The 72,089-nt window shown below is 46.5% G+C and overlaps 1 long non-coding RNA gene across 1 annotated transcript; it reads right to left on the bottom strand.

The window, feature by feature from the left end:
- Positions 1–19,419: 19,419 nt before the first annotated feature.
- LOC129144583 (uncharacterized) lies at positions 19,420–22,398 on the bottom strand. The gene is made up of 2 exons (XR_008549021.2): positions 21,796–22,398; positions 19,420–20,661 (listed from the first exon to the last, which is right to left on the bottom strand). It is a non-coding gene; the product is annotated as an uncharacterized LOC129144583 (long non-coding RNA).
- Between the last annotated feature and the right edge of the window lie 49,691 nt (positions 22,399–72,089).

The following is a 72,089-nucleotide window of genomic DNA, read 5'->3' as shown; positions in this document are numbered from 1 at the left end:
TCGTACTGTAGAGAAACCCTACAAATGTGAAGAATGTGGAAAAGCCTTTAACCAGTGCTCACACTTTTATTGGACATAAGAGAATTCATACTGGAGAGCAACCTTAAAAATGTGAAGAATGTGACAAAGCCTTCAACCTGGGCTCACATCTCACTGGACACAAGAGAACTCATACTGGAAAGAAACCCTGCACATATGAAGAATGTGGCAAAACTTTGAACTGGTTCTCATACTTTTCTCAACATAAGAGAATTCATGCTGGAGAGAAACCCTACAATTGTGAAAAATGTGGAAAAGCTTTTATGCATGGGTCAGTCCTTACTAAACATAAGATAATTCATACTGGAAAGAAATGCTGCAAATATGAGGCTGGACGTGGTGGCTCACACCTGGAATCCCAGCACTTTAGGAGGTTGAGGCGGGTGGATCATGAGGTCAGGAGATCGAGACCATCCTGGCTAACACAGTGAGACCCCGTCTCTACTAAAAATACAAAAAATTAGCAAGGCGTGGTCACAGGTGCCTGTAGTCCCAGCTACTCGGGAGGCTGAGGAAGGAGAATGGCATGAACCTGGGAGGCGGAGCTTGCAGTAAGCCAAGATCGCGACACTGCACTCCAGCCTGGGTGACAGAGCGAGACTCCGTCTCAAAAAAAAAATGCTACAAATGTGAAGAATGTGTGGCAAAACCTTTAACCAGAGCTCATATCTTATTGGACACAACGTAATTAATACTGGAGAATAACCCTACAAATGAGAAAAATGTGGCAAAGCCTTTAACTGGTTCTCCAACCTTACTAAACATAAGAGAATTCACACTGGAGAGAAACCCTAGAAATGTGAAGAATGTGGTAAGTCTTTGATCAGTGCTCAATCCTTACTGAATATAAGATAATCCACCTGATAGAGAGCCCCTACAATTGTAAGGATGTAGCAAAGGTTTTAATTTGTGCTCAACTTTTACTTCAGTGAATTCATTCTGGAGAGAAACCCTACCAAGGTAAAAAATGTGGCAAAATCATTAATGAATGCTGACATCACAATCTACATCAGTGATTTCATGCTAAATAAAAGTGATATTAATGTAATGACTGTTGAAGGATCTTTCACAAAATGTAACCCTTAACGTGCACAAGATTACGTTAGTGAAGAAAAGCATTACAAATATGAAGAAAGGCACAATACCTTACACCACAGATTTTATTGTACAGTGAAAAATTTATACTGAAGGGAAACTCCTGGAGTTCCTCAAACTTGATATTGAGGAAAAACCTTATGGATGTAATCAATGTGGAAAAACTTTTGTTCCATACACATACCTTAGAAAACACTGGAGAGTTTCTACTAGAATACTTTATACAGATATAAGAAATGTGAAAAATACATTAGAAACCAAGCCTAAGTAAACGTCACAGATTGACAGTAGAAAACACCAAGGCAGTAACAGTTTGAGACATTACTCTAATCAGTGTTGATTACAGAGAATAATTTAAAATAGGTTGCTTACTTGTACATAAGTTTAAATGGAGAAGGAGATTGATTTTTCTCTTTTTTGGACAGTTATAATTACATTCAAATTATACTTTTTGGAATTGAAATTATTATAGTTATTTTGAAAAGCAAATATTTATGTAAATTAAATTCAAAAATTTCTTGATATTATATCTTCATTCCTAGTGCTTATGTGAAAGCACATGGTTAATGATTTCTGCATCAGAGCTCTGAGACATCTTTCTCTATTAGGTGGGCACCATTAATACACTTTTCCATGTAACACTAAAAACACTTGAATGTAAGATGCATGAAGAAAATCTAAGTGGAGAGGCCCTTTATAACAGTGTTGTAAGTGATTCATGAGGTAGGTGTTTAGGGTAATATTATTCTGCATTGTAGGAGAAGAGAAGAATTTTGAACCACAGAAGTAAATTGTTCTACCAGTTACACATTAAAATAATGAAATGCAGTGGAGTTTAAAATGCTTTTTGAGATAATGTTTGAACTTAATTTATTTTAATGGAATAAAATTGTTTTTAATGTGTTAAGACTGTTTTCCATTTAATGAAATGCATCTTACCACCAACATTAATGTATCCCACCTTACCCCATGTTGTAGGTAACTGATAGTCACAATCTACTATATACTATAGATGTATACTATATAGAAAGATATATACTATATCTTTTGTAATCCTTTTTCCCAGTGGAATATTGTTACCAGAGGTAAAATTTTTATTTTTTTCTTCTTTTTGCAACTACAGGATCATTATGATGGTTATAATAAAGATTACATAGGACTATAATAAAATATAGTCACATATTTCTGAATTCTGAATGACTATTTTAAAATTTTTATTCTACATTTTTCTGAATGTGCTCACTCTAGTCTGCAAAACATAGATTTTTAGTTTTGATTTACCTGGCTTTACATATACAAATATATTACTTTATAGATAAACTTCAGGTGTAGGAGATTTGTGGTGAATGTAACTATGTGTGTGAGTGTGTACCTATTTTGAGAAGAAAAGACAAACATTAGATCAGTACAGATAATTTTAAAAAGTGTTGATAATTTATTAAGCAGATCAAAACCTCTAAGATTCTGAAAGCAAATCTATTTTCTCTGCTTTGTGTCGAACTCATTTATTTAAAATCTTATGGCCCCTTGGCTCAGAATCTCCATGGAAATCCTCCGATTTTTTTTCTTGCATGTTTCTTTTGCTGGACCTAGTATAAAATTTTCTCATTCCAAGGTTCATGAAGTATTCTTTATATGATGTTCTCTGGGATTATAAGAATGACTTTTACGTAAGTTAATCGTGCTCAGAAAATAACTTTAAATGTTAGTGTTTCTACAGTGAGTGTTTTAAGTTACATTCCATTGTTTTTCTTTTAATTGAAGAACTCCATTTAAGCCACTTTTTGTTTGATGTTTCTTATTTTTGTAATGGAAATAGTCAAGTTTATTGAGCCAATTTGTTTATGTAAACAATAGAAGGCTTCATACATTATGAGGTTGTTTTGGTACATAAATGAACACACACAGGACAGTGCTAGCTGTGTAACAGAAGCTTCATAATTAGCAGTAAACATGCAGAGGTCCAGGGACTGTCATCTTTGTTCACTGAATGATGTCAAGCATCTAGAAAACTGACTTTACACATTGTGCTGAAAATAGATTTATTGAATAAACAAACCTCAAAAAGAACCTCCTCAGATATCTGAGTTGGGTAGGGACTCCTCTTTCAGCTCCCTGGGAAGTTTGTTCATTCTGTGTCAAGGACAAAATCCAGCTAGAAGGAATCTCAAATGTGGTTTACCAATGCAACAATGTTTTTGCTTTCTAGGTGCTGTTCCAAATGTAGAGGGACACAGGCCAATGAGGCAGAGAACTTCTTGGGCAAAAAGACAGAAAAAAAATATAAGCAACGAGAGCATCCTAAGCAGCCTTTGTACAGAGCCAGGCACTTGGCAACTGCTTGCTCTGTCTTATGGAATTTAGTCCCTACAATAACTCTATGAGGTTCATCTTCCCATTTTTCAAAGGCATAGACAGGCTTAGAGAGCTGCGGTGATATCCTTAGTACCCACCTAGTAGCTTGCAGAGTCACAATTGTGTCTTGGAGGAGACAGACTACCTACTAAATAGCTGGCCCAGGAACTGTGGAGTAATGGTGAAGTCCTGGTAAGAGCCCAGGAAGGTGGTAAAGAAGATGGTTCAACTTGGAGTACCAAGTTGAGTAGTACCAGAGGCTCATTCGGCTTCTCCTTTGTATCTGACTGGGAGTATCTGCATAATTCCCACCTCAAGGTTTAGGGTAGACTTATTTTCATATGGAGGGGAACAAGAAGAGACATATATGGTCAATGACAGTACTGTGAATCACTGGCAGATTAGGGGCTGGAGCTTATTCCAGGAAGCATCTATTCTTTTTTTTTTTTTTTTGAGACGGAGTCTCACTGTGTCACCCAGGCTGGAGTGCAGTGGCACGATCTTGGCTCACTGCAAGCTCCGCCTCCTGGGTTCACGCCATTCTCCTGCCTCAGCCTCCCGAGTAGCTGGGACTACAGGTGCCTGCCACCAAGCCTGGCTAATTTTTTGTATTTTTAGTAGAGATGAGGTTTCACCATGTTAGCCAGGATGGTCTCAATCTCCTGACCTCATGATCTGCTCGCCTCGGCCTCCCAAAGTGCTGGGATTACATGTGTGAGCCACCGTGCCTGGCCCCAGGAAGCTCCTATTCTTCAGAGACTTATGCATGTGGAGGACACAGGTGTCCCTGGTGAAGAAGGTTCTAGGCTTCTAAAGTTTTATATGGGCCAGGCATGGTGGCTCACACCTGTAATCCCAGCACCTTGGGGGGCTGAGGTGGGTGGATCACCTGAAGTCAAGAGATCAAGATCAGCCCGGCCAACAAGGTGAAACCCCATCTCTACTAATAATACAGAAAATTAGCCAGGCGTGTTGGCAGGTGCCTGTAATCCCAGCTACTTAGGAGGCTGAAGCAGGAGAATCACTTCAACCCAGGAGGCAGAGGTTGCAGTGAGCCAAGATCATGCCATTGAACTCCAGCTTAGGTGACAAGAGCGAAACTCCATCTGAAAAACAAACAAGTAATGACAACAAAGTTTTATGTGGACGTGGAGAATAATTAAGCCATTAACACCTTCAAGGCACCTTCATGATACTTTGCCATCTGTGAAGCAACAGCACTCATCTTTATTAATATCCTGTATGAACAGAATTATCCCAGTGAGTCCTTAAAAAATGTCCTTCTTGTAGAGTTGGGAAAACACAGGCTTTGCAATGTCAAATGTCTGTTCAACAGCACATGGGTCAGAACTGAGAACCATAAACAGCGAGGGCTGCAAATAATTTCCTTCAAGCTACTGGAGGCTCTGTCTGCACCTCACATGGATGGAATGGTCTCAAGAAGCCTCATGTTCTATTTTAGAGACAGTGCACTGGGCAGGACAGCCTAGGAATACCTTTTTGTCTTTAAGCGACACAATTTTTTAACATTAAAAGTAATCTTGCCAAACAGCTACAATTCCAGACATGACAAGCGGGCAAATGCTGGGAGAGTCCAGGATGGGAGAAAGCCCATTTAAAGGGCCAAGAATCTGACCAGATGACTCAGGGAAAACACATCTGTAGTAAGCAATTGAAAGATGACTCAAAAATGTCAGTCAGAAAACTGGAAATCAACACAAATCAACATGATATTATTCACCACATGGATACCAGATTGCCAAAAAATTAAAAGAAAGTTAACATCCAGGAGAATCTGGATTCAGGGAAGCATCTATATTCAGAAATTGCTTGTGGCAGTGTACCTTCCAAAGCCCTTTTGTAAAGTGATCTGGCTATAGATATTAGAATTTTACATATGCATATCCTTTCACCGAGCAGTCAGTCTCCCGGGAGTTTGTCATCTACAAGAGAATAATATATCCAATGGACTGAGTGGTGTCCCCTCCCCAAAGCTCATGTTCTAACACTGAGTGCCTCAGAATTGACTGTATTTGGACATATGGCCTCCAAAGAGGTTATAAGTTTTGAGTCCATTGGAGTGGATCCAAATCCAATATGACTGGAGTCCTTATTAGAAGGGGCAGTAAGGACACAGAGATAGAAATCTACAAGCCATCTACAAGCCAAGGAGAGAGTTCTTAGAGAAACCATCCTAGCTAACAACTTGTTGTTGGATTTCTAGCCTCCAGAATTGTGGGAAACTAAGTTTCTGCTGTCAATGTCCCTCAGGCTGCAGTGCTGTGTATGGAAGCTCTAGCAGATGGTTACAGGCTGTTAGGGCACACATAGGATGTTTCCTGAGGAATGGCTGAAATGGAAACAGAAGATGATCATGTCCAGGCTCCACCTGAATTGCAAGGCTGAACTGCTGAGGGAAATTGCCTCCTTTATGGAATATTATGGAGACATGTGAGGTTGCAGCTCCAGCCCTGATTGGGGCTATAGGAATGAGTTATGTGGGATAACCAATACATAGAGCAACTTAACCATCCTCCCTCCCCTTTGAGCCCCCCTTTTTGTGTAAAAACATCCCTAGTAGGGGTGTGAGCTTTTAAATCTTAAAGGTCTGGCAGGGCAGTGCAGTTGCCTGCTACAGGAAATACCTGGGGTGGGTGTTTAAAACAATATACATAGGCTGGGCATTGTGGCTCATGCCTGTAATCCCAGCACTTTGGGAGGCTGAGGCTGGTGGATCACCTGAGGTCAGGAGTTCAAGACCAGCCTGGCTAACATGGTGAAACCCCGTCTCTACTAAAAATACAAAAATTAGCCGGATGTGTTGGCACTTGCCTAGAATCTCAGCTACCTGGGAGGCTGAGGCAGTAAAATCACTGAAACCCGGAGGCAGAGGTTGCAGTGAGATGAGATCGGGCCACTGCACTCCAGCCTGGGTGACAGAGTGAGACTCTGTCTCATATATATATATATATATATATATATATATATATATATATATATATATATATTAGCAACATGGAAAGATACTCATGGCCTAGTGCAAACAATACAAAACTATTTTCTCTCCTCTTTCTACAACTATGTGAGCAAGAACTTAGCACCAAACCAAGTTTCTGTTGGTGACGAATGGAGGTCCAAGTGACTGCAGGTCACTTACGTGTGAAAGCCCTGGGACAGGGGCAATGGAGTCTCCATATTTGAGTCGAGATCCTGGGCCTGCCCTGAATGTTTTGGATTCCTGTCTGAGGTGACCCCTCTGTTTCTACTATCACCCCAGACCAGGGCTGGCTGTAGTTGGTAGGGTGGTGCTCCTGCCCTTTGTCCAAGGAGATGGAGTGGTTGAACTTATCACTCATTTCTACTGATTTGCATGAAGTTCTGCAAGAAGAGTGCCCAGCGGCTGGGCCAAGAGGTGTCAGTGACCTGCCTGGCTATCTCTGCAGGGGGAAAGCCCAGTTAGAAATCTGTTCCCTATATCAGGCACACAAGACCTTCTGCACAGACTTTCAGCCAGAGAGAAAATGAGATTACAATGTGAAGTCTTGGGATTAACATCTGAGTAGACAAACTTGTTCTTCTTCTTATCCTGCCAGGCATGACCTGGGATATGATCTTGGCATACCTATCAGGCTCCCAACACCTGACAACCTGCTTCTGTCCAGGGAGGGAACCCTCATCTCTTGCTCCCCAGACAAAATGGTGGTGGGCAGGGATGTGGGGTGGCCAAGATGTGATCACAGGTGAGGTCTGGACGGGATGGGTATGCCCTGTGTTGCCTCTGGGTGCCCCTTGCCAAGTGACCTGAGGATTTGTGGATGACAGCTGAGCCAACGTCTGCATCATTGGAAGATGCCCTCACTTCAAACCTTCCACAGATGAGATCCTCAGGAACTCAGGATATAGCAATAGAACATCTTTATCTTGAGCATCTCCCATGAAATTAGCTTGATACAGGGCTGTGTCTAGAATAAGGGTTTCTGATTACCAGAGTTTTAAGTTCTGGTGGGTCTGTCACCAACAAAGTGAGGTTACTTGAAGGTTCCATGACCTGGGCCCCTTCCTTCAGTGCGACCTCCCTGCAGGCCCTGCTGGAGTCCTGACTGCCCACCTCCTTCCCTGTGTCAACCTCTAGAACAGTCTTAATCGCACATGACATAATCCTTTATATAAAAATGTGTAAGAGTTTCACTAAAATACTACTAGAATTAATAAGTTGATCAGTGTCACAAGATACAAGATACACATACAAAAATTATACTTAAAGCAACTGACAATGAAAATAAAATGCATAAATTTGATTTATACTAGCTTCAAAAGTATCTATAAAAAGTAATAGAAGTGCAAAGATTTTATACTTAATTTTTTTTTTTTTTTGAGACAAGGTCTTGCTCTCTCACCCAGGCTGGAGTGCAGTGGTGTGATCATAGCTCATTGCAACCTCGACCTCCTGGGCTCAATTGATCCACCTGTCTCAGCCTTCTCAGTAGCTGGGACTACAGGTGTGTGCCACCATGACTGACTAATTTTTGTATTTCTTGTAGAGATGGGGTTTCTCCATGTTGCCCAGGCTGGTCTCCAACTGGGCTCAAGCAATCTGCCTGCTTCTGCCTACTAAAGTGTTGGGATTACAGATGGGAGCCACCGTGCCTGGTCTACACTTATTTTTTTTTAATGCTGAAAGAAATCAAGATCTAAAATAATTGAAAGATATCTAATTTTCAAGGATAAAAATACTTAATGTTTTCAAGATAACAATATCCCACAAGTGAACCGAGAGATTCAATATAATCCCTTCAAATTCCCAGCTGTGTTTTTGTAGAAATTGACAACTGTCCCCACACCAAAACTGATATAGATAAGCATAGGAAACCAAATACATGAAACGATCTTGAAGAACAGCTGACTTCCACTTCCCAGTATGAATTCTTACTGCAGGCCAGGCATGGTGGCTTACCCCTGTAATCCCAGCACTTTGGGAGGCCGAGGCGAGTGGATCACTTGAGGTCAGGAGTTCCAAATCAGCCTGGACAACATGATGAAACTCCATCTCTACTAAAAATACAAAAATTAGCTGGGTGTGGTGGTGGGCACCTGTAATCCCAGCTACTTGGGAAGCTGAGGCAGAAGAACTGCTTGAACCTGGGAGGTGGAGGTTGCAGTGAGCTGAGATCACACCAGTGCATTCCAGCCTGGGTGACAGAGTGGGACTCCTTCTTAAAAAAAAAGAAAAACTGCAATAAACATACGTGTGCATGTGTCTTTATAGCAGCATGATTTATAGTCATTTGGGTATATACCCAGTAATGGGATGGCTGGGTCAAATGGTATTTCTAGTTCTAGATCCCTGAGGAATCGCCACACTGACTTCCACAATGGTTGAACTAGTTTACAGTCCCACCAACAGTGTAAAAGTGTTCCTATTTCTCCACATCCTCTCCAGCACCTGTTGTTTCCTGACTTTTGAATGATTGCCATTCTAACTGGTGTGAGATGATATCTCATAGTGGTTTTGATTTGCATTTCTCTGATGGCCAGTGATGATGAGCATTTTTTCATGTGTTTTTTGGCTGCATAAATGTCTTCTTTTGAGAAGTGCCTGTTCATGTCCTTCGCCCACTTTTTGATGGGGTTGTTTGTTTTTTTCTTGTAAATTTGTTTGAGTTCACTGTAGATTCTGGATATTAGCCCTTTGTCAGATGAGTAGGTTGCGAAAATTTTCTCCCATGTTGTAGGTTGCCTATTCACTCTGATGGTAGTTTCTTTTGCTGTGCAGAAGCTCTTTAGTTTAATTAGATCCCATTTGTCAATTTTGTCTTTTGTTGCCATTGCTTTTGGTGTTTTGGACATGAAGTCACAATAGCAAAGACTTGGAACCAACCCAAATGTCCAACAACAATAGACTGGATTAAGAAAATGTGGCACATATACACCATGGAATACTATGCAGCCATAAAAAATGATGAGTTCATGTCCTTTGTAGGGACATGGATGAAATTGGAAACCATCATTCTCAGTAAACTATCGCAAGAACAAAAAACCAAACACCTCATATTCTCACTCATAGGTGGGAATTGAACAATGAGATCACATGGACACAGGAAGGGGAATATCATACTCTGGGGACTGTGGTGGGGAGGGGGGAGGGGGGAGGGATAGCATTGGGAGATATACCTAATGCTAGATGACGAGTTAGTGGGTGCAGTGCACCAGCATGGCACATGTATACATATGTAACTAACCTGCACAATGTGCACATGTACCCTAAAACTTAAAGTATAATAAAAAAAAAAGAAAAAAAAAAAAAAAAAAAAAGAAAAACTGACTTCAAAGAGTAATGTCTATTACCTCACTTTCTCCCTATTTTTTTCTCTGACTGAGAACTACAGAGTATCTTGACCACTCTGTGATACAACCAGCTGCAGGTTTTTTTCTACAGGCTTAAACCTAAGCTGGGGTCTTGAACATTCCCACGCACTGATAAAAATGTTTAGGATGTTGCCCACAGCTTTGAAAGAAACTAGCCCTGGCCCTAAGCCAAATTCCTTAAACCTTCATATAAACTCCATAACCATACCCACTCATTGCAGATATACTGGGGCAGAACATCTCTGTTTTGTCCCTTGCAAGGATCCACCACAGCTCCCTCTGTGTGTCGGTTCCTCTAATGCATGCTTTGGATAGACCACTCTGGGCTTCAGAGCTTCTTTCTTTGGAATTCCAACTGCCCCATTTCAGGATGATTTGGGGCAGTCTCTTGTGGAAACTCCCTTGCTGTCACTTTTGGGGCAACTCCAGCCACTGGTTCAGCCTGAGGGAAGACCTGGTATAGTTGGCATTACTCCAAAGAATGGGCTGGGAGACCGGGTGTGGTGGCTCATGCTTGTAATCTGAGCACTTTAGGAGGCTGAGGTGGGTGGACCATGAAGTCAGGAGTTCAAGACCAGCCTGGCCCACATGGTGAAACCCCATGTGTACTAAAAATACAAAAATTAGCTGGGCATGATCATGGGTGCCTGTAATCTCAGCTATGGAGGAGGCTGTGGCAGGAGAATTGCTTGAACTCGGAAGGAGGAGGTGGCAGTGAGCAGAGGCCACTACACTGCAGCCTGGGTGACAGAGTGAGACTCTGTCTCCAAAAAAAAAAAAAAAAAAAAAAAAAGAATGGGCTTGGGAAAACAGGACCCTACTGGGGAGATCCCAGGATGCCTGCAAGTGCCTATGTGAGGCTCTATCACCCACTGCCTGATTCCTGCAGGCTGCCCTGTGAGTGCCAGGATGCTGTGAAAGCTCCAGCAGGCTAGAGGAGGCTGATTAGGGGGTTTGAAATTACCAAGGAGCCCAGAGCTCGGCAGGCAGAGAGGGGTAGGCTGGCCTCTACCATGGCCAGTCCTCCTGGGAACAGAGGCTCTGTTGGGGGCCAAGAGCAAGGTCCCCGAGTTAGAGGAGGAGGAATTGCACCTAGAGAAAGGCCTGCCCACTGCTGCCCACTCTGTTAGTTGCCCCTGTGAAGGTTAAATAGAAGAAAGGCTCTGTGGAGAGGTGCCAGGGGAGCCTGCAGCCTCAGGCCTGCTTCTCAGGGTGGCTTTGAATGGTAGTGGTAGCAGGGGCTCTGGGTTCCATTTTCTGTGACAGGCAGAGTCAAGAAAGGAAAGAGAAAGGCTGGGCACGGTGGCTCAAGCCTGTAATCCCAGCACTTTGGGAGGCTGAGACGGGTGGATCACGAGGTCAGGAGATCGAGACCATCCTGGCTAACACAGTGAAACCCCGTCTCTACTAAAAATACAAAAAATTAGCCAGGCATGGTGGCAGGCGCCTGTAGTCCCAGTTACTCAGGAGGCTGAGGAAGGAGAATGGGGTGAACCCCAGAGGCGGAGCTGGCAGTGAGTGGAGATCACACCACTGCACTCCAACCTGGGCGACAGAGCGATACTCTGTCTCAAAAAAAAAAAAAAAAAAAAAGAAAGAGAGGCTGCCGCACCTGCCCCACACTCACCTCAAGCTCACTGGGGCTCTAGGTGGTCTGTGGCAGTAGCTGGGCCAGGTAAGGCCTTGAGAGGCAGGGCTGAGGGCCACAGCAATGGCTGTTTTGGTGTCAACAGCAGGCCTGGCAGACACTGGGACCCATGCAGGCCAGGAGTGGAATTTTGGGGGCCGGGAATGGAGTATGGGTTCCAGTGTGAGGAGCAGGCTGGTCCTGCTGCTTCTTCCCTTTCCCAGGAGTGGAACAAGCACCACAGCCCCTACCATGACAGGAAGGCGAATGTTCCCCTCAATGTTGAGACCCTCAATGTTGAGCCAAACTGTCCTGAAATGGGGCAGTTGGAATTCCAAAAAAAAGAAGCTCTGAAGCCCAGAGCTATTGAATTGTAGCCATGTGGCTAGAAAGAGTCACAGGTCCCTTCAGAGCAAACAACGAGTTTTGGCTCTGAGGGGTCTACATCTTCCCAATCCCCCAGGACATGTTGGGGACAAACACTGTCCTGGGAACTGTCCTTGAGGCAACCTTAGACAAGTTCTGTCTCTAGGTGAGGGTGGCAAAAGCCATGCTCTGAGGGGAAGCCACATGGAAGCCAGGTGACATTATCCCACACAAGAGGACTGGTGTGCATCAAACAATGTCGCCTCCCAGGAGGGCACGGAAGATCACACACTTTTTTTTTTGCTTTTCTTTCTTTCTTTTTTTTTTTGACAGAGTCTTGCTCTGTCACCCAGGCTGGAGTGTAGTGGCACGATCTTGGCTCACTGCAACCTCCACTTCTCAGGTTCAAGAGATTCTCTTGCCTCAGACTCCCAAGTAGCTGGGATTACAGGCACGCATCATTATGCCGGCTAATTTTTGTATTTTTAGTAGAGATGGGGTTTCACCATATTGACCAGACTGGTCTCGACCTCCTGACCTCAAGTGATCCACCTGTCTCAGCCTCCCAAAATACTGGGATTACAGGTATGAGCCAATATGCTTGGCCTGAGATCATAGCTTCTCTTCAGGACTTGGAGAGGATGGGGACTGCATGTCTGCACAGCGTCCATAAAACAGCTTTGTGTGGTTGGTGCCAAAGCCTGATGGCACCTGGAGTATGACAGGTGATTACTGGGATATTATGACAGTTGATCATTGATTATTGAGAATCGAATAAGGTGACTCTGGGCATGCATGCTGCTGTCCCCCAAATGGCTCAAATCCTGGAAAAACTAAATACTTGCTCAGGTCCATGGCATACTGAATGTAGTAAATGCTTTCCGCAGCATACCCTTCCAAAGTCCCGGGACGTTTTGCCTTCAGCTGAGAGGACCAACAATGTACCTTCTGGTTGCTCCCAGAGAAACTTACACAGCCCAATTATCCAACATGGTTTAGAGTGATGTGAGACATTTTGGAGTGATGTGCCCGACATTCTCTGGGAACACTATATGGATAATATTCTTCTAATCTCTACAGATTGAAGTCTTTTGCAGAAACCTACCTAGAAACTCCTAAAGCATTTACAATCCAGAGGATGGGCCAGTCATGCCGAGAAAGTCCAGGGAACAGGGGGCACCATAACATTCCTGGGCATGGTCAGGTTAAGTAAGACCCAAGTTTTGCCAACAGCTGTGATCATCAAAATCCAGACATACCCACAGGCCTCTGTATAGTTTGGATCTGTGTCCCCACCTGAATCTCAACTCTAATTGTAATCTGCAGTGTTGGAGGTGAGGCCTGGTGGGAGGTGATTGGATCATAGGTGTGGTCCCTCATGAATGGTTTAGCACCATCCCTCCTGTGCTGTTCTTGTGATTGTAAAAGTTCTCACAAGATCTAGTTGTTTAAAAGTGTGTAGGCCGGGTGCGGTGGCTCACGCCTGTAATCCCAGCGCTTTGGGAGGCCAAGGCAGGTGGATCATGAGGTCAGGAGATCGAGACCATCTTGGCTAACATGGTGAAATCCCATCTTTACTAAAGATACAAAAATTAGCCGGGCATGGTGGCACGTGCCTGTAGTCCCAGCTACTTGGGAGGCTGAGGCAGGAGAATTGCTTAAACCCAGGAGGCGAAGGTTGCAGTGAGCCGAGATCGCACCAATGCACTCCAGCCTGGGTGACAGAGTGAGACTCCATCTCAAAAAAAAAAAAAAAAAAAAAAGTGTGTGTAGCAACTCTCCCCTCTCTCTCTTGTTCCTGCTCCAGTCATGTAAGATGTGCCTGCCTGCTTCCTCTTCCCCTTCCACCATGTTTTTAAGCTCCCTGAGGCCTCTCCAGAAGCTGAACAGAAGACACTTAGCTTCCTGTACAGCCTGTGGAACTGTGAGCCAATTAAACCCAGTTCCAGGTATTTATTTACAGCAGTGTAAGCGTGGACTGATATACCTTGTTTTATGAAAGGGCTGTATCTGCAAAGGGATCCCCAACACAGAAGGAGTCAAGAAACCAAAGAATGAAACAGACAAATCCAGTTTGTCAGTAAAAGGTAATTTATTGGGGGGAATTTGTGGGCAGAAGCATGGTCTTGAGTGGTAGCAAGACAGGTAGTTCCCCAGGCTGTTACCCCCAATATTTAGGGCTTACTTAGTATAGGAAAAGGGTAAATATGCTCTATAAGGAATGTGCAGGACAATTAAGGTCAGCCTTCCAGAAAGAGAATGAGGTGCACATCGTAGCCTGTAGTTTGTATGATGACATATAGGTTGCTTTGACTTAAGGAGAAGATTTACAGTAAGTATGTGCTCTTACACAAGAAACAGTAGATGAAGTAGAAATCTTAAGGGCATTCCCAGAACTGGGGTTAATTCAAAGTCAACATGGTGGATTCGCATCGAAGATGGAGCTGCTTTAGCCTCCACAGAGCTCCTTCCCCAGACCCATGGAGCCCTTAGGGTTTAGAGGACCAGCGTAGAAATTCTCATCCAGGCAGTTTGATCCTTTTGGTTCTCAAAAGGGAATTGAATGTACATATCTGCTTATTATTCTCAAATAATTTCTTCTTTCACGTTATTATATCTCAAATCTTTCCTTCTTTTCCCTCTCCACAGAAAAAGCTACAGAAAATTTAAAAGTATTTTCAGAAAAGACAGTACACTGAGTAGGATTTGCACATCAAGAAAAAGTAGAAATGGGAGCTGGGAGTCAAGTGTTTTGGAGGGGGATAGAGAAAAAGATTAGGCTGGAAGGGGTACTGGGCCAGTTGTCGGGGCGTGTACACCCGTGTGTGTGTGTGTGTGTGTGGTGTGTGTGTAACTTTCTCACTGAACGTTTACTTGAACAACTCCAGCACTGTCTAGACTGGATTAACAGAAAGATGTGTGTGGGCAGGTGGGGGGTTTGCGGGCAGGCAACCCTGGTAATGGGATGCAGTGATGGCAGCTGGGCTGCTGAGCAGGCATGATGAGCTGCAGAAGGAGCAGGGCTCTGGTTCCCATGCTGGTCCATCGTGCTGGCGTGGAGCTTCCTCCAGGCTGTGGGGTGTGCATGGTAGGTGGGGCTTCCCTCCTTCCCCAAACTAGCCCAGCAATTCCCCAGGAAGTCAGGCCACTGCTACTGCTTCTGACTGCACTGCATCTCTAAAGGGAGGGTCACCCTGTCTGTACCAAGGATGGGGACAGCAGAAGAATCTCACAGGCCAGGTGGGTCTCAATTGGTAAATGCAGGGTGGACATATGTGTGTTTGCTGTGGCTCTCCACTCTGTCCTTTGCAGACACTGCTAATTAGTCAGTCACAGGATTCTCACCCCAGTGCCCAGTGAGCACTACCAAAAGCTCCAGATGGCTTATAAGCATCTGGAGACTCTTGTATTCCCTGTGGATCCTTCCTGACCAGATCTCAGAACCTTCCCTGGAAATGAGGAAGTGGCATGTCACCACCCAGTACCTGTACTGTCAGAGATGGCATCCTGGGTGACCATTCCCTGAGTAGAGGAAGAGAGGGTTCTGTGCAGGGGACTTCCTTGGTGGATGATGGGGTAAGTGAGGCCTTTGGTCTGGCATAAAGCCTGTGTGGAGCAGAGATTCCAGTGGGGCTGTGACAAGCAGGTGCTGCTCAACCAGGCCTCCCAGGACACTTTGTCCCCCTCCCACCACAGCTGAGCCTGGATGAGACTGTGGACACCCATAGACACCAGAGGATGAGACCGTGAGCAGTGGTGGTGCTGGGGTGTGGGGTGAAGGCAGCTGGGACAGGGCCTCCAGGTGTGGGAGGATCCAGCCTCTCTTGTGAGGCCCTGGGCACATCACTGCCCTCTGTGGGCCTCTGTTTCCTCATCTGGCAGATGAACAAATGATGAGCCTGTTGAGCAGGCCTCACAGGGTCCTGATGGGGTTCAGTAAGGAAGGGAATTTATGGGTGCTTGTACCTTGCTCTTCCCACGAAGGATGATGGTGAGAGCACTGCTGAGAGCCACATGAAATTGAGTCATCAGGAGGCCCTGTGAGGAAGGCGTGGTTCCCATCACACTTCCTTGATGAAAAAACAGTCTCAGGGAGGTCCGGCCACCTGCCCAAGGCAACACAAGCAGTAAGTGTTGGAGCTGGGAGTGAATCTAGAATCAGGGCAGAGTGGAGTTGGTGGGAGCATTGCAACAGCTCACTCAGGCTGGTTATCCAGGACCTGAGGTCAAGGGGGCTTAGGTATAACTGAGGGAGGAGAGAATAGTCTCCCTGACCTTGTTCCAGACCCTGGCAGGTGGAGACCTCCAAACTGGCCATGCAGGAGATGATTCCCCACACAGCACAGATGAGGCTGTGGGGCAGCAGGTGAGTGGATCTGTGGTGGGAGGGGCTCCAGGGAGCCGAAGGGCAGTCTTCTTCCCCACCAGCTGGAGGCCTCCACATCAAGAGAGCAGGGGGTCTTCCTCCCCCAGCCCTGCCCTCCTGTGGCCACAGGGCCTGAAATGCCTCCATTAGAGGGAGCAGAGAAACCAACCGCCTGGGCAAGCTGGGCTCAGTGTAGATTTGGGGAACAGTGAGACAGGGGACCCCATGCCCTCATGACTTGTTAAAATCCCAGCATAGAAGTAACTGGGGGTGTCTAGTGGCCTTGGGGGCCAGCTGGGGAGATGGGGGAAAGGAGGGGAGGGCTGGGGGAGGCAGCTGAGGGTCCTGGGCTGTTCCAGGTGGGAGACCTTGGGAACCAGTGTCCAGGCAGAAGTGGGTGGTGAGATTTCAGGGGACAGATCTTGGGTGGGCACCTGATAATGGGAGCTCACCACCACTACCACCCCAATGGCCAGGATGATGTGCCTTCTCTGGGCCGGTGGGGGGTGGGGGTTCCTCATTAACCTGGTGAAGCTGGGCACTGCCATGAAGGACTGTGTGGGTGGGAGTGAGCCTGGGGCAGGCAGGTTGGGGACCAGGATCCTCAGGCTTGGGAGGAGAGAGCCCTGGACACAGCCCTTCGATCACAGCAAGCCCCCTCCTGTGTGAGCCCCACCGTCCTCCCCATGCCCCCTGAGCTGGGGCGTCAGGCCCATCTTACTTCTGAGTGGTGGAGGCTCCAGAGCAGCTTCCAGTCCCTGTTCCCTGAGTGGTGAAGCTGAAGAGCTGTAGGACTGCAAAGCTGCAGGAGCTGCAGGAGCTGGACTCAGCCTCTCCCTCAGGTGGTGCCCATGGAAGGAGAGGGAAATTGGGCCCTTCCCAGGTCAGGCAGCTCCTAAATGTCCGAGCATTTTCTTTCTATACAGGGCCTCCATTTGTTTGTCTGTTGTCAGAGAGTGTTGGGGCAAAAGGTCCCTGAGCCACAGCTCCCACACCTCCTCATCTAGAGCCCAGAGCTTGATGCAGGTCCCAGTGCTGTTCTATGCACATTTCTCAACCCTGCTGGCCTGGCAGAAGTGCAGCGTGGGAGGGTGTGGGGATGGGGGTAAGTCATGGGCCAGGGGCCTTTCTGAGGGTCTTTGGCTGGCTGCCTTTCAGGGAAATGTGATCAACACCCAGAAAGGAAAAAGGGAGCAGCTGAGGCCCTCACTTTGGGGGAGGGTGGGGATGTGGAAATCAGAGACCATCCCACCCACTTACCCTGGGTAGAACACTCCCTGGCTCCATCCTCTGCATCCTGGATTTATTGGGAGGGTTTGATACACAGAGGAGACCCATCCCAATGGAGCGTGTACATAGGGGACAGGAATCATGGACAAATTCCTGGGGAGGCTATTTATCTGTTTATATCCATCTTTGAGAAAAGGGTGGGCTGCATGGGATTGGAGAAGAGGGAGTCCATTAAGAGAAAAGCCCTAGAGATCAGCCTTGGTTTACCCCCTCCCCAAGGGCCCTTCAGCATCTTCCACCCAGGCCCTGTCAGCCTCCTGTTCTTCCCTCTGGCTCCAGGAGATCAAAGTCCTCCAAAAATGCAGCTGCTTCAGTGACAAGAGGGAATTATAATCTTCAGACTCAGGAGGAATATGGGGTTGGTTTCAAGCCCATGGAGCGGCACAATCGATTGAGAGGTGAGAGCCTAGCGGATTGACAGAGGGTGGGCAGAGACTCAGTCTGAAACATAGGCTGCTTGTTTCAGACAGCCTGTGGCCATGGCTCTCTGGTCAGAAGCAGGCCATGTTGAATGGGAGCCCTGGGCAGGCACTGGGAGGGAGGCCTGAGGTGTGGCTCCTGGAACCTCACAGCTGCTGCTCTGTCCTACAGCTACAACCTGTCCTGCCGCTGAGCCCCATCCCAGTAGGCCAGCCACGCCCTCAAGGCCAAGAAGACCAGGCCATGAAGAATCTCAGGCCCACTGAGTGCCCAGGTGGCAAGGGCAGAGTGCCTCAGGGCTCGGTGAAGTTTGGGCTGAGCATGGGCTCTGGAAGTCAGACAGCTACACTGGGCTATCAGCTCCACTGTGACCAGCCCTGTGACTGGGGCAGGGGACTCACTGCTGTGGTACTTGAGCATCATTGTCATAAATTGAATGTGTCCATCCAATCCTTTTCTCTTTATCTTTCTTCCTCTATAATCACATGTACTACTGATCTCTGTTAGTGTTTTTGTTCAAATGAATAAACATATGTTATATAGTGTGTATTATACTTCCTCATGATTTCTTCACTATACTGTATAATTCCACTCATATGAACTTAACTACTAGAGTAGCTAAGTTTACAGAGACACAAAGTAGAAGAGTGGTTCCCAGGGCTAGAGGAAGGTAGGTGAGGTGTTTAGTGGGTACAGAGTTTCAGTTTTGCAAGATGAAAAACACTCCCTATAAATGTGGAGAATGCTTGTAAAACAGTGTGAATGTGCTTAATTCCTCTGACCTGCACACTTAAAAATTGTTAAAATGAAAAAAAATTGTTGGCTGGGTACAGTGTCTCACGACTGTAATCCCAGCACTTTGGGAGGCAGAGGTGGGTGGATCTCCTGAGGTCAGGAGTTCGAGACCAGCCTAGCCAAAATGGTGAAGCCCCATCTCCACTAAAAATACAAAAAAATAGGCCGGGTGTGGTGGCTCACACCTGTAATCCCCGCACTTTGGGAGGCCAAGGCGGGCAGATCATGAGGTCAGGAGATCGAGACCATCCTATCTAACATGGTGAAACCCCGTCTCTACTAAAAATAGCTGGGAGTGGTGGCGGGTGCCTGTAGTCCCAGCTACTTGGGAGGCTGAGGCAGGAGAATGGTGTGAACCCGGGAGGCAGAGCTTGCAGTGAGCAGAGATTGTACCACTGCACTCCAGCCTGGACGACAGAGTGAGACTCCAGCTCAAAAAAAAAAAAAAAAAAAAAGCCAGGTGTGGTGGTGCATGCCTCTAATCCCAGCTACTCAGGAGGCTGAGGCAAGAGAACGCTTGAACCCGGGAGCTGGAGGTTGCAGTGAACCAAGATTGTACCACTGCACTCTAGCCTAAGCAACAGAGTGAGACTCCGTCTCAAAGAAAAAAAAAAAGAACAGACTATAGCTATTTGCAACAGCATGAATGAATATCACAAATACAATGTTCCTTAAAAGTAAGTAGATATGAAAGTATACATACTGTATAATGTGATTTATACAAAATCCAATAAGCAGACAAAACTGAGGTCCTGGCTTTCAGTAATACTGGAGTAGCTTGTTGAATTAACACAGATTATAATGATGACATCTGAATAATATATATTGTTATAGAAACACATCTATATAATACAAATATGACCTATGTGTGAGTAAGAACTGAATGAGGATTTCAGCTATGCCCACTATAGGGGAGATAGGTATTGATGTTTGAATCCAGCCCAATTAACATCTTTTATAAAACATAACACTGCTCTTCAAAGTTACACAACAGAATTGATCATCTTTATAATTCCTTACAGTTTTAGTACACAACTTTAAAATTCATGAGATGTGTGAAGAAACATGAAAATGGGATCCATACATAATTTAACTAGAAGATAGTAGAAGTGATCCTAAGATATTCAAGGTGTTGTAATTCAAGATGTTTAAAGGCAGCTATTATAAATCTGTTCTTGAGGGTAAAGGAAAATATTCTAACAATGAATGAAGAGATGTGGAACCTCAGCAAAGAAATGGAAATTATGAAACAATAGGAAGATAAGGAAATTTAAAAAATACTTTTGATCTTATTCAGAGATTAGAAACAGAAGATAGAGCAATAGAAATTGCCCATTCTGAATATAAGAGTGAAAAAGCTTAAAGAAACTGAAGAGTCTTAGAGACCTATGGAGTGATTGAGTTCTAAGTGGAGAGCGGACAGAAAAATTAAATGAGGTACAAAGTAAATCACCAACTAATAGCTGAAAACTTCCAAAAACTGATCAAAACTCCCCAATCTCTATACCAACATGTCAACACACCCCTCCAAAAAATACAAATAAAACCACACCAAAGCCAAATTGTGATTTAGGAGACTGGTGGGGCAGAGCTTTCTATTGATTTGCTGTAATTTCTAATTTTAACTACTTAGAAGAATAAAAAATAGGTTCTCCTTAGAGTTTCTTTTTTTTTTTTTTCTTGGAGAAAGTCTGACTTAGGCACAGATGAATGACAGTTATTAAAGGCAGATGATTTTCCAGGCTTCTTTTAAATTTCCAGTGTCTTACGTTGGAAATTATTTAAATTTGTTTCTTCCAAATCCTGCAGTAATACTAATGCTCTAGAAAGATGTCCCACGGAGATTCTGCTCTTGTGCGTCCCTCCTGCACGGAGCTGAGGCTGTGCATCTTCTAGTTTCTTTAGCGTGTAGTCGTGGGGTACTTCGAGTTAATCTGGAAAACTAAATGTTAAAATCGATTCAGGCCGGGCGTGGTAGCTCACGCCTGTAATCCCAGCACTTTGAGAGGCCGAGACGGGCAGATCACTTGAGGTCAGGAGTTCAAGACCAGACTGGCCAACATGGCGAAATCCCATCTGTACTAAAAATACAAAAATTAGCCAGGCATGGCGGTGGGTGTCTGTAATTTCAGCTACTGGGGAGGCTGAGGCAGAACAATTGCTTGAACCCAGGAGGTGGAGGTTGCAGTGAGCCCAGATCGAGTCACTGCACTCCAGCCTGGGCTACAGAGTGAGACTCCGTCTCAAAAAAAGAAAAAAGAAAAATGGATTCAAAGAATTATCACTGTTAAGTTCCACCAGCAAATTATTAAACCTAGTTCCAAAGGGATATTTAAAAAGGGAAATCAAAAGTGTTTCCAAGAAAGCCCTATTCACAGCAGAAACGCACACACTGTTCATGACCTCACCACACAAACTTCCCTCACTTGTTGAGAGGGACCAGGGGCCTCTCTGGTCCTGCACCTGTGTCAATTACGGCCGGGAGGTCCACACTAGGACCCCAAAGCCTGGGAACCAGCCTGGGTCGGGTGCAGAGAAGTGGTCGATGTGGCTCCCAAAGTGGCTTAGGGGCTCCCTTCCCTGTGGCTGTTTCCTGACTGGATGCAGCAGGGTCGGGCCTTTCGCTGTGACGTTTTCTACTCTTTATTAGAGTGGCAGGAGCGTCCCTGTGAGAGGCCTGACCCAGGTGTGCGCCATGCAGCCAGCCCGGGGTCCAAGGTGCACTCCTGGGGTGCAGAGGAGGATTTGTGACAGCCTAGAAGACAGAGGAAATGGTGGCTTTGAAAAGGCAAGTGCCAGGTTATCAGGGACCGCGTATATCCATTTCTGGCAGTGAACTGACGGTTTCAGACACTCAAGAGGGAGTTTCCTGGGTGGGATGCCAAGAAATTGGAGAACTATCAGACACCTGGCCATTAGCCCCGGTCCTACGCAGGGACTACACTGCGCATGTCCGAAGGGGCGTGTCAGGGGTGGGGCAAGGAGGAGGGGTGGTGCCCAGGGGGAGAGGCAGCGCAGAGGGAAGGAGCGGGGCGAGGAGAAGGGGCGGGGACGAAAGAAGGGAAGGGGCGAGTACCTTTCCAGGAAGAGGAGCGTTACTATGGCAACCATGACAGCTTTGTGAGCAGCTCCAGGTCCCCTGCTGCTCCATGAGAAATCAAACTTCTGGCAATGACGAAGCATGAAGCCGGCATCTCACAGAGATGTAGTGACATAATTACACGATAAGACCAGCCGCCCTGGTCCCGCTGTCACTTGGCAGGTAGGAGAGGTTTGGGAACAGCCAGGCTCCCCTTGGCATGGCAGAACTGCTCTGGACTCGGGGAGGTGTGGATTGGAGGGCGGAAGCTAAGCCTGGCATACTAGGACTTATCATCTTTGATTAGCTTCCCGTTTTTTAATTGCAGGGCGACCGGATTACAATTCCAGCCAGCATGAACACGGGACGGCGCGCAGTCCTGAAGGGCGAAGCAGGGCTGCGCCGGGCTTGCTGTACATGCTGGGAGCTGTAGTCTTTTCACCGCTCCCGCCCGTTGTTTCAAGCGCTTCGGGACTACAATCCCAGCATGCCCCGGGCTCGGGGGCGGGGCGCAGTTCTTGTGGGAGGAGCGGGGCGGTGCGCGCCTGGCCGGGCAGGCTGGAAACGGTAGCTCTTAACTGTTCCCCGCCCGTTGATGACGAGGCGGCTGGACTAGAATCCCAGCAGGAGACATGCGAGGAGGCGGGCAGCCCAAGAGGGTTGGGCAGGGCAGTGTGGACCTCGCCGCTTCCACAGCGATGCTGGCTACTGATCGCGGGCACCTCCTTGCCATGGGATGTGAGTCCGGAGAGGGACAGGAGGGGCAGGTCCAGGCTGGGCAGTGAGGAGGGCGTGACGCCGCGAAGTGCTCCTGGCCCTTGTCCAACTCGGACGGGTGTTGTCCTCACCCCACTTCCCGCTGCTAGGCTGGGTTCCCTCTTCCACCTGCACCCGGGGTCTTTCCTGGACATCACGCCTCCTCCAGCTCAGGGAGCCACCTGCTTTCCTAAGCTGCTGTGGGAACTGGCCTGAGGTCCAGGCGCTGTCCATTGTGCCGCTGCCCTCTTTTCTCTCCAGCCAGAGCGCAGTGCAGCCGCTATGGGGAGAAATCCGCCGCCTGGCCCGCCAGTGCACAAGTTCAGAGCTTTGCAGGGGGTAACATGGACTGTGGTTTCGTGAAAATGTCACCCTCACCAGCGCCTTTTTCTTGGATGTGGATGTTGAGGCGGCAGAGAGGTTCATTATTGGTTTACCCAGGAGATGCTAAGAGTAGAGGAGAAAATCTCACATCCCAGGCGTGTGTCTCTGGTGCGCCATTTTCCACCAACCCATTTGGTGGAAAGTCGCCTAAATAGCTACCTAAAGATGAAGATAGTTTAGGCATTTTACACGTGACATCATTGGCCTCATCTCAACTGAGGCCTGACTGGCCAGTGTCTCAAAGGCACAGATGGCAACCTGATCCTCAGGAACCGGTGGTGCTCCAGCTTTGTGGGAGCGACTTTCAAGGTATGGAGAACTTGGGGAGTCTTTGAAACTCCTCAGGCTTCACAACTTTGCTTTGAATGGAATGTTCATCACCCCCGGCACTCACGGAGGTACCTTTACTCTCTCGGGCTGATCTGTTTAATTTTTATGTCTAGACAATGGAAACTTCTGGGAGCACTTCTGGTTTCGTGTGGCTTCCTAATAATTGATGTCCCTTAATTCCATGTGTCCTCAGGGACAGTTCCTTTGATTCTGGAATGGCGCCAGCTTTTATGTTTAATCCGTAAAAAACAAGGTGTTAATCTACATAAAAGTAAGACCTTGTTCATATCACACATTCCAACAGGCTTCATTTCTGATTCCTGAATGTGGATTACTATTTTAAAAAAGCCTAAAAATTCTGGTCATGGATATTAGACACTGTTATTGTCCTTTGTGAAGAATTTACTCCTTCAGGATCAATTACACACGGGCTCATCAGTACCTTTGTAAATAAAGGAACAAGAACCATGTGGCATCTATGGATGTGGTGAGGTGAAGTATAGGGAGACCACAGCATAACAGCTCTTCCCTTGTTTTCAGTAGTCTGTGGGGTCAAGTACCTGCCTTCCTCCCCCATCCCTCACTATTTTCATTCTACTCCTGACTGTTCCCTCTTCAGGTGGGAGTTTCTAAATACACTTGTCTGCAAGTGTTGGTGGGGATGTTGTAACGTGAGGTCATCCATCATCCGTCACCTTAAAGATGAATGAAGAGGATTTTGTGATCTGTGTTCAAGAGGCACTGCTGTTGGGTGTGTGGCTGCAAAAACACGTGATCTCAGCTGTCCCCAGCAGCTGCCTCACAAGATTGGTCCTGATGCAGCCACAGCTGCTGTTCACAGAGCCAGGAGCTCCTTGCAGTTTGGTGTATTCTGCTGAGATTTGTGGCTCCGACCCTCCTCTGCTCACTCCATTCCTGGTAGTGTCTGCTCAGCTGCCTGGTTTGGTCCAGTGTTTCCTGGGAGCCTGTTGTGTGACTGCATTTCAGAGGGTCTTTAGGGATTCCACCCTCACTACACCAGTCACTCTACACTGGCCATGCACTTAGCTTCTTGGGACCCCGTGTGTGTCGTCTTCAGTGGACCTGTGAAGAGCTCTAGTTAGGGATAGATCTCATTCTCACGTGCCTCAGGCTGCTTCAAAAGCTGATCATCTTGTCTTTGGACATATGGACATTATTCCTTTTGTGTATTTTGAAGTCCGTTGCTGTTTTTTTCCTTTTTTTTTTTTTTAATAATGTGGACCCTTGCAGTAACAGTGACAGTCACTTTTCAATATCTTTGTGAATTTAACTCTGGCAACAATTTGATGAAGTTGACGTGGTTCTCCTTTTATAGGTGAGGAAACTGACACTTGGAGAGGTAGAGTAGCTTTATTTACTTCACACAAGCTTTTGATGAATTTCAAGTCTCAACCTAGAAGTCTTCCTCTAAGGTATGACTGTGGCATATTCTTTGTGTTTCTCTGCCAGTGTCCCAAAGGGGTCCACATCCCATCTGGACTCCGTTTTCTTCTTAATGTCAGGAAACTTGCAGAAAGAGGCCTTCGGTTGGGGAGAGCACTTGCTGGCACTTGGCCTTCCCTGTCCTCCACCTTCCCCTTGGCAGGGCTTAGGTGATTTGAGGGAGCTGGATCAGCAGTAGGTCCTGACCAGCACTCACCTGGAACGCTTGTTGTTATGTGAAGATAACACCCACTCACTTTTTGCAGTGTGATTTTTTTGTTCTAATTATTCCCTGGGATTTCTCTTCCAGGTTTGTGCTTGCACGAACCTGTAATTCAAATACTGATGAAAACAAAACTATTGCCCTCCTACCAAATGGTAACAATGCGTGTAATTTTCTTTTTCTAATTATAAAATAAATGCATGCTGTTTGAATAATGGCAGATCATAGAGATCTTTATGTAACAAAATTCTCCCATGTCTTCCTCTTCGTTCCAAACTCACTCCCTTCTTAGAAGGAATTATTATAGCTTGGTGTTGATTCTTCTGGATGTTTTCTATAAATTTATAAATACAAATAAAGTTGGCCAGGTGCGGTGGCTCATGTCTGTAATCCCAACACTTTGGGAGGCCAAGCAGGGAGGATCCCTTGAGCTCAGGAGGTCGAGGCTGCAGTGAGCTGTGATCATGCCATTGCACTCCCGTCTGGGCAACAGAGTGAGACCCTGCCTCCAAAAAGAAAAAAACAAAGAAGATAAATACATGTACAGTTTTTGAACACAAATTGTATCATACTATATTTTTTTATTTTGCTATTTCATAAGCAATATATCATTTACATTATTCCATATCAATGCATGAGATTCCAACTCTCTATTTTTAATGTCTTAAATGTATTCCAAAGAATGGATATACAAGATTTATTTCACTGTTTGTTCTTTGATAGAAACTTAGATTATTTCTAATTCCATCATTATTATAAAATGCAGCAATAAGATTCTTGTACATAATTTACTGCACTGACAACTAACCGTTCAGTTTATCTTGCCTTCTTTTACTCAGAGAATATGTCATGAGTTTAATATTTATTTTATGATTTGATTCATAGGGTAATTAATATTATGACTGGATAAGACAATTGTGAAGAAACTGCATTTCGAGGTTGTCTATCTCTGTATTCTGATGGAAAAGCGTGGAATTTAGAAGCATTGCTCGCTCCTTCAGTTTCTAACAAGTCAGTATTCTCATAGCAATTTAAATTTAAATGTTTGAATTGTTTCTCCTTCCCTGATTCAGGATAAGTATGTTGTTTTTCTGTTTGTGAAACTTCTGACTCCAGGGATTTTCAGTTGGGCTTTAGAGAGGGTAACTCCCATATTGCTGTTGCTTCTATTTCTCTTCAGCATCTGGCAGCATGTGATAAAGATCATAGAATTAGACCAGGTCTGTAGTTCTCCTTGAAGAGGTCCTTCACATCCCTTGTAAGTTGGATTCCTAGGTATTTTATTCTCTTTGAAGCAATTGTGAATGGGAGTTCACTCATGATTTGGCTCTCTGTTTGTCTGTTGTTGGTGTATAAGAATGCTTGTGATTTCTGTACATTGATTTTGTATCCTGAGACTTTGCTGAAGTTGCTTATCAGCTTAAGGAGATTTTGGGCTGAGACAATGGGGTTTTCTAGATATACAATCATGTCATCTGCAAACAGGGACAATTTGACTTCCTCTTTTCCTAATTGAATACCCTTTATTTCCTTCTCCTGCCTAATTGCCCTGGCCAGAACTTCTAACACTATGTTGAATAGGAGTGGTGAGAGAGGGCATCCCTGTCTTGTGCCAGTTTTCAAAGGGAATGCTTCCAGTTTTTGCCCATTCAGTATGATTTGGCTGTGGGTTTGTCGTAGATAGCTCTTATTATTTTGAGATACGTCCCATCAATACCTAATTTATTGAGAGTTTTTTAGCATGAAGGGTTGTTGAATTTTGTCAAAGGCCTTTTCTGCATCTATTGAGATAATCATGTGGTTTTTGTCTTTGGTTCTGTTTATATGCTGGATTACATTTATTGATTTGCGTATATTGAACCAGCCTTGCATCCCGGGGATGAAGCCCACTTGATCATGGTGGATAAGCTTTTTGATGTGCTGCTGGATTCGGTTTGCCAGTATTTTATTGAGGATTTTTGCATCAATGTTCATCAAGGATATTGGTCTAAAATTCTCTTTTTTGGTTGTGTCTCTGCCTGGCTTTGGTATCAGGATGATGCTGGCCTCATAAAATGAGTTAGGGAGGATTCCCTCTTTTTCTATTGATTGGAATAGTTTCAGAAGGAATGGTACCAGTTCCTGCTTGTACCTCTGGTAGAATTCAGCTGTGAATCCATCTGGTCCTGGACTCTTTTTTGTTGGTAAGCTATTGATTATTGCGACAATTTCAGATCCTGTTATTGGTCTATTCAGAGATTCAACTTCTTCCTGGTTTAGTCTTGGGAGAGTGTATGTGTCGAGGAATTTATCCATTTCTTCTAGATTTTCTAGTTTATTTGCATAGAGGTGTTTGTAGTATTCTCTGATGGTAGTTTGTATTTCTGTGGGATCGGTGCTGATATCCTCTTTATCATTTTTTGTTGCATCTATTTGATTCCTCTCTCTTTTTTTCTTTATTAGTCTTGCTAGTGGTCTATCAATTTTGTTGATCCTTTCAAAAAACCAGCTCCTGGATTCATTAATTTTTTGAAGGGTTTTTTGTGTCTCTATTTCCTTCAGTTCTGCTCTGATTTTAGTTATTTCTTGCCTTCTGCTAGCTTTTGAATGTGTTTGCTCTTGCTTTTCTAGTTCTTTTAATTGTGATGTTAGGTTGTCAATTTTGGATCTTTCCTGCTTTCTCTTGTGGGCATTTAGTGCTATTAATTTCCCTCTACACACTGCTTTGAATGTGTCCCAGAGATTCTGGTATGTTGTGTCTTTGTTCTCCTTGGTTTCAAAGAACATCTTTATTTCTGCCTTCATTTCGTTGTGTATCCAGTAGTCATTCAGGAGCAGGTTGTTCAGTTTCCATGTAGTTGAGCGGTTTTGAGTGAGATTCTTAATCCTGAGTTCTAGTTTGATTGCACTGTGGTCTGAGAGATAGTTTGTTATAATTTCTGTTCTTTTACATTTGCTGAGGAGAGCTTTACTTCCAAGTATGTGGTCAGTTTTGGAATAGGTGTGGTGTGGTGCTGAAAAAAATGTATATTCTGTTGATTTGGGGTGGAGAGTTCTGTAGATGTCTATTAGGTCTGCTTGGTGCAGAGCTGAGTTCAATTCCTGGGTATCCTTGTTGACTTTCTGTCTCGTTGATCTGTCTAATGTTGACAGTGGGGTGTTAAAGTCTCCCATTATTAATGTGTGGGAGTCTAAGTCTCTTTGTAGGTCACTCAGGACTTGCTTTATGAATCTGGGTTCTCCTGTATTGGGTGCATATATATTTAGGATAGTTAGCTCTTCTTGTTGAATTGATCCCTTTACCATTATGTAATGGCCTTCTTTGTCTCTTTTGATCTTTGTTGGTTTAAAGTCTGTTTTATCAGAGACTAGGATTGCAACCCCTGCCTTTTTTCGTTTTCCATTTGCTTGGTAGATCTTCCTCCATCCTTTTATTTCGAGCCTATGTGTGTCTCTGCACATGAGATGGGTTTCCTGAATACAGCACACTGATGGGTCTTGAATCTTTATCCAATTTGCCAGTCTGTGTCTTTTAATTGGAGCATTTAGTCCATTTACATTTAAAGTTAATATTTTTATGTGTGAATTTGATCCTGTCATTATGATGTTAGCTGGTTATTTTGCTCGTTAGTTGATGCAGTTTCTTCTTAGTCTTGATGGTCTTTACATTTTGGCATGATTTTGCAGCGGCTGGCACCGGTTGTTCCTTTCCATGTTTAGCACTTCCTTCAGGAGCTCTTTTAGGGCAGGCCTGGTGGTGACAAAATCTCTCAGCATTTGCTTGTCTGTAAAGTATTTTATTTCTCCTTCACTTATGAAGCTTAGTTTGGCTGGATATGAAATTCTGGGTTGAAAATTCTTTTCTTTAAGAATGTTGAATATTGGCCCCCACTCTCTTCTGGCTTGTAGGGTTTCTGCTGAGAGATCTGCTGTTAGTCTGATGGGCTTCCCTTTGTGGGTAACCCGACCTTTCTCTCTGGCTGCCCTTAACATTTTTTCCTTCATTTCAACTTTGGTGAATCTGACAATTATGTGTCTTGGAGTTGCTCTTCTCGAGGAGTATCTTTGTGGCATTCTCTGTATTTCCTGAATCTGAATGTTGGCCTGCCTTGCTAGATTGGGGAAGTTCTCCTGGATAATATCCTGCAGCGCGTTTTCCAACTTGGTTCCATTCTCCCCGTCACTTTCAGGTACACCAATCAGACGTAGATTTGGTCTTTTCACATAGTCCCATATTTCTTGGAGGCTTTGTTCATTTCTTTTTATTCTTTTTTCTCTAAACTTCCCATCTCGCTTCATTTCATTCATTTCATCTTCCATCGCTGATACCCTTTCTTCCAGTTGATCGCATCGGCTTCTGAGGCTTCTGCATTCTTCACGTAGTTCTTGAGCGTTGGTTTTCAGCTCCATCAGCTCCTTTAAGCACTTCTCTGTATTGGTTATTCTAGTTATACATTCTTCTAAATTTTTTTCAAAGTGTTCAACTTCTTTGCCTTTGGTTTGAATGTCCTCCCATAGCTCAGTGTAATTTGATCATCTGAAGCCTTCTTCTCTCAGCTTGTCAAAGTCATTCTCCGTCCAGCTTTGTTCCATTGCTGGTGAGGAACTGCGTTCCTTTGGAGGAGGAGAGGCGCTCTGCTTTTTAGCATTTCCAGTTTTTCTGTTCTGTTTTTTCCCCATCTTTGTGGTTTTATCTACTTTTGGTCTTTGATGATGGTGATGTACAGATGGGTTTTTGGTGTGGATGTCCTTTCTGTTTGTTAGTTTTCCTTCTAACAGACAGAACCCTCAGCTGCAGGTCTGTTGGAGTACCCGGCCGCGTGAGGTGTCAGTCTGCCCCTGCTTGGGGGTGTCTCCCAGTTAGGCTACTCGTGGGCCAGGGGTCAGGGGTCAGGGACCCACTTGAGGAGGCAGTCTGCCCGTTCTCAGATCTCCAGCTGCGTGCTGGGAGAACCACTGCTCTCTTCAAAGCTCAGATGGAAATGCAGAAATCACCCGTCTTCTGCGTTGCTCACGCTGGGAGCTGTAGACTGGAACTCTTCCTATTCGGCCATCTTGGCTCCTCCCTTTTTTTCTTTTTTAAGACAGATTCTCACTCTGGCACCAAGGCTGGAAGTGCAGTGGCTCAATTTCGGCTAACTGCAGCCTCCGCCTTCCAGCTTCAAGTGATTCTCCTGCCTCAGCCTCCCAGGTAGCTGGTACTACAGGCATGCATCACCACACCCAGCTAATTTTTGTATTTTTTTTTTTTGGCAGAGTTCGGATTTCACCTTGTTGGCCATGCTGGTTTCAAACTCCTGACCTCAAGTAATCCTCCTGCCTCATGCTCCAAAGTGCTGGGATTATAGGCATGAGCCACCATGCCCAGCCAAAAGTCTCCTCCTTGAGTCTAAATTGCTTCAAATGCATAGAAGCTCCCATAAAGTTGAAATATAACATATAGGAAAGTAAGTCATAGGGGCTACGTAGGAATTAATGTTTCACTAAATGCAGACATTTATGTACAGACAGGTGATGTTATAGATAATAAAGCTAGGACAGATGATGACCTAAGTCTATTTTGCTGAGCAAAGGGTACCACAGGGCAAAGGACATCAATTAAGATAACCATTTATCTCAATATTTAACTGTGATGTGACTGTTTAAGTTTCATTCCAACAGACACTACCCAGAATACTGAATAACAGAACTGCTAAGAAAGGGAATATGTTACCATTAACATCTTACCGTTAAAGTAGAATTTCTGCTTATTGGCAAATACATTGGTTGCTGGGATATTGAGCTTTGAAGCAACATGCTCTACAATACTCCTAAAGCCACCAGGTGTTAGGAAAACCAGAACATTTAGCTCCTGTAGGAGACTTACCAGCTCCCTGAAAAAATAAAATACAAAATATTAAACATTGAGTAATACAAAAGGAAAAAAAAAAAGAAACACGAAGAGGAAATTAGGATATATTTTCTTCTCCTGAATGCATTTGCCTGAGGTATATTTGACAAGGTATATTGCCTGGGCAGTTAATGTTTTATATATGTTTTTCTTTTTCTTTCTTTCTTTTCTTTTCTTTCTTTTTCTTTTTTTAGATAAAGTCTCCCTCTGTCACCCAGGCTGAAGTGCAATGGCGCAATCTTGGCTCACTGCAACCTCCGCCTCCCAGGTTCAAGTGATTCTTCTGCCTCAGCCTCCTGAGTAGCTTGGATTACAGGCATGCACCACAATGCCCGGCTAATTTTTGTTTTTTGTTTTAGAGATGGAGTCTCGCTGTGTCACCCAGGCTGGAGTGCAGTGGTGTGATCTTTGCTGACCGCAACCTCTGCCTCCCAGGTTCCAATGATTCTTCTCCCTTAGCCTTCCAGGTAGCTCAGACTACAGGTGCCCGCCACCATGCCTGGCTACTGTTTTTGTATTTTTAGTAGAGACGGGGTTTCACCGTGTTGGCCAGGCTGGTCTCAAACTCCTGACCTCAGGTGATCCACCCGCCTTGGCCTCCCAAAGTGCTGTGATTACAGGCATGAACCACTGTGCCTGGCCTGATTTTTGTATTTTGCATAGAGGCAGTGTTTCACCATGTTGGTCAGGCTAGTCTCAAACTCCTGACCTCGTGATCCACCCACCTCGACCTCCCAGAGTGCTAGGATTACAGGCATGAGCCACCACGCCCGGCCTTATATGTGTTTTTCTAAATGCACTTAGAAATCAATGGGTAGGGTTGGCTCCTTTAGGAAACCATTCCAGAACCCCACTCTGCCCATGGACCCAGAAAAACATAAGATGAGGACAAACAAGGAAAGTTTAGGTTTTCGCTGGAGAAAGAGGAAAGGCAGAAACAGACAAGACCAGAAAACCGGCCAGACAAGATGATGTGTAAGTGCCAAAAGAACCATAAGGCCATGCCTTTAATTCCAGCACTTTGGGAGGCCAAGGTAGAAAATCACTTGGGGCCAGTAGCTTGAGAATAGCCTGGGCAACATAGGAAGACCTCATCTCTGCAAAAAAGTTTTTAAACGCTGGGTATAGTGACTCAAACCTATAATTCCAACACTTTGGGAGGCAGAGGTGGGAAAATTGATCACTTGAGCCCGCAAGTTCAAGACCAGCCTGGGCAACATAGTGAGACCCTGTGTCTATAAATTTTTTTTTTTAAATTAGGCATGGTGGCCTACATCTGTAGTCCTAGCTACTTAGGAAGCTGAGACAGGAGGATCCCTTGAGCCCAGAAAGTTGATGCTGCAGTGAGCTGTGTTCACGCCTCTGCACTCCAGCCTGGGTGACAAAGCGAGATCCTGTCTCTCAAAAAATGTTTTTAATTAGCTGGGCATGGTGGCATGCACCTGTAGTCCCCGCTACAAAGGAGGATAAGGTAGGAGGGTCACTTGACCCCAGGAGTTTGAGGCTGCAGTGAGCCATGATTATACCACTGTACTCCAACCTGGGCAACAGAATGAGACTCTGATGCTAAAAAAAAATTAATAAGCCAGGTGCAGTGGCTCACACCTGCAATCTCAGCACTTTGGGAGGCCGAGGCAGGCGGATCACTTAAGGTCAAGAGTTCGAGACCAACCTGGCCAACATGGCAAAACCCATCTCTACTAAAAATACAAAAATTAGCTGTGTGTGGTGGTGGGCACCTGTAATCCCAGCTACTCCAGAGGCTGAGGCAGGAGAATCATGCAAACCTGGGAGGCAGAAGTTGTAGTGAGCTGAGATCGCACCACTGCACTCCAGCCTGAGACTTCATCTCAATAAAATAAATAAAATTTTGCCAGGCACAGTGGCTCATGCCTGTGATCCCAGCACTTTAGGAGGCCAAGGCGGGCAGATCACATGAGGTCAGGAGTTCAAGACCAGCCTGACCCACATGGTGAAACCCTGTCTCTACTAAAAATACAAAAACTAGCCTGGCATGGTGGTGGGCGCCTGAAATCCCGACTACTTGGGAGGCTGAATCAGGAGAATCACTTGAACCCAGGAGGTGGAAGCTGCAGTGAGCCAAGATCGCACAATTTCACTCCAGTCTGGGTGAGACTCTGCCTCAAAAAATAAATAAATAAACAAACAAATAAATAAATATTTTTAAAATAATAAAATTAAAGAATAAAAATGAAAATAAATAAACCACCCAGAGGGCGCTCTAAAGGAATAGTTAGATGCTCTCACGAGGATGCGCCCCCCAACACTGGTGCTGAAATACACCTGGAGCCGGGGCTTCTCTTACCTTATGCCGGGCATCAGGTGTAGGGGGTGCTCTGCCATGAGTCTCTGCACCTCCTCCCTGAAGGGCTGGATTAGGGCTAAGTGCTCCATGCGAGCAGCTTTGAAAGGCACTGCCCCGGCTATGGCTCACCATGTCCTGGGAGGGAGACCCCACAGTCAGGCCAGCCAGGTCCGATGTCCTCAAGGTTAACATGCCTTAGTGCCCTGGCTCTGCACAGCATCCACCAAAAGGAAGATGCTACCAAGAGCCCCACTGTGCAACAGACAGGCTTTGCTGCTATGAGAGCAAGGCCTTGGAATAAACTTTTGAAGGTTTGCTTGAAAGTAACATTAACAGGCCGGGTGCAGTGACTCATGCCCATAATCCCAAAACTTTGGGAAGCTGAGGTGAGCAGATCACCTGAAGCCAAGAGTTCAGGACCACCATGGCCAACATGGTGAAATCCCATCTCTACTAAAAAGAAAAGGCAAAAATTAGCCAGGTGTGGCGATGGGCACTTGTAATCCCAGCTACTTCAGAGGCTGAGGCAGGAAAATTGCTGGAACCTGGGAAGCGGAGGTTGCAGTGAACCGAGATTGCGCCACTGCACCCCAGCCTGGATGACAGAGTGAGACTCCATCTCAAAAAAAAAAAAGTCACACAGCCTATCTACAGGTAGTTTTCTTGAAAGCCATGAGCTGTCATAAATCAAGAAAAAGACCTAAGGCTAAATGTTCTTCCATGAAAGGCAGTTGAAAATGAAATAGTGGCTGGGTGCGGTGACTCATGCCTGTAATCCCAGCACTTTAGGAGGCCAAGGTGGGCAGATCACGAGGTCAGGAGATCCAGACCGTCCTGGCCAATATGTTGAAACCCCATCTCTACTGAAAATACAAAAATTAGCTTGGTGTGTTGGTGCATGCCTGTAGTCCCAGCTACTCGGGAGGCAGAGGCAGGAGAATCACATGAAGCAGAGAGGGGGAGGTTGCAGTGAGCCGAGATGGCGCCATTGCACTCATGCCTGGGTGACAGAGTGAGACTCCCTCTCAAACAAACAAACAAACAAACAAACAAAAAACACAGTAGGCCAGGCAAAGAGCACAGTAGGCTGGGCGTGGTGGCTCACGCCTGTAATCCCAGCACTTTGGGAGGCAGAGGCACGCAGATCACTGGAGCCCAGGAGTTCAAGAGCAGCCTTGCCAACATGGCAAAACCCCATCTCTACCAAAAATACAAAAATTATCCAGGGTTGGTGGTGTGTGCCTGTAGTCCCAGTCACTTGGGAGACTGAGGTAGGAGGATCGCCTGAGCCCAGAAGGTCAAGGCTGCAGTGAGCTGAGACCATGCCATTGCACTCCAGCCTAGGTGACAGAGTGAAACTCAGTCTCAAAAAATTTTTTAAAAAATTACTCCATTTAGCACGGGAGCAGTTGCTCATGAATCCCAGCACTTTGGGAGACTGAGGCAGGTGGATTATTTAAGGCCAGGAGTTAGAGACCAGCCTGGGCAACATGGTGAAACTGCTGTACCAAATAAATAAATAAATAAATAAATAAATAAATAAGCCAGGCACAACTGTGATCCCAGCTACTCAGGAGGCTGATCCAAGCTACTCAGGAGGCTAAAGCATGAGAATCGCTTGAACCCAGGAGGCAGAGGTTGCAGTGAGCTGAGATTTGCATCACTGCACTCCAGCCTGGGTGATAGAGTGAGACTCTCTCTCTAAACAAACAAAAACAAAAAATATTAATTTAATCAATCCACAATGACATCTTGAAATTGAGAATGCTTCCTTACTGTTCACTCAGCAGTTATTTATTTTTATTTATTTATTTATTTATTTTGAGATGGAGTCTTGCTCTGTCACCCAAGCTGGAGTGCAGTGGTGCCATCTCGGCTCACTGCAATCTCTGCCTCCCAGGTTCAAGCAATTCTCCTGCCACAGTCTCCTGAGTAGCTGGAATTACAGGTGCATGCCACTGCACCCGACTAATTTTTGTATTTTTAGTAGAGATGGGGTTTCACCATGTTGGCCAGGCTGGCCTTGAACTCCTGACCTCAAGCTTCCCACCTGCCTCAGCCTCCCAAAGTGCTGGGATTACAGGTGTGGGACGCCGTGGCCAGCCAAGCAGTTCTTTTCAATACAAAGACTATATAACTATGTTACCAAAGGTTAAAGTTTTGGTAGTGGGTTGACGAGGAATTTTTATCATGCCAGCCCTTTTGTGGGCTAGCATATTTTGTACCGGCACTCTCAGCACGTAGACATTTAATATCATGGCCTTATGCAAAACTCTGGCTTCACTCTGTATTTTCAGACTGACCTAACTGATGGAATTTAGCAGCAATGTTTCTAGACACCTGCACTGACTAAACGATTCCAGTCATCATCTCTTTGGTTTCTCCTAGATGATAGGAATGATAGTGAGTGGTGAATCCTTTTACAGAAACCAGACTTTTACCTGACTTTTTCTAAACTGGGTCATCGGCTCCCAAGTGGACGGCCACAGTGGTATCATGCCACAGTGATAAAGGAGTCAAGGCCTGGTTCCAAGGCCAGCTTGACACCTGTATGGCCTGTCTGAACTCTCGGGATTATTGGGAGGAACAAAGATTTGGAAATGGCCATTCTGCCCCCTCCTGGAGTCTTGCTTTCCGCGTCTCTACCGAGACTGATGGAGAGTGCCTGCAGTCCCAGAATTTTGGGAGGTGGAGGTGGGAGGATCGTTTCAGCCCAGGAGTTGGAAAACAGCCTGTGCAACATAGCAAAACCCAGTCTTACAAATAACAAATTTTTAAAAATTAGTCGGGCGTGATGGCGCGTGCCTGTAGTGCCAGCTATTCGGGAGGCTGAGGCAGAAGGATCGTTTGAGCCCAGAAGTTGGGGCTGCAGTGAGCCGAGATCGCGCCACTGCACTCCAGCCTGGGTGACAGAGTGAGACCCTGTCTCTAAAACAAATGGAGGCCAACCCTGCAGAACCGCCTCTGCAGCCCGGGCTTTGTGGCTTCTCTCCGACCCCCTCCCAGTCGCAGACGCGCCCACTTTCAGCCCAGCATGCCGAAAGTGGCCGAGTCCCGTCTGCCCCTGCGGGCCGCTCGCCGTCGCCATGGAAACGAAAGCGGCCAAGGAGGGCTCCGCCCTGACGCGCCGGCTCCGGTGGGCTCCGGCGGCTGCGCCGCGGCGGACAAAGATGCTGAAGGCCAAGATCCTCTTCGTGGGGCTTTGCGAGGTGAGGCCTTGCAGTGAGCCAAGATATCACACCATTGCACTCCAGCCTGGGCAACAATTGTGAAACTCTGTCTTAAAAAAAAAAACAAAAACAAATAAAAAACAAACAAAAACAACAACAACAAAACAGGCTGGGTGCGGTGGCTCAAGCCTGTAATCCCAGCACTTTGGGAGTCCGAGGCAGGTGGATCACGAGATCAGGAGATCAAGACAATCCTGGCTAACACGGTGAAACCCCGTCTCTACTAAAAATACAACAACAACAAGAAAATTAGCTGGGCGTGGTGGTGGGCGCCTGTAGTCCCAGCTACTGAGGAGGCTGAGACAGGAGAATGGCATGAACCCGGGAGGCGGAGGTTGCAGTGAGCCGATATCGAGCCACTGCACTCCAGCCTGGTTGACAGAGGGAGACTCCATCTCAAAAACAAACAAACAAACAAAAAACCTGTAGAAATCTTAGGCTAGGGACAGTGGCTAATGGCTGCCAGCACTTTGGGAGGCTGAGGTGGGATTGCTTGAGCTAAGGCATTCAAGACCAGCCTGGGCAACACTGGGAAACCCTATCTCTACAATACAAAAATTAGCTGGGCGTGGTGGTGCACACCTGTAGTCCCAGCTACTCAGGAGGCTGAGGAGGGAGGATCACTTGAGCCCTACAGATTGAGGCTGCGGTGAGCTATGATAGCATTGCTGCCCTCCAGCCTGGGCAGCAGAGTGAGACCCTGTCTCAAAAAAAAAAAAAAAAAAAGCAGTGTGTGTTACTTATATAATTGAGATGGACAAACAGCTCCGTGTGAGATGATGAGACAGCTAGCCGCGAGTCCCCAGGCTGACTTTGATCCTCTGTGTGACCGAAAAGAACTCCTTGGCCGGGTGCAGGGGCTCAAGCCTATAATCCCAGCACTTTGGGAGGCTGAGACAGGCAGATCACCTGAGGTCAGGAGTCTGAGACTAGCCTGACCAACATGGTGAAACTCCATCTCTACTAAATACACATAATTAGCCAGGTGTGGTGGTGCATGCCTGTAATCCCAACTACTCAGGAGGCTGAGAAGAATCGCTTGAACCTGGGAGGCGGAGGTTGCGGTGAGCTGAGATCGCGCGTTGCACTCCAGCCTGGACAAACAAGAGCGAGACTCCACCTCAAAAAAAAAAAAAAAAAGTTTAGAATGAGATGACTGGTCATGGCGTTCTAGTTGTTGTCGCTGCACATAACCATTTTGTATTCCATGCTGAACAGACCAGTGTGTGCCATGCCTGTGCTAGCATGCGGTTAAGATAAGGCTACTTTCTTTAGATGAGAGATGTCACAAGAACACAGGAAAGTCACAGAAGCTAGAATAGCTTAGTCACAGGGAACTCAGTAGCTCAGCATGGCTCGAGTGAGTAGAGCCAGTGTGTATGTGAGTGAGATTATGTGGTCCAGGTACAGCAGCCCATGCCAGTAATCCCAGCACTTTGGGAGTCTGAGGCAGAAGGGTTGCTTCAGCCTAGGACTTTGAGACCAGGCTGGGCAACATAGTGAGACCCTGAGTCTACAAAAAAAAAAAAAAAGAAAAAAAATTTAATTATCCGGGCATGGTGGCACCCACCTGTTATCCCAGCCACTCTGGAGGCTCATGTGGGACAATTGCTTGAGCCCAGGATGTAGAGGCTGTAGGGGACCCATGTTCTTTCCACTGCTGTCTAGCCTGGGCAATAGAGTGAGAGAGAGGGAGGGAGGGAGGGAAATAGAGTGAGAGGAAGGAAGGAAGGAAGGGAAGGAGGGAGAGAGGGAGGGAGGGGCAATAAAGTGAGAGGAAGGAAGGAAGAAAGGGAGGGAGGGGCAACAGAGTGAGAGGAAGGAAAGAGGGAAGGAAGGAAGGAAAGAAAGAAAGAAGGGAGGTAGGGAGGTAGGGGTTTTGTGGCTCACACCTGTAATCCCAGCACTTTGGGAGGCCGAGGCGGGTGGATCATCTGAGGTCAGCAGTTCAAGACCAGCCTGACCAAAATGGTGAAACCCCGTCTCTACTAAAAATACAAAAAAAAAATTAGCTGGGCATGGTGTCACATGCTTGTAATCCTAGCTACTCACTAGGCTGAGGCAGGAAAATCACTTGAACCTGGGAGGTGGAGGTTACAGTGAATGGAGATCACGCCACTGCACTTCACCCTGGGGGACAGAGTGAGACTGTCTCAAAAAAAAGAAAAGACTGTTAATATATGAGAGTGAATATGTGCTTGTGTGTTTGAGTTGGAGTGAGTGCCTGTGGGGTCTGTGAGGGGAGTGACTGTATGTGTACAGATGAGTGTGAGGGGAGTGGTGGGAGAAGACGAGGGGTCCTTTCAGGCCAGGTCAAAGAGTTTGGCTTCATCTTACAGGCATTACTGTGCCACTGACAGATTTTCACTGCAGATTAATGTGCCCAGAGCTACATTTTAGAAAAACCTTTCTGACAGCAACATGGGGGCTGGACTGGGAGGAGAAGAAGACAAAGGGGATTAGGGGAGAGACTGCTGCATTCTTGGTGAGGCCATGGGAGGAGAAAGGAACCTATAGTCCTTTGGCAACAGCAGCCACATTCCCCTTCCCCCAGACCCTGGCAACCTCGACTCTGTTTTTGGATTTGACTCCTCTAGGGACTTCCTATAAGTGGAAGCATGCAGTATTTGTCCTTTTGTGGCTGGCTTATTTTACTTAGCATAATGTCCTCAAGTTCATCCATGTTATAGCATGGGTCAGAATTTCCTTCCTTCTTCTTCTTCTTCTTCTTTTCTTTCTTTTTTTTGAGATAGAGTTCCACTCTTTTTGCCCAGACTGGAGTGCAATGACACAATCTCAGCTCACTGCAACCTCTGCCTCCAGTGTTCAAGTGATTCTCCTGCCTCAGCCCCCTGAGTAGCTGGGATTACAGGTGCCTGCCACCACACCCAGCTGATTTTTGTATTTTTAGTAGAGATGGGGTTTTACCATGTTGACCAGGCTGGTCTTGAACTCCTGACCTCAGGTGATCCACCCACCTCAGCCTCCAAAAATGCTAGGATTACAGGCATGAGCCACCGTGCCTGGCCACATCTTCCCTTTAGGTCTTGCTTTACTCTTCTGCAAAATGGAGTCAAGAGCGTTCCAAATTCCATTTCCTACTTGGAATGAGACCTGAGGCTTTTTAGTAAGCTCACCTTGAAACTTGGGATGCCCAGATGGAGGGCCCAGGTACCAGTGACATGGCTGTAGAGAGCTCCCCTCCCACTGTCACCACCTCTGTAGCTGCCCAGCTCTGCCCACTCCTTCCTGGGTCATTAGTAAAAGTATTGTTTTAGCAAGAACTAAATTGGCAGAAAGAAACGTCTGGGCCAAGGAGACATTTAGAGATTGGATCACCTTTAGTGCCTCTTCTGATTATCATTGAATCATGCTTGATGTTTTCCAGCACTTGACCAGTGAGTCCCGTATATTTTAGAAGGCACACATTCACTTACTCAAGATACTTGTAGGAAGCTGCTGCGTGCTAAGCATTCTGTTGGGTACTGTGGGCAGTATAGAAACAAATGAGCTGTGTGGGCCACCCTCTGGTAGTCTGCTTCACACTTGAATAATATCAGGGGAATCATATTATTTTGAAAGTGCCTGTTTTTTTCCCCTTGACTTAGGAATGGCTTTCAATATTTTGAATTGCTCCTGCATATTTAAATGGCCTTACAGGAAAACAAAGCTCTGGACACAAAAGGTCAACACCATCCATGGCTGGATGCCACCTTCCATACCAAGCAATGTGGTATAGTCTGTGTCACCTGGCTTGGGTATGGATGCACTGACTACCATGTTTATTTTCCTAACTGGATGCAATTTCCTAGACACACTTTCCTACAGGGATGTAGTCCAAATTCTAGATTGGGAGCTAGAAAATCACCATCTCAGTAGTCAGTCTCCATCTGTCCCTGGTCCTCATTTCCACTTTCACCACCTGCTATATCATGTGGTAACATTGAAGTGTGGAGGTGATAGCAGCTCGCACAGGACAGGGGACCAGGGGACGGATTGCATCTGGCAGGGGGACAGAGAGAAGGAGGCATTGAGAATGACTCTGTGATTTCCAGCCTGCAGCCCTGTTTGGTTGGTCCTATTCAGTGGGTTCAGAAGTACCAAGGGGACCAAGTTTGGGGTAAAGAGTAGGGCCCCACTTTGTTCAATGATGACTGTGGCCTTGTGCAACATTGGAGTCTTGAGAAAGATCATGGATTCAGTTCTAGGCAAATTATTTTTGAGGCGTCTTTGTGGCATCCAAATGATATCAGAAAGGAGGCAGATGGAGCACCCAGGAGAGCGCAGGGCTGGAGACATGTGGATGGTGGTAGAAGCAGTGGGTCAGGGTGAGCTTGCAAAGGAAGAAAGTTGAGAATGGGAAGAGAACCCAGACCTGAGCCCAGAGGAGCGCCAGCTTTCAAGTGCTGGAGAACAGGCCTCCCACAAAGAACTGGCCTGTGTGGTCAGGAAAACAAGGAGCAGGAGGATGCACAGAAGCAGATGAAGAGAATGTCCTGAGCAGCGGAGGGAAGCAAGTGTCCAATGCTGTCAAGAAGGCAAGATGAAGAGAGAAAATGTCTACAGGATTTAGAGACACAGGTCACTAGTGGCCTGAGTAAGAGCTGTGTCTGCAGTGTGATGGAGGAGGCAAGGTTGGGTGGACCATGGAGCAAGTAAGGAGATGGGGAGAGAAAGCTGGGGCAAGTCCTTCAGGAGGTCTGGCTTCCACAGTCTATTCCCAGTCCTTCCCTGTCTTGGCAGACACTGCGGAACTTTAGGGAAATCTCTTCACTCCTCTGCATCCCAGTTTTTCACCAAAGAATGGTGGGGAGGGGGCTGCACACTATCCCAAGCACACTGATGATCAATTGCAAACCCAAAGCAGCATACACAATCTGAAAACGAAAACTGGGCATGCAGAGGAACAGCAGATCAAAAAAGGGCTGGTGGGGCTGTTTCTCCAGGGCTTCCCTGTCTCTGAGTTGAGAGGAGGCACAGGGCACTTCAGCCTGGGGGATGGAAGGCACTGGAGCATCTCCAGGGTCCGGGGAAGTGACCCTGCCTAAGGAAGACTCTGGAGGAAGCAGAGAGTCAGAGGTGGCAGGGGGACAGAGACAGGCCTGTCCCAAGAAGCCTCAGAGAGCAACCAGTGCAACAGGAGGGAACCTCGTCTCACTGAAGTGTTCATTTCAGAAACTGCAGAGAGGCAAGGGAAGCCAGGAAGGACTGCATGCCTGCACCCAGCAGGCCTGGGGCAAAGCAGGGCTGGGCTGGGAAGGGCTGAGGAAGGCACAGAGGAGGGGCACAGGAGTAATGACCAGAGCTGGCAGCCAGCCTCGGTTGGAGAGTGACCCCTGGGATCCCGGGTAGGAAAGAGCCGAGGGCACCTTTAATGGCCACAGGTGTTGGAGTAGAAAATTTTCCATGAAAAGGGGGCTGTTCCACATGATTAAAGTAACCACTTGGACCCTCTTGGCAAGCTCAGGCCCTGTTTTTTTCACACTTTGCAGCGTGTCCTTCAACTTTTTTCAGAGGCTGTTCAGAGGATAAACTGCAAAAGAAATTCCTTTTCTTTTCATGCACACTAGTAAGGAAGGAGTGGGAGAGAGTGGCCTCACAGGGCAGGCTGGGGAGGTGAGGCAGGAGGTAGGGTTTTGCTGAAGACGGTGAGGGAGGTTGGGGAAGGCCAGATGAGGTGGGGCTGGCCGGGGTGAGGTGGGAGTTGATTCAGAGACGTCACTGGGTAAGGGCTGCTCTGAAGGAAAATTGACCCCAGAACCATCCAAGCATGGGTGCCCTTGCACTGGGCACCCCCTGGCATCACATCCAGGCCTAGAGAGTCCTGGGGTGAGTTGAACAGAGCAATGTGTTGTGAGGAAGCTGGGGAATCTCCTCGGTAATAAGCAGGTAAATCTCTATCCCTTGGAGCGGTTTGGGGGCTGTGCCAGGAGACAGCCTGAGAGCGGGTGACACTCATTCCTTACTGTCTGGACAGCCGTGGGATGCCTCGCTCTTCTAGCTTCGCATATGCAGAATGGCACTGCTGTGAGGAGGCAAAAGAGCATGGCTGGAAAGCACGTGGCCTGTGGGCCACAGCAAATGATGATGACATTGATCATTACTGATAATGATGACATTGATAATGATGACATTGATAATCATTGATAATGATGATGACATTGACAATCATTGACAATGATAATGATATTAATAATCATTGACAATGACGATGACATTGATAATCGATAATGATGATGATGCTGCTGCTGCTGATGATGAGGTGATGATCCATCAGTCCTCGTTCAGCCCAAGCTTTCTAGGATTTCCAACCATTCTCATCCCCACTGAAACCCTAATTGCACTAAGTTTTTTTTATTTTTTAGTTCTGGACCAGGCATTAGACACAAGTTCCTTCCTCTTCGCCATGGAAGGTCCCTTTAGTCCCTAGAAATGCGTGTGGAAGGGCACCCAATTCCACAGAGGCTAAGTGGGCAGAGCACTTTTTGGCTGTTGCATTTGTGACATCCTGGTTACTGAGCAAAAGCTGACCATCGCCTTTTTCTGCTCACCTAGCTTCCTACAGATTGCCCTCTGCCCTGGCTGCTGCCCCTCACCACCATGAGAAGACCCTGGGGCCATTGCCCAGGCTGCCCACGACCTGGGTCTCTCTCCCCTCACCCCACCACTCTTTCCCAGGGTTTTCCAGGTCCTGCTAGGGGACATGAGAGTGCCTAGCCTTGACCCTAGATGGCCTTCCCTGACTGTCTCAGGTCTCACTGACCTTCTATCCCTTTGAATAACACTATCCAGACAGCTGTTTTACAAGGTGTGCTCTACGGATCACCTACATCAGACTCTTTTGAAGAATTTGTTGGAAAAGTGGATTCCTGAGCTCCTCTCCTGTTCTGAATTAGAATCCTTGGGAAGGGTCAAGGAATCTACAATTGCAATAATTTCTACATGGGAACTTTGATACACTGGCTTGTCTGTCTATACCACATAGTTTGACAAGCAGTCATCTGCCATCCCTCATCATCTGTGCCAGTAGGCAGGATTGAGAATATCACAGCACCTGCTGCAGTGTTTTGTGCACAGCAGGGCTCAATAAGTGATTGTTGCTCGCTAGCTAGCTATATAGGTAGATATGGATGGATGGATGGATGGATGGATGAATGGATGATGGATGGATGGAAGGATTGACAGATGATGGATGGATGAATGAATGGATGGATGGATAGATGATGGATGGATGGATGGATGAATGGATGGATAAATGGATGGATGGGTGGATGGATGGATGGATGGATAAATGGATGGATAGATGGATGGATAAATGGATGGATGGATGGATGGATAAATGGATGGATAGATGGATGGATAAATGGATGGATAGATGGATGGATAAATGGATGGATGGATGGATGGATAAATAGATTAGATGTATAGATGGATTAATGGGTGAATAAATGAATGGATAGATGATAGATAGATAGATAGACAAATAAAACCTTGTTACAGTAGTGTTGGTCACAGTTCTTCTGGTATCTTGTGGAACTGAAGTGTGAGATGTAGAGAAAGTTCTCATGAGAGACCAGGGCCTGGATCTACAAAGCTGCTGGGAGCAAAAGTAGGAGAAAGGTTACACTTGGACTCTGTAACTCAGCAGGACGGGGTTCAAGTCTGCCTCTTACCTGCTGTGCGTGTTTTGGCAAATTACTTAACTTCTCTAAGCCCGATTCTCCCCATTTATAAAAAAAGGATCTAAACAGTACCTACCTCTCAGGAGGGCAGTGAGGGCTGGTTTAGATGATATATGAAGCAAAAGCATCTGCGAGCTGGGCTATGAGCTCCTGGTCTCAGCTCCTCTGTGCACCTCTGCCTCCTCCTTCTGTCTCACAGTCTGGTTCCCACTGCTCCCCCCTGCAGACAGCCCATAGCTGGTTGCATCTTGTCAGAGGCAAACACCCGGAGATGGAGATGTGTGTCTCAGTCCTAAGCCCAAGTCTCCAGAGAAGAGCATCTGGAGGGCCCTCCAGGGTCCATCCCAACCCAAATCTTCTGTAGTCAAGAACAAGGAGCCAGTGGTGCAGACACAGATGCAGTTCCATCGCTTGGGCCCCACCAAGGAAAGAAGCAGTTCTCAGAGACTAGAGTGGAGGATGGAGACAGGCTGGGCCCACACCCCCATGCCCCACAGGTACCTACTACGACTCCCCAGAAATAAACATTTCCCCAGTCCTGACTCTATGGCTGCCTTTCATCTCCCAGAGCCTCCCCTCCACATCTTATTGGGATTGAGGTCCCCAGCCTCAGAGCTGCCTGCCTCTACCCCTGGATCTGTCCCCTGTTCCTACAAGCCCACCCCTCGCCAATATTATACTCCCAAAGTTACCACTCCCCACTGGGGATAATCTCAAAGTTGAAGCCCTACCCTCAAGGTGCTTACAGTCTAGTTGGCGATACCAAACCAACACACAGGAACAGACTGAAGAAGTATCTGGTGCTAAACCATAATCCAGGGCTCTGGGGTAGCAGGGATGCAGGGAAGGGGGCATCCCATGGAGGCTGGTCAGGGAAGGCTTCCTGGGGGAGGGATATTAGGGAAGGAGCCTGAAGGCTGTGGAGGTTGGAAAGAGCATTCTAGGCAGGCACTGGAGGAATGGAGAAGGCCCAGCTGATAAGCTGCCCTGGTGGGAATGATTGCAGGAAGGAGTGGGAGAGACTGCAGGTGCTGCCATCAGGGAGGGCCTAGTTGGCTAAGCACAGACCTTCAGACTGCATGCTGGAGTTCGGGTGAGCCTGGCCTCCCTCCTGCCTCGCTGAGGCAAGCTGATTAGGCCTCCCAGAGGTCCCAGGGATGCTCACTGATTAGCCTGTGAAAGGCCACTTGGCTAGCTGGTGGCTGAGAGATGGCACCAGAGGCCAGGGCTGGGGTTAGTGAGTGGCCCTGTTTGCTTTTCTTGCTGGGCAGAAAGAAGACTTTGGTCCCAGCTTATCAAACTGCTCGGATTTGAAAGCCCAGGAATGCAGCCTTGGGCAAATTTGCAGGTTCACAGGACACCCATTAATCAAAGAGCTCCCTTCCCTCCACCCCTAATAACCTGACCCCCACTTCACATACACACTCCTATCGCACTCACGTGGTCTTTTAGAGGTCCCAGAAAAGAGCAGGTCCACCATGCCTCAAGCCAGCTGGCAGCTGCGCAGGCCCAGGTGGATGTACTTCAGGAGAGTGGGCCAGGCAGCCTCTGTCTTTCCCTGAGTTTGCCCAGTGGGCCCCAAGAGGCAGCCCGAGGTACCCCTGGGGGCTGCCGGAAGGTGGACAGAGCCGGCCCCAGCTGCCTCACTGCTCCACACAACTAGCAGTGTTATCCCTTTAAGATGGAATGAAAAATATCCCAGGCAGCAACTTCTAGGGAAAACTTTTGCAAAATATAAAATCCTTTTTTCAAACTTTTTGGAGTGAAAAAGGGCATGATTTATGTTTTTATAAGCAGATGGAGCTAAGATTGAAAGTCACAAATCAATCCAGAGGCCAAGCCTTGAGGCTTCTGAGCCAGGTCTCCTGCTTTAAAGGAGAAAGCGGTGCAGGTGGGAGACCTTGAATCTAAGAAAATTGAATCTCATGTGGATAATATAATAGTAATAATAAATGTGGGTTCCCGTTAGTAAGCACTGGACACCAACTGCTGAGTTCCACAATCGGGGCAGAGGGAGTGTGGGCTTGAAACAGCCAGCATGGAGGAGGTTTGGGGTCTTCAGGAGACACTGTGAGTTCTGTAGGAGCCGACTGGACTGTGCTCTGTGGCTACCAGGCCACTAGTGTCAACCTTGGTGGCAGAGAAGATAGAGACCAGAAGGAGGAAAACAAAGTGCCGAAATAGTCCACACTGTCAGATATCACCTAGAAGTCTGCTTCCATCCTGAGCACCACACTTGAACTTTCTCTTCCTTGCAAATGGGGGCCAAAGAGAGGGAGCTGGCTGACTGGGGAGGGCTTCGAGCTAGATCTGTAGACATCTGTGTGGACTCTGGAGCTCCACGGCCAGAGGAGAGAGGTCTTGGTCTGCCCATCTCCACCTACAGCTCCCTACCCTCGTGGCCACTGCCACAACTCACAACTTAGGCACCACCACCTCTCACCTGAGCATCTGCAGCCCCCCATGCCAGACTCTCTGCCCACAGCACTGGATAGCCACGAAACCCGTTCTCCACATAAACTCGTACCTAATCCTGCACCTCCTGCTGAAAACTCTTCAGAATGCTGCCACTCTCCCACCCCTGCCATAGTCCTCAGGATAAGGCAATGTCCTGATGCCCTGCATGCCCTGCATCTGTTTGCAACCCATATTTTCTTTTTCACTTAATTATAATTTTAGGTTTGGGGATACATGTGCAGGTTTGTTACAAAGGTATATTGGACGATGCTGAGGTTTGGGCTTCTATGGATTCCATCACCCAGACAGTGAACATAGTAGCATATAGAAAGCTTTCAGCCCTTGCCCCTCTCACCCTCTCATTTCTTTTGAAGTCTCCAGTATCTATTGTTCTCATCTTTATATCCATGTGTACCCAAGGTTTATCTCACTTACAAGTGAGAACATGTAGTATTTGGCTTTCTGTTCCTGCATTAATTGGCTTAGGATAATGGCCTCCAGCTGCATCCCCATGTTGCTGCAAAGGATGTGATTTCCTTCCTTTTTATGGCTCCATAGTATTCCATGGTGTACATATACCACATTTTCTTTATTCAGTCCACTGCTAATGGGCACCTAAGTTGATTCCATATCTTTGCAATTGTGAATCATGCTGCAATGAACGTACAAGTGCAGGTGTCTTTTTGGTAGAATGAAATATTTTCCTTTGGGTGTATAGCCAGTAGGCTTGCTTGAGACCCACACATTCTGAACCACCTGCAGGTCAGGGCCACTGTGCTGCACCCCCAGCCTCTGCGCATCCTGTCCCTTCTGTCCGGAGCACCTTAAGGCCCCCAGGTCCCCAGCTGAGTCACTCCTGCGTGTCTTCCTGCAGGCTTGCTGTCCCCTCCCCCAGGCTCAGCATGCTGACCAGGACCTGCTGTCTGCCTCCTCCACTAGGCCACCAACTACTTGTAGCAAACCATGTGTCTGTCCCCAGCTGCCAGCACCAGGCCTGGCACCCAATCAGACTTGAACTTTCCCTAACTTGCAAATGGGGGCCAAAGAGAGGGAGCTGGCTGACCGGGGAGGGCTTCAAAGCTAGATGTAGCTGAATGTATGATTGCAGCTGTTTTCACATATGTGAAAGGCTGTCATGTGGAAGGGTTACTCCTAATCTGAGTAGCTCAAGAGGTGCAATTAGGGCCAGCAAGTGGAAGCAACAGGGAGGCGAAAACCTGGAGTAGTGCCCCTGGCAGTAGTGATCTCCCTGAATGGGTCAGGATGACCTCTTGAAGGGAATGCCAACAGAGGGGGTTCCATTGGGATGACATGACCTCCACAGCCCTCTAGCACTAGGACTTTCAGGGTCAGCTCAACCTGTGGACACCCACACATACACACACCAGTCCAATTGCAGCCGGGGCTCCTCCAGCCTGGGATGAGTCTTGGAAAATCTGTCATCATCCTGGAGAAGCTCCTTCGGGCCTGCAAAAAGGCAAGGGGGTTGGAGTCGGACCCTCAGCCTGCAGCCCGTAGGGGAGAGCTGGGCTGTTCTCCACCTGGGCCTGCAGAGCAGTGCTCTGCCCTCACCTCCTCCCTGAGAGCTGAGCATTGTGTTTCTGGCACAAAGAAGGCCGGGAGCCCAACAGGGGAAGGGGGCAGTGGGGAGGGGGTCGTGGTCTTTGACATCAGAGTTGACTCAGGTGCTGCAGCAGGGAGGAGAGGTAACCTCAGCTCCGCCAGCGCAGCTCCTTGGCTTCCGCGGGGCCGTCCTCCCTCAGCAGCAAGGTCACTGTTATCTGCTTTGTGAGCGGCTTGCAGGGCCTGGATGCTTTCCAAATATGTGGAGGGAGTTTACCCTAACCCAAGACCAAAAGGCCTCCCACGAATGACATTTTTCAAGTGCTGTAAACTCCAGGCAAGGACAAGAAAGAAACGCCCTTGGAAGCACTTCTACAGCCACAGGCTGTCGATGTTACTTGTGTGTGTGTGCGTTTGTGCATGTGGGTGCACATGTGTGTCAGGTGTGTATGTCAGTGCATGTCAATGTGTGTGCATGTATGTGCATGTGTCCATGTGTGTCCCTGTGTACGCATGTGTCACCGTGTGTCTGTGTACCTTTGTGTGCTAATGTGTGTGCCTGCATGTGTACGTGTGTGTGCATGTGTGTTGAGAAACATGTAGAGATCTTGAGACTAAATTCATAGAGGCATTTCGTTCAGAACTTCTCTCCAAGGCCAGGAAGACAGGCTAAATGGCTCCAAATCTCAACGTCCAACTGCTTGTCGGATGTGGCCACCGGAATCCCAACAGTGCCTTTGATATCTTTAAATGTGAACCATCTCCATCCCCACAGGAGCCGCCCCCCGCTTCCCTGTTTCTGTCAAAGCCACCGACACTTTTCCGCTTTGAGAGCCTAATCCTCAAAGCCACGTGGAAAGAGTGGAACCTTCACTTCACAGTCCTGGATCCCAGCTGCCCCCAAACCAGCTGTAAGTTTGCCTCTCTGAGCTTTAGTTTCCTTCGCTGGCAAATCTGAAAACGTTTTGTGTTTGCCTGAGGTACAGCACAGATAGGACAGTTGTGCAAGGCTCCCCAAACCCCTAGGAATGTTCTCTCCACATTTTTATGGTTTCCCTATTGTAAATCCACTTTCCCAATGTAGAATTTAAAACAAAACAAAAAAAGCAAAACACACAAAAAAAGCTGTTTCCCAGCCTCCGAGGCTGCAGGGCACACAGGCACAGGACTTGGATTGCAGCGGAGGCTACGTGGGGCCAGGGTCTCGCAGCCAGGCTCCTAACCAGGCCAGTTCCATCAGGCTCAAAAAGTCATTCTTGCAAGATGACCCCAGAGCCTGTGCCCCCATCTTTCATAGAGCCTGGAGCTCGCTCACGTCTCTCATAAAGTCTTTCCTGTCTTGACTACCAGCTAATGCTGCTTCTGCGGTCTGCAACTAAGAGCCGGCCAAGCCCTGAGAATTCACTCTCACAGCAGGCATTTAAGAATAAGAACAATTCAGATTGTGAAGGTTAAATGAGATTATGTGCACAAAACATCCATTGTAGTGTCTGCTGCTTCCCACAAACAAGCTCTGGCATTGCCCCTTGAAGACGGGAAGCACCTGCCCTTTCCTCCGTTGCAGCAAAACCTGGACTGTATGTGTCAGGCTCTCCAGCCACTGGGGGCAAGGCCTGGACCTGCCCCTTCTCTCCTGCTCTCTGAACTTGGTGCTGGGGAAGACAGTGGAGATGTGGTGAGTTCAGGAGACCGAACTTTGTATGTGAGGCCCTGGAAAGCAGTCCCAGGGCCTTACTGCCTAACTTTGAGATTCCCCTCCATGGCCAACGAAGTCCCATGCTGGGACAGAGGCTAGGCAGTCTGGGGACTGTAAAAAAAAGAAAACACAAGATTCAGTATCCAGCATTGAAGAGGCTGGTCTGACTGGGGAGACATCTCAATTGTGTGGGGAAGAAAAAAGTGGGCTAGGCCCACCATTACTGAGGGTGCGAGGGGTTGAGATGGTTTTAGCTGGAGTAGACAGACAGGACCTCCCAAAGGAAATGAGGCAGGGTCTCAACCTTGAAGGGTTCACAGGACTTGGAGGGACAAAGAAGGCTGGGAAGGGGGTTCCAGGATGAGCAGCAGAAGTGGAGAGGGAGGGGAGTGGTCCGTGCTCAGGCTAATCTGCCGGGATGGAGGCTTATGGGGAAGTAGAGGGCGATCTCTCTCCAGAAAGTTCCAACTGCCTGCTTGGACCAGTTCCTGGGACCACTGAGGCCTGGATTGAGGAGCTTAGGGTTCAGTCCAGGATGAACATGTGGCTGGGTTTGAACAGAGGTGATGCGGACCTCACCTATTTGACTCCAGTATTTTGACTCTGTCATTTTTATCTCACCCCCCTCCTGCTGCCTCCTGGGGTCCAAATTCCCTGTATCCATTTATGGAGTTTACCCCACTGTGTTGTTCCTTTCCTCCTCCTACTCCACTGAAACTGCACTGGCGAGGGACACCATGTCCACCCTGTTTCCCAGCGCATGGCACTCTTTCCAGCCTTTGTCTCTCTGGACCTGGAGTGTGGAATGCTATACATTTCTCTTTTGTTCTTTGAACCCTCCTGTGGCATTGTCCACATGCTCCTCGTTTCTCCTCCCCCTTCTCTGACCATTCAGCCACCTCAGCCCACTGCACTTTTCTGTATATGACCTGGGTGGTATCATCCATTCTCACCATGCCAGCTGCTGTGGGTCTGCTGACAACACCATGCCCACCACCCAGGCCTCTCCTCAGGGCTCAGACGAGCAAGCCAGAACACCTGCTTAGCATCGCCACCTGGGTCAGACCACCTCCTAATGAGTGGAACACGATCCAGGCACTCCAGACACCTTACCTCCAACACTTCCCAGAACAAAGTCATCTTTGCTAATCCTCCAGCACCATGGTTCTTCCTTAGACAGTTTCCCCTCTCTGTGTTAATGGGCAGTGACAACCAGGCCAGAAACCTGGCAGCAGCCCTTTCTCCCTCCCTCATCCCCACCCCTCCCAATCGCAGGTGCCCTCAGATCTACCCATCCATCTTTGCCCCTCCTCTTCCACTGCCCCAACGTGGGCCAAGGCCTTGGCACCCCTCCCCAGCCCTGCACTAGCTCCCACCTGGGCCAAGACGTCAGCACCCCTCCCCAGCCCTGCACTAGCTCCCACCTGGGTGCCCACCTCTCTTCACCCCACCTGCCCCTTCTTGACACCTCTCAGTGAGCCCCATCACTCACACAGTAAAGTTACAGTTCCTCAGTGGAACATATCTGCTCTCAGGCAGGGCACAGCCCCTTCCTGAGTCACACTCCGGGCTGGAGGAACCCATGCCTGTAGAGCCCTAAGACCCATGCTGCTCCCTGCCCTGATGCCTGCAGCTGGGCTGTTACCTCTGCCTGGAAGGCTTTTCCCTCCCTGCACTATGGCTGCATGAGTCTCATCGGCCCCTCAAGACAATCTCAGGGAGCATCTCCTCTGGGAAGGTTTCTGGCCCCAGACTGGACTAAGTGTCCATCCTAGGTGTCCTCAGTGCACCCCATATAAAGACCCATACACTGCACTGTGATGCTGTTACCTGATGACAGCCACACCTTCCCCACCAGCCTGTGGGCTGAAAGACTGGGACTTGGAACTCATTCCTGTAAAACTTTGCAACCCTGTCCCCTAGTTCCATGCCTGGCACATTGGGGGGAGCTCATACAGTTTGTCCAATGTAACTAAACAAACTACAGAATGCTTTGGAAGGGATTGGCCAGGGAGAAGAGAGGACAGAGTGGAGCCTGGTACAGAAGCCAAGGCATAGGTGATGAAGTTCAGTTGTGAGCACTTTCCTTTTTTCTTCTGAAATCAGGAAGAATCTCCACAGTAGGTGACTCAGCAGGTTGGGGGCGGAGAAATTTCCCTCTGCTCCCTGGGGGTGGTCCTCACCAGCATCCTCTTGCCGTTCAAGGAGGTGTTGAGCCGTAGGTCAGAACAGCCTGGGCCATGGGGAAGGGTGGAGTCATCTGGAGCCTTGGGCTGCAGAACCTCCCAGCTATGGAAGAAACAGGGGACACAGCAGCAAGCCAGGAGACCAGAAAAATCCAGCAGGGGAGACAGCGCGTAGAGCTCCACTGATTAAAAGAGAGATGAGGGAAGTGATAGCCAGGTGCAATGCACAGTCACAGATTGGGTTCCAGTGGGGACTTCGGGAGAAACTGAACACAAAATAGAAGTTAGAGAATACTAATACATTATTATTAGTTTTTTGATATTATACTGTTATTTTGACTGTATATTAGGTCATTCTTGTATTGCTATAAAGAAATACCTGGCCTGGAGCTGTGGCTCATGCCGGAAATCCCAGAACTTTGGGAGGTGGCTGCAGGTGGATTACCTGAGGTCAGGGGTTCAAGACTAGCCTGACCAATGTGGTGAAACCCTGTCTCTACTAAAATACAAAAAAAAAAAATTAGCCAAACGTGGTGGTGGGTGCCTGTAATCCCAGCTATGCAGGAGGCTGAGGCAGGAGAATCACTTGAACCTGGGAGGCGGAGGTTGTGGTGAGCCAATATCGCACCATTTCATTCCAGCCTGGGTGACAGAGTGAGACTCCATCTCAAAAACAAACAAAAAACAAGAAATACCTGAGACTGGGTAATTTATAAAGAAAAGAGATCAAATTGGCTCACAGTTCTGCAGGCTTTACAGGAAGCATGATGCTGGCATATGCTTGGCATCTAGGGAGGGCTCAGGAAGCTTCTGATCATGGCAGAAGGCAAAGGGGGAGCAGGCATGTCACATGGCAAAAGTAGGAGGAAGGCAGAGATAGAGACAGAGAGAGAGAGAGAAGGTGCACACACTTTTAAATAACCAGATCGCCCAAGAAATCGCTATCACGAAGACAGCACCAAACCATGAGAGATTTAAACACCTCCCAATAGGCTCCACCTCCAGCCTTGGGGATTACAAGTCAACAAGAGATTTGGGTGGGAACACATATTCAAACTATATGAGACTGTGCAAGAAAATGGTCTTTTTCTTTTTTTTGAGACGGAGTCTCTCTCTGTCACCCAGGCTGGAATGCAGTGGCGCGATCTTGGCTCACTGCAAGCTCCGCCTCTCGGGTTCATGCCATTCTTCTGTCTCAGCCTCCTGAGTAGCTGGGACTACAGGCGCCCGCCACCACCCCTGGCTAATTTTTTTTTTTTGTATTTTTTAGTAGAGACGGGGTTTCACTGTGTTAGCCAGGATGGTCTTGATCTGCTGACCTCGTGATCCGCCTGCCTCAGCCTCCCAAAGTGCTGGGATTACAGGCAAAAATGGTCTATTTTTTTAGAGATACATTTGGAAATACTTAGGGGGGATATAGCTACAATTCACTTTAAAATATTTCAGCTTAAAATATATAGTCGAATATATAATCAATTTACAGGGGAAGATGCAATTGTGAGAAACTGCAAGTTAGAGACACTAGGAGTTTCAGCAATCATGAAAGTAATTACAACTGTTGAGTCCATGCTGATAGCAGCTTTATATCATATTATGTATGTTATGTGTAACAGGTCAAATCATTCATAACTTTGTCATATAAAGAGCTGTAGAGGTGTTAGCGAAGTCAATGTATCCGGTCAAAATGGTGTTCATGACAACGGGAGCCCCTTGGATGTCTGAGGCCATGCATGTGCAATTATTGGGGAGTTTGAGAGTTATCCCAAGGGGCAAGGGCTTCAAATGCCTGAGGAGTGACTGTTAAAAGAAATGCAAACAGTACTTAGCAATGACCAAGACCATGTACTTGCAAAGCCCACTTCCATGAAGAGCAACTCAAAGACCAGAACCAGGGTCCAGGCTATGCTAGAAATTTAAAAGCCAGAACCAAGGGAAAGCTGGGAAGACAAGCTCAGAGGGAGGACCCTGCAAAGATGAGGAGCCCAGAGGGAGGTGTCTAGGACAGGCTCCACACAGAACCATGCTACATGCACACTGCGGTCCTCCCTTCTCGTGGCCTGCGTGACACCCGTCCACTTAGGATCACAGTTATAAAAACCAATTCTGCAGCCTAAGGGTGGTCATGCTGCAGTGAAGCAGTGAGTGTGTGTGCTTGTCACAGGGTCTGGCCCACAGCACACTGGAGGGAGACCTTAGAGAGAAAGGAATGCTCATATTAGTGAAAACTGAGAGCTGACAACCTAAAGATGAGATAGTAAACTTAACCTACTTAAAACAGACCAATGTGGACATATAGTTTAAGGGTAGATAGCGTTCTACATCTCAATGGTCATGGAGGCATCACTGTGTTACTCTTTGTCATCAAAAATAGGTTATAATAGGCCAGGCACCATGACTCATGCCTGTAATCCAAGCACTTTGTGAGGCCAAGGTGGGTGGATTATTTGAGATCAGGAGTTCGAGACCAACATGGCCAACATGATAAGACCCTTGTCTCTACTAAAAATACAAAAATGAGTCAGGTATGATGGCACATGCCTGTGATCCCAGCTACTCAGGAGGCTGAGGTAGAAGAATTGCTTGAACCCAGGAGGCAGATGTTGCAGCGAGCTGAGATCATGCTACTGCACTCCAGCCTGGGCATTGGAGTGAGATTCCATCTCAAAAAAAAAAAAAAAAAAAAAAAAAGAATATAGCCTTTGTTTAGGGAACCAGGGGACTATGTGGCAGTTTTTGAGTCATCAAACATTATCAACATTCTTTAAAGTTTTGTTTTCAGTGTCATTTATGAGACTATTAATGCTACAAGCTTCTCATGTACAAATAAATGCCACATAACTGAAAGTGACTGTACTAAGTAGCCTGGACAAATGTATTCCCAACCCACAAGTGATGGAAACCAATACTCATGGTGGAAGGGCTCATAGAAACCAATTTGTTCAAACATTCTCCTACTATAGGAAGAAAACATGAGGACCAGAGATGGAAAAAGATTTGCCATGTACTCAAGTTACATGTAAGATTAAATCAGGGCTGTTCCCCAATTCCCTCTCCTCTAGCTCAAATCACATCCAGGAGCTCAACTTCTCACAAAACTGTGTGAATTTATATAATCAAATTGGATTCCCCAAGATACTTGTCCTGGCTACACCTTCATGGGACAAACAAGCCTCATATGCTTATTTCCTCATCCGTAATGTGAGGATAATGACCCAGTTTTCACAGGACTGTTGCAGGGGTAAAAGAAAGGATTCTATGTATTCTCACATGTACTGTGATCAGTGAATCAAGGGCTGTCATCATCACCATCATTACTATCACTGTCATTATTAGACCAACTCCATGGAGCGGAAGAGCGCAAGGTCACAAGGCAATAGCACCATCCATTTATTTAACAACATAGCACCCCCATACACAAGTCCCCGAGGGTGGCAGTGTGCAAATCAGAGGCCCTGCCCATCTGTTCTCCTTCAGGGATTCCAACATACAGTCTCACAGCTCACTGATGTTCCATTTGGGGCTTTTATTTTCCTGTCTTTTTCCTGTGTTTCATTTTGAATTAATTTTCTTTCTTTCTTTCTTTCTTTCTTTCTTTCTTTCTTTCTTTCTTTCTTTCTTTCTTTCTTTCTTTCTTTTCCTTCCCTCCTTCCCTCCCTCCCTCCCTCCTTCCTTCCTTTCTCTCTTTCTCTCTTTCTTTGACAGGGTCTCTATCACCCAGGCTGGACAATCATGGTTGACTCCAGCCTCAACCTCCTGAGCTCAAGTGATCCTCCCAGGTAGCTGGAACTACAGGCACATGCCACCACACCCAGCTAATTTTTTAATGTTTTGTAGAGAGAAGGTTTCACCATGTTGCCCAGGATGGTCTCGAACTCCTGAGCTCAAGCAATCCACCTGCCTTGGGTGCCCAAAGTGCTGGATGACAGGCATGAGCCACCCCACCTAGACTCTCATTTTCTTGTTTCTTTTTTTCTTTTTTGAGACAGAATCTCACTCTGTCAGCCAGGCTGGAGTGCAAAGGCATGATCTCAGCTCACTGCAACCTCTGCCTCGGGTTCAAGTGATTCTCCTGTCTCAGGCTCCTGAGTAGTTGGGATTAGAGGTGTGCTCCACCACGCCCAGCTAATTTTTGTATTTTTAGTAGAGACCAGGTTTCACCATGTTGGCCAGGCTGGTCTCGAACTCCTAACCTCAGGTGATCCACCCACCTCAGCCTTCCAAAGTGGTAGGATTACAGACATGAGCCAGCATGCCTGGCTTGTCTGAACTCTCATTTTGAATACTTTCTATTGTTATTAGGTTGGTGTGAAAGTAATTGCAGTTTTTGCAAATTAATTTGCACCAATCTGCTACTTCTTCAAGTAAAGTAATGTTTTCTTCTAAAATGTCAAAACTGTTAATCCCATCCTCTCTAGTTGTTACCTCAGACATTGAGATAACAACTAGAGTTTTTCCATCTCTAGAAGTTATATTTGGGTCCTTTTCTATGCTTCATATCTCTATTGTAAATGTTCGTGTTTTTCTCGACCTTCTTGAACATATAAAAAATACTTATAATAGGCCAGGCATGGTGGCTCAGACCTGTAATCCCAGCATTTTGGGAGGCCAAGGTGGGCAGATCATGAGGTCAGGAGATAGAGACCATCCTGGCTAACATGGTAAAACCCCGTCTCTACTAAAAATACAAAAAATTAGTCAGGCGTGGTGGCAGGCACCTGTAGTCCCAGCTACTCGGGAGGCTGAGGCAGGAGAATGGCCTGAATCTGGGAGGCAGAGCTTGCAGTGAGCTGAGATTGTGCCACTGCACTCCAGCCTGGGCGACAGAGTGAGACTCAAAAACAAACAAACAAACAAACAAACAACAACTTATAATAACAGTTTGTGTCCTTGTTTACTAATTCTATCATCGGTATCACTTCTAGCTCTATTTCTATTGATTGCTAGTTCTCTTCATTAAGGGTCATATTTTTTGTGTTCTTGGTCATTTCTACTTGGCTGACAGACATTGTGAATTTTACCTTCTTGGGTGATGGATATTTTAACATGTTCTTCAAATGTTCCTGAGTTTTTATTCTGGAATCTCGTTCAGTCACTTGGAAACAGTTTATTCCTTTCAAGACTTGCATGAGGTCTGTTAGGACCAGAACAGCCTTAAGCCCAGGGCTAATTGGACTAATTGGCACTACTGAGGCGGCAGCTTTCTGAGTGCTCCGCCTGATGCCCCGTCTTACAAGCTTTCTCCACTCTGGCTGGCAGGACCAGGAGTTGTTCCTGATACATGTGAGCTCTGGGAATTGGTATGCCCGTTCCTTCAAGGGGCTCTTTCCCCAGGCTCTAGTAGTTTCTTTGTGTGAATGCTATGGTCTGGTCTGGTCCATCCTCGGCTGAATGTTCAGCGGGGACCCTCTGCGGGTCTCCAGAGTTCTCTCTCTGTGCAGCTTTCTCCTGGGACCTGCAGCTGCCTGTCCTCCCCAGGTTCCCGGGTCCGCCTCTGCTCGTGGAGACCACGAGGCTCCACCTGATTCTCCCGTCCCAGTGCTGCAGCCTAGAAACTCCCCAGGGAGTGAGCAGGGGCAATGGGGGTGTCAACTCATTCCTTTGCTTCCCTCGAGGGTCCCTGTCCCCCACTGACTGCTATTTCTTGTCTAAAAACCATTGCTTCATATACTGGTTTTGAATGTTTAAGGTGAGAGTGAATATGGTCTTTCACTCTGTCTTGGCTGGAGCTGGAAGTCAGTCCTGCTTAGACTTTTAGAGCAGGGAGTTCTTCTTCCCTGGGCCTCGACCTCAGAGGACACCAGGGATCCGAGTGGCTGTTGCCATTTTACCTCTTCAAGGAGCCTGAATCTAAAGCCAACACAGCAAAAGGCAGACCCAAGAGGTGGAGAGAGATCAGCTGCTGCTGACATCCTTTCAGTCCTGAATCAAGTTTGTTCACTAGATTCTTAACTACAAGAGACAGAGAGGAAAACAAAACCCCTTTGCTCAGGCCAGTTGGAGTCAGGGTTTTCTAACATTTTTGCAAGCGAACAAGTCTCAAGTGATTCGCCCTACTATTTAAAAATGCACATGAGAGGCTGGGCGCGGTGGCTCACGCCTTTAATCCCAGCACTTTGGGAGGCCGAGGAGGGCGAATCACGAGGTCAGGAGATCAAGACCATCCTGGCTAACACGGTGAAATCCCGTCTCTACTAAAACTTTACAGTTAATATCCTGCCGCCCCTGATTGCAGCTTTAAGAGGTGTAACATTTGATAAGCTCCATTTAGCTTGGCTGAGCTGCATTGTTTAAATTATTCGAAGCATTGCTCCCTCCCCCCACCCCGAGGATTTCTGCTCTACTGAGCTTGCCCACAGCAAGTTACCAGGAGATACAGCAGGGAAGTCAGCAGAGCAGTTTCTCACCGTGAGGCTGAAAATCAGTTCCAGCCACTGTTCTACAGCCATCACACCCCATTATTCCCTGCTAATTGCAAGCCTGGTATGCAGGTTAACTCTTTGAGAACAATGCCAGCTTTGATTGCTGAGAAGGCTTAGTCCCGACCGCACCGCCCCGCGCCCGCCCCCGCCCTGTTTTCCCACCGTCCTCAGCTGACTCTGCCTGTCTGGGATTCCAAGCATCTCACACTGGGGAAGAAGAGTCTGGGGTGAGAAGGAATCTGAAGTGAAGCCCGTTCCCCAGGCATTCCGATTGGGGGAGGGAAGGAGGGCACTGAGGGGACGGCTGGGTGGGTCCCAGACCCCTGAGACGTGAGCAGCCTCCATTCTAAATGATGTGGAAGAGCCGGCAAGCCAGACACAGCTGCTCTGCAAGCCATCTGCCCAGGTCAGGGCTCAACCTCAGGACGCGCCCACTCCTCCTGGTCCAAAGGAGGATGGGGAGCCTCGAGCCTGTGCTCATGGGCACTGTCTCACTCACTCCACCTGAGCATTGCTTAAAACACACTGGATAAATGTGGATGGCTGTCAGGCACTTTTAATGAGGAAATATTTCAGAGACTGCATTTTTTAAATCTACAGAATCTATTTGCCTAGATTTGCCAGACATTCATTTAGAAACAATAAAAATAACTGCAAGAGCGACTACATGGCCTGCAAAACCTAAAACATTTCATATCTGGTCTTTTACAGAAAAATGTTGCTAACCCCCCGACCCCCCCAGCCACCAGAATTTTGATTAAAAGAGACTAAAGTGATGTGACAATGAAATGCAATGTGTGAGCCTGTCTCAAATTGGATCCTAGACCAGAAAAAGGACATTTGAGGGGAAACTGGCAAAGTTTGAAAGGGACCTGCAGATTAGACGATGAAGTGCCTCAAGGTCAGTTTCTTGATTTCACTCATTTTACTGTGGTTCTGTGAGCTGTTAGCCTTTGGGAAATCTGGGTATGTGGTGATTCTTTGTACTAGTTTTGCAACTTTTTTGTAAGTTTGAAATTATTTCGGAAAAGAATTCTTTAAAAAATGATCATAAGGAGAGGAGACTCTTACTCCCCAGAATTCTTGGAGCCTGAGAAAGGTGGGTTTGGTGGGGAGGGGTCTGGGAAAGAAGCTCTTAGAGCAGATGCAGTGACTCCCCAGAGAACTGGAGTGTGGGGGGCATGGGGTCAGGGGGAACCCGGGGCTCCAGGAAACATGGGCTTTTGGAAAGAACTTGGAGTGAGGAGGGAGGCGAGGCAAGGTGGCAGAAGGATGTACCTGAAGTGATCCTTAAAGCTGCAGTGAATTCACTAACCGGATGACATACCAGAGTGGTGAGATTTCTGCCTGAAGAAGTGAAGGGTCCAACGTCATGCCAGCTGGCAGGAGGCTGACCACAGCTGACAGATCTGGATGTAGGGGCCAAAGCAAGGGCCATAAGGAAGAGAGGCTGGCCCTTCACAGGAGTCTCAGGAGGCCTCGGGGCTTCCCCAGGCTGTGCCACAGGATCAGAATGAGATGCACTTGAATTGCCAAGGGGCAGAGAGGCTCCAGGGGCAGAGAGGCTCCAAGTGCAGAGCTAGCCTCTGATGCACTACGGAACACACAACGGGCATTACTTCTCGCGAGGGAGCTTACCCCCTCTGCTCGCTTGGGAACACACAGCCCAGTCTGGGTCACTCCATCAGAACTTGATCCATTCCCTGAGCTCTTTGCTTTCTCTAGCTGTAGAATCTGCTAACCAAACTCTGGAGGAGGCACATTTGCCATGCTGTAAGCAGCGTGATGGATCTGTGGATTACCTATGAATAGTAACTAATCACAAAACAGAAAATTATTGCACACTGCAGAAGTATCTTTAAGCAAGCACGGATGTAAAGAGTCCAGAAGATCCCTATCAGGTAGGTAGGAAAATGGCCAGGTTAGGCAGCGTGGCCCTAAGAATGCGCCTTATAGACACCTTCCTACACCACCTGCCCACTAGGGCAGCGCTAACTGACCAGGCCGCACCGCTGCTCTGAAATCAAAGGCAGCATTTCTAGGATGGCCTCCCTTCCCACCATGCACAGGCTGCTCCCAGCCACAACTGAGTACAGCAGGGAGACCAGGCGGGCTCCTCCTGTGGCCAGCATGAGCACAATGACTCCCTGACTGCTTTGCCAGACTTGCCTTTGATGGCATCTTGGTCATCAAAGATGACCAAGTTGGGTGAGAAATTTCCACCCAACTTTCTCTCCCTCTCCCTTCATCCAATTTAAACTTGCTTTGCAGACTGACAGTTCCAGATTCTCTTACTCCTTCCTCATTTTCTCTCACACTTGCATTTCCCCTAATAAAATCTTTGCATGTTTCATACCATCTTAGCGTCTGTTTCTGGGAGGATTAAGACTGATCCAGGCAGTTTTGGAAGAGGCTGGTCTGCTTCATGTGTGCTATTCCCAAGATGCTTCCTCCTCAAAGGTCACCCTCGAGATGCAGCAAGGCTTTGGGAGGAATATATTTTCATAGAGCTTTTTAAATAGTTAAATTCCAGCAATACAACCTTTACTAATGATTATAAGAAGAGGTGGTAAAGTATTCACTCTGGGGAAAAAAACCCATCAAACTGTTGATTTCTGGTTAGATATCTTCCTACCAGTTGCAGTCATATCACTTTTGTACTACTTAGTGCCAATGTCTTTAAAGTTTTGTTGAACAATTACTGAAGGCAATTTATAAGGAAAAACATGATCCTCCACCCCCACCCCCCAAAAAGTGAGAAACTATTTCAGATGAATAAACCTCAGAATTAGGGATAAAGTCAGAAAGCACAGTGGAAGATCATTAGATTGATTGAACCTCTATTTCAGCAAGTCACATCATACATCTTCACAATATGCAATTGTCAAAGCCATACAGTTTTTCATTGGCTTTATTTAATTTCTGCAAATGCTTTCTCTAACATAAAAACATATGTATAGGTATGTCTACTTACAAACTAGGAAACTGCATCAGAAACAGCACGACACAAACACAAGCAAATGTTCAGGGTCTGGAGACAATAGATTTCTCCAGGAGAAATATGAAGGAGCCACCGTGCTTCCATCTCTGCCTGGGAACTCTTTGAAGCTGCTGAGGTCAGAAGAGATTTGCAAAGCCCTCCAAGAGACTTGACCAAAAGACATTGTATGCTGGGGGTTAATGTTTTTCTTCAGTAGTTGTGTTTTCAGCTTCTTGAAATTATTGTATATGGACTGGCAGCTGCCCCAGCCTCCACTCATCAGCACAACTGCATCGGAGGATGGCCTCCTGGCTTCATCTATCAAACAAGCCACTGTCTGCAGACGTTCCGGGATTTGTTGTATTTGGGATTAAACGGGGGAGGAGGGAAAATTAACGGGTTCCTATAAATAATCACTTCTCTGGTTCTTGTTAAAACTCTGGAGGTCACAGGAAATCTCTGGTTTCAAACAATTGTATGTGGCGTGATCCTGTTTACTTGAAATGTCTAGCTAAGACCTAGCTTTGCCACATTAATGCTAAATAAATAATATCTGCAGAAGGTATTTTTTGATCCTCTTTGCCAAAAATCTTGAGGAAGGTGTCCAGCACAGAAGCCTTACAAGCATGTTTCATATAAAGCCACAGGGTCAGTGGAAACTAGGCTTCCTTATTTTATTTTATTTTATTTTATTTTTTTGAGATGGAGTCTCACTCTGTCGCCCAGGCTGGAATGCAGTGGTGCGATCTCGGCTCACTGCAAGCTTCACTTCCCGGGTTCATGCCATTCTCTTGCCTCAGCCTCCCGAGTATTTGGGACTACAGGCACCCACCACCACGCCCAGCTAATTTTTTGTATTTTTAGTAGAGAAGGGGTTTCACCGTGTTAGCCAGGATGGTCTCTATCTGCTGACCTCATGATCCGCCCGCCTCGGCCTCCCAAAGTGCTGGGATTACAGGTGTGAGCCACCACGCCCAGCCCCCCTTAGTTTTTTAAAGCTGTTTCATGACAGGCAAAACTCAGCTGGTAAGCCAATCCATACAAAATGACCCATCAGGGTCACCGTACTTGTTACCACCCAAGAGGTAGTTCCATGAACTTCACAGTTATTCTCTATCTAAACTCCCTCTCTGAAAAGGATCCAATGGACGTACTTACCTGAGGTGTAAATGGTTGGTAAGTAGGGTTGCCAGATTTTGCACATAAAATACAAACTGCTCAGTTGAATTTATATTTTAGACAAACGATGAATAATTTATAGTATGTCCTGTGCAATATTTGAAATATACATAAGCTAATTTATTATTTGTTGTTTATCTGAAATTCAAATTTCATTGGGCATCTTGTATTTCATCTGGCAGCCCTACTGTTAAGGCACAATGTGCTACCTTTTAAAGGAATTTGATGTCTAACAGGAGACAACAATAGCCAACGTTGTGATTAGGAAGGAGGGCTTGTGGGCCTGGGAGAGTTCCCCAGATGAGAGGAGCTTCCTCACCTAAGAATGTGCTTCGTGTCAGAAGGGGCAGCTTATCAGGCCACCCGGTCCCTAAACGAGCTCTGTACCATGGCCTGTGATGATGATGGCATTGCTGGGTGCCCACAGCTTTACAGTCATGATGAGGGGGATATTATCACCCACTTTTACAAAAGGGGAAACTGAGTGCAGGGAGGTTAGAAACATGTCAAGTTCACCCCATGGGAAGCAGTCACCAGAGAGGTTCAGGACCAACCTGAGAGGGAGGGAGCTCTTCCTTAAGCTGCTGCCCTGGGCGCAGAGAGACACAGATGGACAGCAAGGATGCAGAAGGATGCTTGGTGTCCCCAACACTTCGTGGATGGTCCCAGCGAAAGGAGGTTTGTACAAAGTGTTTTATGATGCTTACTGCATCCGGGAAGCTTCAGGAACAAGGTGATTTTGGAGAAAATCAGTTAAAGATTTTTAAAGAGGGGATTTAATTGGAGGGAGGCAGAAGAGGTGCCAATTTGATTTCTGAAAATTGTAATCCCGACTGTTCTCAGAGTCACTGCATGGTACATAAAGTGTATCTTCTCCCACTGGCTTTGCACAGAATTTAATAGGAAATTCAAGTCAAAATCTCAGGGGAAAAGAAAGCCCCCTAGCCTTATTACTAGAAAAAGACCCCTCCCTCCCACCATTTCTAATAGAATCCACTTCAGGACAAGGCCTCCAAAATTGCTGTTTATCTCTTGTTCGTGCTCTAGTAAAATCAATATCTGTGTCCTACTAAACTTGGATGTACCGACAGTGAATTTCAAGAGATTCTGAACTCCCTGCAGGCCTACGTCAGTGGTTCTCAAAAAGGGGATTTTGTCCCCAGGGAACATTTGACAGTCTCTGTAGATGTTTTGGGTTGTTACAACTTGGGAGTGGGGGCAGGAGGGCTACCTACATCTAATGGACAGAGGCCAGAGATGCTGCTAAACATCCTACCATGCACAGGACAGACCCCTTCTCCCCGGCAAAGAATTCTCTGGCCAAAAAATCTGACCTAAACTACTCATTAATTTCCTTCACTTGAGAAACATTTATTGAGCACCAACTATGCCCCCAGATGCTGGGCTAGATGCTTGGGATGTGAGGATAAATAAAGCATGGCCCCTGGTGTCATCAGCTCACACTCTGGCAGGGAGGAAGACACACAGGTGAAGTGTTGCGCTGGAAGGAAAGAGGGAAGAACTTCCAGGAGAGAAACACTGAAAGAGGCCTTTGAAGAATGAATAGGAGTTCGATGGGCAGGAAAGAGAGGAAGGTCTCAGGCAGTGGTGCCCAGAGGCCCAGAGGCATGAGAGTAATATGGCATGTTCTGGAAACTATGCAGGTACTGTCCAGATGTCCATGCAGCCTGTGGTGGAAGAAAGACATGGCTGGCCATGGAGGGCTGGTCGTCCAGCCCAGCGATCTGGACTCTCCTGGAGTCTAATGCATCAGGATCTGAACACCGCCCCATCGTGTGCTCATGTGCAAAGCTGACAGACATGTCTGTGGTGGAGGCTGTGGCGATGACACAGAAGGAGGCCTGGGAGGCCGAGGGTTATAGTGGAGGAAAAGCTGGGAGACTTTAGGACTTGGTGACTGGTGTTACTTGGAAGATGGGAGAAGGGAAAGATGAAGGATTTAGACATTGCAGGAGGAGGGTGAGTGCTGATATGGCTGATGTGCTCTAGGGCTGGAGTGGGGTTGAGGTGGGGAAGTGTATCTGTCAGTTAGGGCTGCCTAAAGTGCCATAGATGCAAGAGCTTTAATGACAAAAAGCATTCCTCACAGCCTGGAGGCTGGAAGTCCAAAGTCAAGGTTGGCAGGATCAGTTTCTTCTGAGGCCTCTGTCTGTGACTTGTAGATTCTGTCACCTCCTCCCTGTGTTTTCACTGGGTCTTTCCTCTGTGCGTGACTATGTCCCTAATCTCCTCTTATAAATATGCCGGTCATATTGGATTAGGGCCCATCATAATGACCTCGTTTAACTTTAATTACCTCTTTCAAGATCCTCCAAATACAGTCACATTCTGAGCTACTGGGGGTTAGAACTTCAACATATGAATTTTGGGTGCACACAATTCAGCCCCTACCCAGAAGGAAAGGAGTTCAGTCTCTTCCCCCCATTCCCCAGGAGGCATGGAATTGCCACAGCAAGAAGACCAGGCACCTTCCAACAGACCAGGCAGCCCGCCAGTTCTCTCATCCATTCAGAAAAAAGAAACACCTGTTTATTGACTGACTGCTGTGTGATAGTGCTTTGTGCACCATGGTGTCATTTCATCCACATGGTAACACTGCAGGTCACTGCTGCTGTCTTTGCACAGATTGAGACTGAGATTTGGAGAGATTAGAAACCCTGCCGAAGCTCTCAAAGCTCAAATGAGCAAAATTCAGCCCAACCTCATCTCCCGGGGCTTCCACTGCACATGGACATGCCTGTCTGAAGAGCCCAGTTCTCCACTGGAGGGTCCTGCCACTGCATCCTTCAAGGATACCCTTCCCCTCTGTGTGGCCCATCTAGAGCCCCAGCCAGACACATCTATCCCACTGAGCCAGGAATGTGCCCCTGGTAACCACAGGTAGCTGCTGGGACACCAGCGCCTCCCGTCAATATTTACCCAGTAATTCAAGGAGGTAATAGCTTACAGGTAGCCTCCCTCACACACACACACCAGCTTCCTCAGCCCTCAGACTGGGAACAGCCCCAGCAAATCTGGGCTTGAGCCTCCTCTGTCTGCCCCAAGGAGCAGCAGTGCCCAACTGGATGCACATTAAAACACCAAGGGAGCTTTGAAATCCTGGGCCCAGGCCACCTCCAGATCAATTAAATCAGGGCCTCTGGGGTAGGCTTCAGGCACCCACATTCTTATAATGTTTTCCAATGTGCAGAAAAGATTAACAAAACACTGATATCAACAAATATGGAAAGACTCTTCAATCTTCCTCATCTGAGGACCAGAATGAGGGCTGTGACCTTCAGCACAGCAGCCCCTCCCTCTGTGCACACACGGCTAGGACTTCCCACCTCCACACCCTGCCACATAGATGGAAACACCCATGTGTGGACATACACACACTTGGTCATATATGCACATATGTGCACACCCGCCAGGACCATCAAATGCCAGAGTTAGGCTTCTCCAGTTGGGGGGAGCACAGGTCACCCCTGTCTTTTACCCCTCATCGTCCAGAGCAGCAGAATAAAATCCGCAGGCCCCGCCTCCAGTAACTTTTGTTCCAGATCCTGGGAAGGGTGATGCCAGCATGTAACCAGTGGGGAACACCACTGCAGGGAAGGAGAGGGGCCTTGGGCATGGTCCCAACACATCTGTTCTGTGTGGGGAAACTGAGGCCCAGAGAGGTGAAGGACTGTGCCCAAGGGCTGACCATCCCTGAACATGAGCCAGCAGAAGGACAGGAAAGACCATCACACTCTTCAATGGTGTCACTTATCACTGACTTTGGGCTGGATCATTTTCTGAGGGTGTTAGACATGTGACAAATTCAACCCTCATCACTCTCAGAGGCAGGGAAGGCTTTTTCACCCAATTTTAGAGATAGGGGATTTGGAACTGTTTTAAAATTATTATAAAATACACAGAACATTAACTATTTTAAGTGTGCAGCATAACATCCTCAAGTTTCATCCATGTGGTAGCATGCGTCAAATTTTCCTTCCTTTCTAAGGCTCAATAATATTCCACTTATGTATTTTTCTTTAATCTATTCACCCATAATGAACACTTGGGTCGTTTGTACCTTTTGGCCATTGTGAATAATGCAGCTGTGGGCCTGGTATCCAAATATCTCTTCAAGACCCTGCTTTCAATTCTTATTGGTATATACCCAGAAGTGGGATTGCTGGATCATGTGGTAATGCTATGTCTAACTTTTGGAGGAAACTTCATGCTGTTTCTCACAGTGGCTGCACCATTCTACACTCCCACCAAATGCACAAGGGCTCTGATTTCTCCACATCCTCACCAACACATATTTCTGTTGATAGTAGCCAAAGATGGGCATAAGGTAATATCTCATTGTGGTTTTGATTTACATTTCCCTAGTGATTTGTGATTTTGAGCATCTTTTCAACTACCACTAACATTACTGCTATGGAAGTCCTAGTAGAGCAATCAGACAAAAGAAAGAAATACAAGGCATCCAAATTGGAAAGGAAGAAGTCAAATTATCTTTGATTACAGATGATATGCAAGCATCTTTTCATGTGCTTGCAGGAACTTGCTCCTAACAACTAGTACTGAGATGACACGTAAAGCTCTTGAAACAGTGTCATGGATGTATTTATTAGTAAGTGCCCAATAAATGTGAGCTATTACTACTGTATTAGTTTGTTCTCACACCGCTATAAGGAACTACCTGAGACTGGGTAATTTATAAAGAAAAGAGGCTTAATTCAGCTCACGGTTCTACAAGCTGAATAGGAAGCATGGCTGGGAGGCCTCAGGAAATTTACAATTATGGCAGAAGGCAAAGGGGAAGAAAGCACATCTTACCATAGTGGAGTAAGAGAGACGGAGAGTGAAAAGGGAAGTGCTACACACTGTTAAACAATCATATCTCATGAGCACTCACTCATTATCATGAGAACAGCAAGGGGGAAATCTGTCCCCACTATACAATCACCTTCCACCAGGTTCCACCCCCAACACTGTGGATTACAATTCAACATGAGATTTGGTTGGGAACACAGAGCCAAACCATATCAACTACCACTAACATTACTGCTATTGAAGTCCTAGTAGAGCAATCAGACAAAAGAAAGAAATACATGTCATCCAAATTGGAAAGGAAGAAGTCAAATTATCTTTGATTACAGATGATATGATCTTATACTTAGAAAAACCTAAAGACTCCAGCAAAAAAACTATTAGAACTGATCAACAGATCCAGTAAAGTTGCAGGATACAAAATCAACATATCCAAATCAGTAGCATTTCTATATGGCAACAGCAAATAATCTGAAAAAGACAACAAGAAAGTAATTCCATTTGCAATAGCTATAAATAAAATTAAATACCTAGGAATTAACTTAACCAAAGGTATCATAGAGACAGAGTAGTTGAAATAACAGCAACAACAACAACAAAACTTAATCAAAGAAGTGTAAGATCTCTGCAATGAAAATTATAAAACATTAACGAAAGAAATTGAAGAGGACACAAAATATGGAAAGATATTCATGTTCATGGATTGGAAGAATCAATATTGTTAAAATGTACATATTGCCAGAAGCAATCTACAGATTTAATGCAATCCCTATCAAAACACCAATGACATTCTTCACAGAAATAGAAAAAACAATCCTAAAATTTGTATGGAACCACAAAAGACCCAGAATAGCCAAAGCCATCCTGAGCAAAAATAACATCACATTACCTGACTTCAAATTATACTACAGAATCACATTACCTGACTTCAAATTATACTACAGAGATATAATAACAAAAACAGCATGGTAGTTGCATAAAAACAGACACGTAGACCAATGAAACAGAATATAGCACCCAGAAACAAATTCATACATCTACAGTGAACTCGTTTTCAACAAAGGTGCCAGTAACATACACTGGGGAAAGGAGAGTCTCTTCAATAAACAGTGCTGGGAAAACTGAATATTCATATGCAAAAGAATGAGATTAGACCCCTATCTCTTTTCATATACAAAAATAAAATCAAAATTAATTAGAAACTTAAATCTAAGACCTCAAACTATGAAACTGCTACAAGAAAACGTTGGAGAAACTCTCCAGGACATTGGACTGGGCAAAGATTTCTCGAGTAATACCCCACAAGCACAGGCAGCCAAAGCAAAAACAGAAAAATGGGATCACATCAAGTTAAAAAGCTTCTGCACAGCAAAATAAGCAATCAACAAAGTGAAGAGACAACCTACAGAATGGGAGAAAATATTTGCAAACTATGTATCTGACAAAGGATTAATAACCAGAATATATAAGGAGCTCAAACAACTCTACAGGAAAAAAATATAATAATGCAATTTAAAAATGGGCAAAAAATCTGAATAGACATTTCTCAAAAGAAGACATACAAATGGCAAACAGGTATATAAAAAGGTGCTCAACATCATTGATCATCAGAGAAATGCAAATCAAAACTGCAATGAGATATCATCTCACTCCAGTTAAAATGGCTTTTATTCAAAAGACAGGCAATAACAAGTGCTGACAAAAATGTGAAGAAAATGGAACCCTTGTACACTGTTGGTGGGAATGTAAATTAGTCTTGTCTCTGTGGAGAACAGTTTTGAGGTTCCTCAAAAAACTAAAAATAGGACTGCCATATGATCCAGCAATCCTTCTGCTAGGTATATACTCAAGAGAATGAAAATCAATATATTGAAGAAATATCTGCTGTTTCGTGTTTATTGCAGCACTATTCACAATAGCCAAGATTTGGAAACAACCTAAGTGCTCATCAATAGACAAATGAATAAACCAAATGGGTACATATAAACAATGCAGTACTATTCAGCCATAAAAAAGAATGACATCCTGTTATTTGCAACAACTGGATGAAACTGGAGGTCATTATATTAAGTGAAATAAGCCAGGCACAGAAAGACAAACTTAACATATTCTTATTTATTTGTGGGAGCTAAAAATTAAAACAATTGAATTCACAGAGATAGAGGTAGAATGATGAGATGAGATAGAGAGTAGAGGCTGGGTGTGGCGGGGGGCAGTGCGGAGACAACAATATAATTAGAATGAATAAGATCTAGGGTGACTACAGTCAACAGCAGGGTAATTACAGTCAATAGCTTATTGTACATATAAAAATAACTAAAAGAGTATAAGTGGATTGTTGGTAACACAAAGAAAGGTTAAATGCTTGAAGTGATGGATACCCCATTTACCCTGATGTGATTATTATGCCTTGTGTTCCTGTATCACAATATCTCATGTACCCCATAAATATATATACCTATTATGTACTCACAAAAAATAAAAAGTTTAAAAAATTACTGCTACTATTACTACCATTAATATTACTACCACCATTACTATTAATAGTCTACCAGTTCTGCTGTTACTACAAGATTTCCCAAGACTAGAGCTAGATAGTTCTATCTCAAGACACAGTGGCAACCCCACATCTGTAAACAGGGGGATTTTTAGCATGGATATGGCCAAAGGAAAATAGATCAAGGCATTTGTGATTCATTCCCTATTTCAGCATTTCACAGAGTGGTCTGTGGACTGGCTGGAAGAGAATAACGTGAGTCACTGGATTTAAGTCAGATTCTGGGTCTCCTTCTCAGACCTGCTGCACTGCAATCACTGAGTGGGAGCAGCTGGACATTGGCAGGACCCAAGCCCGCAGGGGACACTGCTCAGTTCAATGAAGCATCTTGGCCCACTGGAGCTGGGACTACAGCCTTGTTCATTGGTGAGCCCTGGATGTCTTTTTTTATGTTGAAAACAATCCCCCCAACATACACAAAAATGAAATGAGTGATTTATCTTTTTCCTGCTTTCACAAATTTTTAAATTTGTCTGATTATCCTGTATTAGTTTTATGCTTTAGAAACATACGTTTGTAAAGCAACCAAAATTTTTGAGGCATCTATATTCTTTTTAACCATTTTGTGGAAGTAAAGCTGATATAAAATAAACTGCACCTATTTAAATGTACAATTTGATAAGTTTTGACACATGTAGAAACCCATGGAACCATCACCATGATCACAAGATTAATCACCCTAAACGTTTCAATCTGTCCCTATGTAGAGATCCTTTTATCTTGTGCCTTCCTGCCATTCCCTTTACCCAGGTACTCTCTTTACCCATGTACTCTCCACCCTTCCCCCAAGATCTTCAGTATTTGAATTTGTGGATTATAAGGCTGTACCTTTTCCAGTGAGCACTGCCACCAAAACAATCCTGGTGACACTGCCTAGAACAACAGATCAGGTCTCAGCCAGTGGGAATAAACTAAGAAGGCCCTAGAGAAACTTGGACTGCAGCAAACACAGTGCAGTTGTACCAGAAACAGAAAGGATGGGACAGATCACCTGCATGAGCAGGTGTTGTCTTCTGTGCCCAGAATGCCTTCCTCTGGGATCATCCAATTTGCAAACTCCTATTCATCCTTTATACCTCACTTCTTCCTCTAGGAAGCCTCCCTTGGTCCACATGCCACCAACAGCCTTGTCCAATGTGATATCCAATGGTGGGGGGCATTTTCTGCCCAGCATTAAACAAACTCAGAGGACTTGGGACATCCTCCCAGCCACCTCCCAGAAACTGTGATTTCTAAACCTGTCCCCAAAAGACAGATATCTCTCTTTTTTTCTTTAAACCTTCCAAGGAAGAGTCATAAACGCCAATGGCAGTGCCTAAGAGCCTCCTCAGTTATGCCCAGCTGCTTGCCCACTACAGCCAGTCATTTGCTAGAGTCTTTCCAGCTGGTCCCACTTCCCCCAACTCCTGATCACAGTGCTGTTGGAGACAGGCCAGCGGCCCTTCAGCACCCTACAGCTACCTCAGCTACCAGTAGGGAGAGGGTGCAGGGAAGGAAAGGGAGGCAGGACTGAGGAGAATGCAGTCAAACCTGTTTTCTGAGTATTCTCTGGAAGAGGACAGAAGTGGGGCACAGTGAAGACCAGTGGGCTCTTCTTCCTTAATGACATTACATATCTGGCTGTGCGCTGGCTATGAGTTCTCCAAGCCAGGGACCATCAGTATAATAGTTGCTAAGTTTTGTTGAGCACTCACTATATAGTAAATTCATTTGCATAGAGCATATTATTTAATCTTCGCACCCACCACCAAGCCTGGCTTTTTTTTTTTCTTTTTTCTTTTTCTTTTTTTTTGAGACGGCTCACTCTGTTACCAGGCTGGAGTGCACTGGTGAGATCCCGGCTCACTGCAACCTCGGACTCCCTCGTTCAAGCGACTCTCCTACCTCAGCCTCCTGAGTAGCTGGGATTACTGGCACACACCACCACGCCCGGCTAATTTTTGTATTTTTAGTGGAGACGGGGTTTCACCACGTTGACCAGGATGGTCTTGATCTCCTGACCTTGTGATCTGCCTGCCTTGGCCTCCCAAAGTGCCCCAGCATTACCGGCATGACCAACCACGCCTGGCCTTAATTTTTGTATTTTCAGTAGAGACGGGGTTTCACCATGCTGGCCAGGCTGGTCTTGAACTCCTGACCTCGTGATCCACCCACCTCGGCCTCCCAAAGTGCTGGAATTAC

The sequence above is a fragment of the Pan troglodytes genome, chromosome 6 (assembly GCF_028858775.2).
Source record: "Pan troglodytes isolate AG18354 chromosome 6, NHGRI_mPanTro3-v2.0_pri, whole genome shotgun sequence".
NCBI lineage: Eukaryota > Metazoa > Chordata > Mammalia > Primates > Hominidae > Pan > Pan troglodytes.
Note: the sequence above shows the minus strand (reverse complement) of the source record. Positions and strands in the feature narration are given on the sequence as shown.